The sequence below is a fragment of the Gopherus evgoodei genome, unplaced genomic scaffold (assembly GCF_007399415.2).
Source record: "Gopherus evgoodei ecotype Sinaloan lineage unplaced genomic scaffold, rGopEvg1_v1.p scaffold_35_arrow_ctg1, whole genome shotgun sequence".
Classification (NCBI taxonomy): Eukaryota; Metazoa; Chordata; order Testudines; family Testudinidae; genus Gopherus; species Gopherus evgoodei.
In genome coordinates, this window is record NW_022060027.1 from 2,053,192 (window position 1) to 2,124,871 (window position 71,680).

General features: G+C 47.2%; 1 protein-coding gene across 1 annotated transcript; it reads left to right on the forward strand.

Annotated features, from left to right (window-relative positions):
* Positions 1 to 8,165: 8,165 nt before the first annotated feature.
* Positions 8,166 to 51,385, forward strand: SLC27A5 (solute carrier family 27 member 5). The gene is made up of 10 exons (XM_030545123.1): positions 8,166 to 8,643; positions 16,751 to 16,960; positions 19,898 to 20,056; positions 23,670 to 23,794; positions 26,057 to 26,251; positions 34,685 to 34,775; positions 45,929 to 46,127; positions 47,599 to 47,696; positions 49,240 to 49,370; positions 50,148 to 51,385. Exons 1-10 carry the CDS (start codon positions 8,166 to 8,168, stop codon positions 50,322 to 50,324), a joined length of 1,863 nt encoding a protein of 620 aa, XP_030400983.1. The 3' UTR covers positions 50,325 to 51,385.
* The last annotated feature ends 20,295 nt before the right edge of the window (positions 51,386 to 71,680 follow it).

Below are 71,680 nucleotides of genomic sequence, written 5' to 3' on the forward strand. Positions count from 1 at the left end.
GGTAATAGCTATGGCAACTGAGTTAGATTATTAGGGGATAGCCCAGCCAGTTTTGGCTGGTTTGGTTAGTTCAGTGTGTGTAAATAAATGGTTGTTTTTTAAGGCTCACAGCTCTCTGGTCTCCAGTGATTCCTTCCTAAACCGGCTGCCCCCAAGGATACAACAAAGTGGTGACGAGGTTGGGATCCCTGTGCTGCCCCAACAACAGAAGGAAGTAGAAGTGAAGGTAAAGAAAAAGAAAAAACAATGACCAAACTCTTTTAGCTGCTGCTTGTTGGCACTAACTGTGAAACTGAAACTAAAGCCATGGCTACACGTACAGGGCCACTGGACTCTTTCAAGAAGACTATAGTGCACTGGCCTGTGTATACTGAGCATTTTGAGCTTTTTGTTATTGCAAAAGACATTACAGAAGTGAAGAAGGTGCCAGTATTCTTAAGTGTTGTAGGGGCTAAAACCTACTCCCTGCTACGCAGCTCACTACACTACTATTACTTACTGTTAAGCCTGAGACCAAATCTTACAGTGACATTGTGGAAATCCTGGGGTCCCATTTTTCCCCCAAACCACTGGTAATTGCTGAAAGATATCGGTTCCACAAAATAGACCAGAAGAAGATGTAACAGTTGTACAATTTGTAGCAACTTTGAGAAAACTTTCAAAACACTGTGAGTTTAAGGAGATGTTAAATGATGCCCTGCGTGACAGGTTAATGTGTGGCCTGCACAGTGAAGCTATATGGAAACACCTACTGACAGAGGTTCAGCTTACCTTATGGAAGGCCATTGATATTGCAGTCTCCATGGAACTGGCTACAAAGGAGGCGCAATACATCGGTGCATCCCCTAGGGTGCATAAGGTGTCACAAGAACCTACCCACAAAACTGTGCAGAGTCAGGAATGTTACTGCTGTGGTAAGCCGGGTCACCAGGCATCAGAATGCTGGTGTAAGGACCTGGTGTGTCGACACTGTGGCAAAAAGGGACATACTGCATGTACCTGTAAACAAAAGAAAAAGAGGCCTGTGGTCTGGCTGACCAAAAGGAGAACCCTGCATACCCTAGAGTAGACCCAGGATGACCAAGGTGACACCTCATTGCAAGAAGAGCCACTGCATGTTTTGTCTTTGGCAGTGGGCTCACATGAATACTGGGGAACCCCCTTGTTGGATGGCAAACCTATACGCATGGAACTGGACATCGGTGCAGCCGTCTCACTGGTCTCCAATACTGTGTATAAAGAAAAGCTACAGCATCTTCCGCTTAAGGCAACAAAAACTGTTCTGAAGATGTATACGGAAGAAGCTGTGCCCATGTTGGGCACTATTGATGTTAAGGTGGAGCTCAATGGACAGGCTGCTAAATTGCCACTGTTTCCGATGAGAGGTAATTACCCAGCCTTGATGAGTAGGTCTTGGCTTGGGAAGATCCAGCTGAACTGGGCAGAAGTGCACCGAGTGACTAAAGAAGAAACCAGTCTGACCACTATTCTAAGGAAACACTCTGCTGTTTTTGGAGAGGATCTGGAAAGTATGAAGGGAATCACTGTGACATTGAACATTAAACCTGACAGTCCACCAAAATATCTGAAAGCCCAAACTGTGCCATATGCCATCAGGCCAAAAGTTGAAGCGGACCTTGAGCACCTGGTCATCAATGGAGTCCTAATACCAGTTACCATTAGCCCATGGGCCACTCCTATCATTTCAATAGTGAAGAAAGATGGCTCCCTCCAGATTTGTGGTGATTTTAAAGTCACTGTCAAGCCAGTGTTCTGTGCAGACCAATACCTGCTTCCCGAATCGATGACCTCTTCGCAGGCCTGGCTGGGGACAAAAGTTCAGTAAGATTGATCTGAGTCAAGCATATTTACAGATGCACGTCAATGAAAAGTTCCAAGAGCTGTTGACAATTGTGACTTATAAGGGGCTTTATTGATACTGTTGCCTACCCTTTGGAATAACGTCTGCTCCCGCCCTGTTCCAGAGGGCTATGGACCAGATCTTGTGTGGCTTGTCAGGAGTTCAGTGCTATCTGGATGACATCCTGGTCACTGGAAGGAATGAGGAGGATCACTTAAAGAATTTAGAAGTTACCCTACAAAGACTGGAAGAGTATGGCCTACGAGTCTGCAAAGACAAGTGTGAATTCTTCCAGCCCTCTCTTGAATATTTGGGACACATCATTGATGCTGTTGGTCTTCATAAGGCCCCTACAAAAGTTAAGTCTATTGTGGAGGCTCCCCCTCCTTGAAATGTTAGCCAGCTGCACTCATTTCCAGGACTATTGAACTATTATGGAAAGTTCATCTCATAGTTATCCACACTGCTAAAACCAGTTCACGAACTCCTTGGGCAGAACAAGACCTGGAAGTGGACTGAAGCCTGTAATGTTGCATTTAACAAAGCTAAGGATGCATTGCTAAATTCTGAAGTTTTAACGCACTTTGATCCATCCTTGTGGGAGCAGTCGTGTCACACATTATGCCTTCGGGGGAAGAGAGACCTATTGCTTTTGCTTCGTGCACTCTAAGCAAAGCAGAAAGTAACTATGCCCAAATCTAATGTGAGGCATTGGGAATCGTTTTTGAAATTCGGAAGTTTCATTAGTACCTGTTTGGGTGGAAGTTTACTCTTTTCACAGACCATCAACCTCTGACATCAATTTTGGACCCTACACAGGCATTCTCCCATTAGTTGCTAGTCGTATGCAACATTGGGCATTGTTACTTTCAGCACAAACATATGAAATCAAATATCAGAAATCCACTCTGCACAGCACACAACTGGCAAGGTTGTCTTTGCCAATCAAACATCAAGATAGTGCCCAAAAGGAAATCTTCTGCTTTGAACAGGTAGAGAATACACCCATCACAGCTACTCAGATAAAGAAGACAACTCACGTTGACCCAGTATTATCCCAAGTTACAGACCTGGTGATGCATGGAAAATCTCGATGAACCTCTTCAGTCTCAACTGACTTTGTTACCTACATGTCCAGGAGGACGGAGTTATCAATCCAATCTTGTTGTTTGTTGTGGGGGAGACGTGTCATTATTCCACCACCACTGAGATCACAGATGTTAGAACAGCTACATTCCGGTCACTGTGGAATAGTGCGCATGAAGGAAATTGCACGAAGCTATTTTTGGAGGCCTGGATTGGACAGTGCTATTGAAGAGAAGGCAAAAGCTTGTATGTCATGTCGGGGTGTCAGGAATGCACCCCACTGGGCACCCCTACACCCATGGGACTGGCCAGAAACCCCATGGCAACGTATTCACGTTGACTTCACTGGCCTCCTTGAAGGAAGCATGTTGGTGGTGGTGGTAGAGTCCCATTCCAAATGGCCAGAAGTCTCTATAATGCAGTCAGCTACTGCAGAGAGGACTATCCAAAAACTACGGGCACTCTTTAGTCATTTCGGTCTGCCAGAACAACTTGTGAGCGACAACGGACCGCAGTTCATTTCTGAAGAGTTTCAAAATTTTATGAAGACAGATGGGATACACCACATCACTTCAGCACCATATCATCCATTTACCAATGGATTAGCTGAAAGATTTGTGCAGACAATGAAACAAGCTTTGAAATCGGCAAGGGGACAACACTCCATTCAAAAGTGTCTGGACACTTTCTTACTATCCTACAGAAACACACCTCATGCTATGACCAAGGCATACCTGGCCTTTCTAATGATGGGATGACAGCTGCGCACTTGCTTTGATCTGCTGAAACCTTCTGAACCCCGACAAACTGTGGAACGTCAGCAGCAATATCAAGTCATCAGACGGGCACCCAGAGCAAACGACTGAACCTTTAGCTCAGGACTGCCAGTTTTGGCTTGGAATTATACTTCTGGAGCTAAATGGGTCCCTGCCATGATCATTCTTGAACTAAGACCTGTTTCCTACGCCGTCTGGACTGCAGAGAATCTCACCTGGCAGCGACATGTAGATCAGCTGTTGCCAGGTCATGCCATTCCTCAGGACACATCTTCAATTGAGTTGTCTGACTTCACCTCTTCTGGCGAGACACTGAATCAAGAATCACCTGTTCCTGACTGTTCTCCTTCATTACTGCCGGTGGCTGAGATACCCCCTTGCCTGGCACGAGCCGATACCCCATCCTCACCTGTTAACTCTACGAACCCTGAGCCCATTGTCAGGCCTGCGCCCAAGGTACCTTGGGGTGCAACAACACCAGAAGTTCACCGTAATCCACCTAGACATGGAAGATCTCCTCAATGGCTGGATCTTTAGCTAGGGCGAACCCACGGTTATGGGGCAAAATAATCCCCGGGGTTTAGCCGGGAATGGAGGCAGTCTACCCTCCTTCTCTAGTTTAGTGTGTGTTTTATTTAGGGGATGTTCTTATTAACGGAGGAGGAATATGTTGTATATTTGGCTGTCATGGTAATAGCACCTTGTTGTTGCAATGGCAACTGAGTTAGATTATTAGGGGATAACCCACCCAGTTTTGGCTGGTTTGGTTAGTTCAGTGTGTGTAAATAAATGCTTGCTTTTTAAGGCTCACAGTTCTCTGGTCTCCAGTGATTCCTTCCTAAACCTGCTGTCCCCAAAGATACAACACATCCCATATAGTTTTATAGTACAACACAGCAGGCAACCAGTGAAGCTGCTCTCTGGTGGGGCTAAACTTGCTGTCCTCCCCTTGGCACGTCTACACTGATTGTCATTTTCACATCATCAACTTCTCCTCTAATGGCAAGACCCTGGCAAGGCCCAAATATTGGCTCTCTGCTCGGGCCTGCGGGGTGGCAATATAATAACAGAGCTTGGCTGTGTTATTACTCCCTGAGCTCGGAAGCGATCCGTAATCTAGCTATTATAATTACTACCAAAAACATGGTAGCACCCAGAGGAGATGTCGTACAAGCGTATCGCAACACTCTGGGCCATGTGCCAAATAGCTCAGCATAAAACCTGAGCTAGGATCTGGCTGGCTATGAGTGATAGACTGAGGGGAGCCTAGTGGCCAGAGAACTGCGCCAGAAGATCCAGTTTCTATTCCCAGGTCTGCCCTATGGGTGATTTTGGCCACGCCCCCTCCCCTCTTTGCTGCAGCTTTCCTATCTGTAAAATGGGAATAATGACACTGACCTCTGATGTGAAGCATTTTGAGATCTATGGATGAAAATCTCCAGATAAGAGCTTGGCATTCCCGTTGCCCCGGCATGACCTCAATGCCCCTATGCGAAGCAAAAAAACCAAAACAATGAGGAGTCCAGTGGCACCTTAAAGCCTAACAGATTTATTTAGGCATAAGCTTTCATGAAGCAAGATGTTAACATGACCATGAGAACCTCTCAAAGCCGACTGGGGTCCCGGTTGTAGATCAGCAGCTCCTCATAGGCCTGACAAACTCACTGCACCTAACACCCCACTTTCACGGTCTTTATCCATGAATGGTGTCGTATGAGGTGTCAGATGAAAGCCAGCGGCAGCCAGGTCATTCACGTCCTTGTACAATGTATGCACTGACCCTCTTCAAGGAGTTATGTGCATTCACGGAAAAATATATTGTAACAACACAGAGGTGGCATGCTGGTTTTCCACCAGACAAAGCTTTTCTATTCATCTAGCCCTGTCCCCAGTGTAAATTAAGCACTGTGGATCAATACAATAGAAGCCCCATCTGCATACGGAACCAACAGGAAGACATGAAATCAACAGAGAAGAGCCCTCCTATCTGTGCCAGCCTCGATGGCATGAAGACATGAATATTCTGCTGTGGGAGAGCACAACTGGCTCTGTGTAGAGACACACCATGGGTGGCTGTGACAATGTCCACGCCTCAATGAATTCATCAGGCCCCAAGGTCTATTTCACCCACCCTCTGCCCCCCAATCTTGCCGCCCGGCCCGTATTCTAACCTTCCAAATGGTGGAGCAGCCACAAACTGGCCCCCTCTTATTAAAACAACAATAACCTGCTTCTCTCACTCCAATAACACACACACGCCTTCAAAATTACCCCAGGGCCAGGGACGGGCAAGTCGGGTTCACTGAGAACAATCGGTTCCAGTGGCCCCGTCGGGAGGAACTCAGGAAGCCCAGCTCTGGGGTGCTAGTGGTGAGGTGTACGTCAACAACACCCCCAGCTTAACAACCATGCCAGGATGCAACCACTGGTTGCTCTCCAAATGGCCTTCCTAGAGCAAGGAAGTGATCTACAGTAGACAGCTTCCCAGGCTGACCTAATGTGCTGGAATGTACAGAGATAACACAATGATGGGCACTATAGAAATCCTAGCTAGCTAGCTAGATGGATGGGTTTCTGGAGATAGATAGATAGATAGAGGGGTGTACAGGGACAGATGGATGGGTAAAGGGGTGTGTATGGAAGCAGATAAATATATAGGTGTTTTGGGGGATGGATGGATGGATGGATAGAGAGGGGTGTGTATTTAGATGGATGAATGGATGGATAAAGGGATGGATGGATGGAGGGGTTGGATGGATGGATGGAAGGGTGGACGGGTTGAGTGGAGGGATGGAGGGATGGATAAAGGGATGCATATTTGGATGGATGATGGATAAAAGGATGGATGGATAGAGGGGTTGGGTGGAGGGATGGATGTATGGAGGGGTTGGATGGACAGATGGAAGGATGGACAGAGGGGTTGGGTGGAGGGATAGATGGACAGAAAGAAGGTTGTGTATTCATTGTATCTACTAACAACATGACCACCCTAGCTAGCTACACACACGCTGCTCCTCTGCCTGGTTTCTGGCAGCGTCTTCAGCACAGAACACCATGAGCACCAGAGGACTCACAGACTATCTAAACAGTGGTTTTCAACCAGAGGTACATGTACCTCCGGGGGTACTCAGAGATCTTCTACAGGGTACATCAACTCATCTAGATATTTGCCTAGTTTTGCAACAGGCCCCATAAAAAACACCAGCAAAGTCAGTACAATCTAAAATTTCATATGGACAATGACGTGTTTATGCTGCTCTGTATACTATCCACTGAAATGTATGTACAATATTTATATTCCAATTGATTTATTGCTAATGATATGGTAGAAATGAGAAAGTCGGCCATTTGTCAGTACTAGAATGGCTGTGACACTTTTGAATTTTTATGTCTGATTTTGGAAGCAAGTCGTTTTTAAGGGAGGTGGAACTTGGGGATATGCAAGACATAGCAGCCTCCTGAAAGGGGTACAGTAGTGGGGAAAGGTTGAGAGCCACTGACGACCCCTTAGACACAGGAGAGCTAGCTGGACACTAGGAGGAGCACGTTAGCCTGGCTCTGGGGGAGTTCAGGAAGATTCAGCCAGAATTCCCTCCCAGGGAGTCCACATCACCCCCACCTTCCCTTTTTGGTGTGTAGCAGCTGGCTCACTGCTCCATACCCCACCAGTGCAGAAAGGGCAAAAGTCTGCCCCAGAATGTGTGTGTCAAAGCAGAGGGAGTGTGTTGCATGTGAGAGAGAGAATTTGCAGGAAACTGTGTGTGAGACAGAGAGGGACAGAGAGAGAAAAGTAGTGAGATAATGCGGTGAAGTGCGAGAGAAAGAGAGTTTGGAAGATCATGTGTGAGTGTCTGTGCAAAAGAGAACTTGCAGGAGATTGTGTGTGTGTGACAGTGAGAGAGAATGTGCAGGACATTTTGTGTGTGAGTCACTGCAAGAGAGAGAATGTACAGGACGTGTGTGTGTGTTGTTGTTGTCAGAGGTGTGTTGTCAGATGCTTTCCAAACTACTAATTCCTATCTGAATTGGTGAGGACCATGCATCCTCATTCACTAGACGGACTGGAAAAAACTCTCCCAGAGTTTTTTCTGGGCCAGAGTCACTTCTGCCTGCTTGGGACAGCCCATGGAGAGAGCTAGATATCTCTTGCTGGCTGGAGAGCGACCCACATGCTGCCCCTTGGCCTGACGCCAGCTCTGGAATGCCCCACCCCGCCCACGGCTTGACCTGGGTGCAAGGAGCAGTCAACTGGAGGGACTTTGGCAGCTCTCCCACCCCGTCTGATGTGAATAATCCAAGGTCTTGACTCCCAGCCAGGCCATCCTCAAATCACCTCACAGAACGGCAGGGAGGAGAAAGCTGGTAACTCCCAGCACCTCATCAGTTTTATGCACAGGCACAGTGGAGCTGCTGGGAGGTGGCCGTGGAGCCCCAGCTGAGTCATGCTTGCTCTGTGCACAGCCCTAGTGGGGCTGCTGCTCCTGCTGCCTCTGCTGGGGAACCTGCTTTTCCCCTACTGGTGGCAGGACCTGGTCATATCACTGTCCATGATCCACAGTGGATACAGATGTCTGCGTCGGCTCCAGCGCTGCCCTCCCCTCACCCTGCTTGATACCTTCTTGGAGAAGGTGCAGAGCCACCCAGAGAAAGCCCTGCTGCTTTTCGGGGAGCAGGTTTACACCTACCGGGACATAGATCGGCGCAGCAGTCAGGCGGCTCGGGTCCTGCGGGACGGCGTGGGGCTGCAGGAAGGGGACTCAGTGGCCGTCTTCCTGCTGAACGTCCCCTCCTACCTCTGGGTTTGGATGGGGCTGGCGAAGATCGGCTGCGTCATGGCGTGTCTGAACAGCAACATTCGCGCCAAGTCCCTGCTGCATTCACTCGGTGCCTGCAGGGCCACGGTGCTGCTGACCACTCCAGGTGAGTGGGGAGGCTGCTGCCACCGAGGGTCACGTCTCCTGGTGAGCAGGGACCAGTTGCATCTCAGGGCTATACCCCATGGCAAGGGGGACTTTGCTCCATCACAGTACCAGGTGTTCCTGCAGGGGATTGCCCATGCTGGTTGGGTCTCTGATCCACCCCAGGGGCAGGGGCATGGGACTGTCACTGGCTGAGGAGCAATTCACAACTTCACTGCCTGGGGTGTGTGTGTGTGTCTGGCCTCTCATCTCAGTTTGGTGTAGTGGTTAGAGCCAGGAGGCTGGGAACCACAACACTGGGGTTCTATTCTGGCCCTGAGGGAGGAGTGGGTGCTAGTGGTTAGAGCAAGGGGGGTGGGAGCCAGGACTCCTCAGTTCTCTCCCTGGCTCTGGGAGGGGGGACAGTGCTGAAAGTAATTTAAAGGACTTACTGGTATGCAGGGCAGCTGGGGTCCTGAGCGTGGGGGGTGACTCAAGTGGGCAGGGCCTGGGGCAGGATGAGGGTAGACTCCCCCAGCCAGCCTGCTCTTCAGCATGGCCCAGCAGTGATTTAAAGGGCCCAGGGCTCTGGGAGCCCTGGGGAAGCTGCCCCTTTTGGTCCCTTGCATCAGTGGCCCTGCCAGAACGGTCAGCTGTGTACCAGGTCTTACCGGTACGCCATACCATACCAGCTTACTTTCACCTCTGGGGTTAGGTGTAGTGATTACAGCAGGGGAGCTGGGAGCCAGGACTCCTGGAGTGTTTGCACAGGGGTCAACGACTGCACAGTGAGGGTGGTGAGTGGGGCCCAGGCTGCACACAGGGCTCTTGTCCTGCTCCTTACATCAAAGCCCTGCCGGTTGGAGGCACCCAGCTGTAGATGTGCCTGGATCACAGCTGCATGGCATGGTACCAGCACTTTGGAGCCAACCAAAGCCAGAGCAGGCATTGTGCTCTGTTGGAAACCGGGAATGGATTTGGGGGCAGCCCTCCTCTGCCTCCTGCTCTAAACTGCTAGACCCCCAGAGCCAGGAAGAGAACTCAGGAGTCCTGGTTCCCAGCCCCCCTGGTCTAACCACTAGCCCCCACTCCCCATCCAGAGCCAGGGAGAGAACCCAGGAGTCCTGGTTCCAAGCCCCCCCTGCTCTGGATCAATGCCAGGTCCCCATTTGCAGTCTCTCTCCATACGGTAATATCCCCAGGCCTGTGACCATTCTCGGGGTACCTGAATCCCCTGTCTCAGCTTGCCAGCAAAGGAGTTAAGCTGTGTGTTTACTCAGTTTCTAGGGTATAGTGCAGAGAAATTACGTACAGAATGACTCAAGGCCAAGGTTCAGGCAATCAGGGTTAAGAGGACAAGGAAAAGATTTGGCAGTTCAAACCACTTGCTGCGGCTCTTTTCATTGTGTGTGTGCATGTGTTTGCGTGTGGCTGTTTGCACATGTGTGTGCAGGCGGGGGGTTGTGCATGTGTGTGCATGTGGTTTGTGTGTGTGGCTGTTCCCTGCCTCTGTGTTTGGGCAGGGGTGCACATTTGTCTAGGAGTACGTGCATGAACGCACGGATGTGTGTCTTTGTGTGTGTGCTGATCTAGGTGTGCATGGTAGTATGTGTCTGTGCATTTGTGTGTGTGTGTTTGTGGGTATTTATGTGCATGTGTGCTGGTCTAGAGAGGCATGTTAGTGTGTTTCTGTATGTGCGTATGTGTGTGCATTTGTGTGCATGTTTTTTAATGTCTGTGTTTGCCTGCTGGGTGATATTTGGCTAGTCCCGTCCCATCTCTGTATCTACAGATGAAAAGGGATTCACCAGGGATTCCTATTATTATTCTGTGCGTGTGTATGGATGCATCTATGTGTTTTGTGTATGTGTGAGAAAGTAAGTGTGAGTTTGTGTGCATTGTTGGGTGCATGTGTGTGTTTGAATGTGTGTGTTCTTCTGTGTGTGTGTGTAGGCATTGGTGTGTGTGCATTTGTTCAGGGGTGTGTGCACCTGAATGTTTTTTGTAGGTCTCTGCAAGTGCAGAGGGGGCATGTATGCATGGTATGTATTTGTATTTATGCCTGTGTGTGTCTATGGTTGTGTGTCTCTGTCTACATATGTGTTTTGTGCGTGTATGTGTATATATTAGTTTGTGTGTCTGTATTTGTGTGTGTCTCGTGCATGTGTATTTGTGTGCACCTATGTATATACCGGTGTATGTGTGTCTGTGTGTGCGTGGGTATGGCGGGGACTATCTGGCTCATGCTAAAGTCCCCTGGGGTGTAATGCCCCTCTCAGAGTTCGAGGACAGAGGTTATGATGACAGCCACATCCTGGCGTACACATACATGCCCAGCTTTGGCATCTAATAGCGGGAATAAAACTTCACAGCTGTTAAAACTAATCCCAGGCTACCGGGAGGGGGAAGCTGAGGCACAAAGTGGGTCAGCGACCTGCCCAAGGCTGCACAGCCATTAAACCCTGCCTCTCCTGGCTCCGGTTGCTTATCCTAATTGTGTCCTATAGCCTTGAATGCTTTTAATCATACTCTACGGCAAGGTGGGGCCCTCACGTGTGATGGATGTTTTATAAATTCACGGGTTCCAGCCAGAAGGGACCACTGTAATTATCTGGTCTTAGCTCTGTATAACACAGGTCCAAGAACACAGACCTAGTGCTCCCCTGATCTAATCCCTGCGTGAACTAGAGCATATCTTTAAAAAACACATCCAATCTTGATTTTAAAACTGCCAGTGACGGAGCATTTCCCAGCCCCCCTCGGTAAGTTGCTCCAGTGCTTAATCACCCTCACTGGTGAAGATGCAGAAGCCTGCTTTCCAGTCTGATTTTGTCTAGTTTTAACTTCCCAAACATTTCTGCTGTACTCCGTGCTGATTCGGCCTCAACTGGAGTATTGTGGCCTGTTCTGGGCACCATTTCAGGAAAGATGTGGACAAACAGGAGAAAGTCCAGAGAAGAGCAACAAAAACAGTGATTAAAGGTCCAGAAAACATGAGCTGTGAGGGAAGATTGAAAAAATTGGGTTTGTTGAATCTGGAGAAGAAATGACTGAGAGGGGACGTGATAACAGTTTTCAGTTACATAAAAGACAGTTAAAGGGAAGAGGGTGAAAAATTCTTCTTGTTTACCTCTGAGGATAGGACAGGAAGCACTGGGTTTAAGGAAGGTTTAGGTTGGACATTAGGAAAAAATTCCCAAACATCAGGGTAGTTAAACACTGGAATAATTTGCCCAGGGAAGTTGTGGAATCTCCATCATTGGGGATTTTTAAGAGCAGGTTAGACAAACATCTGTCAGGGATGGTCTAGTTATTACTTAGTCGTGCCTTGAGTGCAGGGGACTGGACTAGATGACCCACTGAGGTCCCTTCCAGTCCTACATTTCTATGACTCTGTGACTATGGGAATCTGTTTTGGTTTCGTCTTTATAAAGACTTTATAAAATGAAAAGGAAAGAAAGTTTTGAATCGAAAAAGTCATTTCCAACCCAATAAACTGCAATGTTTTGTTTGGAAAAGGTTCAAACAAAAGGTTTTGAGCGTTTGGTTGGAAGGACTTTTTGCTTCCAAATTGTCTTTCATTTTCGCTTTGTATTTTGAAAGCCTAAAAACGCTTCAGATTGAGACTAAACCTTTCATCTCCCATTAAACGATTTTTGCCTCTGCTTTCTTGTCATCTAAAACTTGGAAAATGTTTGTCTTTGGTCTGATCCCAAATGATTTTCTTTCTCCCTTTGACTTTTCAAAATTGCCAGTGAATCAAGAAATCGGTTATTCACCCAGCTCTAGTTATGCTATTGGGCTGGGATCTGGAAAACTCCTGACTGGTTTCTAGCTCTTGCTCAGATTCTGGAGAGGGGCAAAATTTCACAAAGGACCCAGAGCCTCAAAAGCTGAAACCGACAGGAGTTAGGCATCTGAAACACCTTTGAGGATCTGAGCTTTGGCATCTCAGCAAGGGTGTTTTTTCTTATATGCACCCAGCAGAGCTCCCAGTTGTGAGACTCATTAGCAGATTTCCATGCTAGTCCCACAGTTGAAAATCTCGCCTTGTATTTTTGAGGCCTAAATTACAATTGTTATGGTAGCAGGTAGAGGATCCCGTCAAGATCAGGGTACTGTTGGGTTGTGTGGCATAGTGGACTGAACTCTGATCTGGGATCTGGGGTCTACACTGGCTTGCTGGTTGATCCTGGGCTTCCACACCCCGTGCCTCAGTTTCCCCAAATTTGGAATGAGGATAAAGATATCTTTGTGAAATGCTTTGAGACTTCTTGATGAACAGCCCTAGATAGTATATTTTATTATGCTGGGCACTGCACAGGTACATAATTAGACGTAGCTCCTGTCTCAAAAAGCTCTGAGTCTAGAGCGACAAAGGATAGAAGGGGAAATAGCTCATCCACATTTGTCCAGCTGCATGCAGCAGGTCCAGGTGTCCTGACCCCTCTTCCCCCCGCTCGGTGTAGTGCGCTGTTCATAGATGGGAGCGGAGCTGTTTTGGAAATCCTGGTCTTGATCTCGCAGCGTGCCTCAGTTTCCCTGCTGCAAAACAGCAATGCCTTATGGGTGGGCTCCAAGTACCAAGCTAAACAGATGCTCTCTCCACCCAGCATGCTGGGATCCTGCTCGGAGAACTAGGGAGGTGGCCCCTGGGTGCCTGAAATTCACCAGAATTCCAGCACGTGGCCAACGCCGCACAAAAGAGGGTTGCTGTCACACTCCAGGGCTACTGGCCTGATAGCTTTACATTCCTACTGAATTTGGTGAAAGCCTCATTGCAATGAAACTGCTGCTGAACCTCCAGCCTGGTGCACAATCCCCTTGCCCAGAAGGAGCGATTAGATCGACCCTGACCTCTTGCACAACTTGGAGCCAGAGAACAATCCAAGTTTACCTCCAGCCAGCCCTTGCCAAACAACCCTCCACCCAGGCTTTCCTAACTTTGGTGGAATACAATTAATCATACACCCAGGCAGGCTGTAAGTCTGGTCCCGTGCTTTTTTTCAATCCTTGGATCTCTGGCACCAGCAATGAGGGTTCAAATCTCGCAGTGATCTGTAGGTCACCGAAATCAGTGGGAGGTCTATAATAGACCCCTAGTGAATTAGCGCCATATAAAAGCCTAAGGACAAGCTCTGTGAAAGGTTTCTCTGTGTGTTTGCAAGATCAGCAGGAGAAACCACCTGGAGTTAATCATCCTCAGGCTCAGATGAGAGGTGGTGCTGATAAGGATCAGGATAATGGGACAACTATAAAGGAAGGATCATAAAGCGATAAGCGGATGTCCCCTTCCCTAGCTAACAGGGGCTTAGGACACTCCCCTGCCAGAATCTTCCTGGTGTAGTTAGAATTGACAGTAAAAGGCAGAGGGCAAATCTAATGCTGGCTTTGATCTGGGAATTGGCCACATGCAATAGGGAAAAAGCTGCTTTTTCTCCCTCCGACGGTTGTTATCTCAGGGCCCCCAGAGAGACTCCAGATGGGATCAAGCCTATGTTCATGGATTGTAAGGCCAGTTGGGACCATTGCGAGCCTCTAGTCCGACCCCCTGTCTAGCACAGGCCAGAGAACGGCCCCAAAGTAACCCCTAGAGCAGATGTTTAAGAAAAAAATCCCATCTCAATTTAAAAATTGTCAGTGATGGAGAATCCACAGGGACAGTTCCTGCCCCAAACAAGCTGACCCTCTAAATAGACAAGAGGTGGGAGAGGAAGATGAGGCACGGAGAAGGAACATTGTTATGTTCACAGCACACACACATTGAGAAGTTAGATAAAAGTATAGCATTTTTTTGCGGGAAGGTTGCAATGTAACACAATTTTTATTTCTTAGGAGCCAGAATGATAACTCACAAGAACCAAAAAACAGGTGCACCCTGGGATGGATGCAAATGGAGCCCTGCTTCCCCTGATCACGAACTGACCCTGGATGCAGCGCCTGTAACCATTGGCTCACTAATTTAGAGCCATAATTTTCAACCCCAAAGGTCTCAATTTAGTTCTTTACACCTATCTATAGATGCCTACACAGGTCCAGGGCCTAGGAGCCCAGGATTCTAACAGTTCTAACCCTGACTTGCTGTGTGGTTTGGGATAACTCATGTCCCTGCTCTGTGCCTCAGTTTCCCCATCAATAAAATGAGCCAGATCCCTGGCTGGTGTAAATCAGTGTCACTCCATTGGCGTGAATTGGCCCTGCTCCCTTGGAGTCAACATGCTTGATTCGGTGTATTTTTCTGGTACCCTTGTGCATGTGTCTGTGCCTATATTAAGTATAGATGTGTGTTGAACTTTGTACCTGCGTGTGTGTGGCATGTCCCTGGATGGTGGAGCTCCTGCACCCAATTTAACTCTCCTGGCCAGGGTGTCTCCTACTCTTCTATGCCACTGAATGGCAAATCCCACCAGGGTCTGTTCACTCAGAGATCAGCATGCATACGCATACCCAGCAAAGTGACATGAAGCCGCTTCCAGCCACTCATGAACTGCACGACGGGGAGCAAATTCCCCCAGCCTTGCCTCCCAGAAATGTGTGTCTGACACTGCTCAAGACCTCTCTGATCAATGCAAGCTCATTAATTTGCTTGCCATGCCTTCAAAGGGTAGTATCTGAGCAACACCCCCCCTAGAAAAACTCCCTGATTCAGACCCGACGTCAAAAGAAATGAATTAACTAGAGAAAGAGGGATTTTAAGTGTTTAAGGGGCAGTGGCAGAGAAGATTAGAACTGGTTGCAAACGGAAATAGAATAGCAAAATCGCAATCTAAAGCCTAAACTTTACCAGGCTTATCATTCTGAAAGCAAGAGGATTTCTCTCCCCCAGAACCTCAGAGCAGTCCATGCTAAGTGCAACGCCTTCCAGGTAGGTCCAGCCCCAACCAAAGTCTCAATGGGGAGCTCTTTTTTTTCCAGGCGATCTTGCTTCCCTGTGCAGAGATGGGAGGGAGAGGCAGGCCACGGTGATGTCTCTGTCTCTCATTTATACTTTTCTTCAGGCGATGGAAAAATCCATGCAGTGTCATGGGGTTGGGCAACCCTCATGGTGGACACGGGCTGCTGACCATTTTCTTCATTATGAATTTGCAATTTTTTGCTTGCACCTTTTGTCTACATGTGGGGTGCCAGAAGGGGAGTGGGAGGGGCCCCAACACTTTTTACCGGCCATAAGGGCGAGCGATGGGGTAGGGAGGGTTGGAGAGGAGCAAACAGGGACGGGGTCTTGGGGGGAAGAGGCGGCATGGGGCGAGGCCTCAAGGGAAGAGGCAGTGCAAAGGCAGGGGCTCAGGGGGTGGCATGAGGGTGGGGCCTAGGGGAGGAATGGGTAGTGTGGGGGCTTGGGGAGAAGGGGTGCTGTGGGGTGGGGCCTCGGGGGGAGGGGTGGCATGAGGGTGGGGGCTCAGGGAGAAGGGGTGCTGTGGGGTGAGGCCTTGAGGGGAGGGATGGTGTGGGGGTGGAGGTTTGGGGAGAAGGAGTGCCATGGATTGGGGCCTCAGGGAGAGGGGTGAGGGGGGCAGGGCTCAGGGAGAAGGGGCAGTGCAGAAGCAGGCTTTGGTAGAGGAGGGGTGGTGTGGGGCGGGATCTTGGGGGGAGGGGTGGCATGGGGGGTGGAGCTCAGGGAGAAGGGGTGGCATGAGGGCAGAGCCCGTGTTCGGACGCTGGTGGCCCCGCACTTTAGGGAGCTTCCTCCACTCCTGGTCGACATGAGCTTTGGCATGTATGGCCTCCGTGTTTACCGTTTCTCTGTCCTCACCGAGGGGCTGGTTTGTGGGTGTTTCTCACAGCTTCATGTCCAACGATGACACACACGCATTTCAACAGGATAATGAGATTCATCCAATTCGGTCTTTTCCCATGATACCTCACAAGGCATGCTCTGTACAAACCATCCCCATGCCATCTTGCAGTGGTGAACATGTGGGTACAGGGGGGAACGTGGGGGACAGCGTGTCACAGTGCGCCTCTGCGTGCGTCTGTGCTGTTTGCCTGCTCCCACCTTTGTCTGTGTACCTGTGCACCTGCGCTGGTGGGCACATCTGTGTCTGTGTCTCCATACGCCTCTGTGTGCTTGTGATGCAGCGATCCATGTTCCTCAATGGGGAAAAATGCCTTTCTCACCCCCTCTTCAGACCTCAAAGCCGCTATTGAGGACGTTCTGCCCAGCCTGCAACAGAAAGGGATCCGGGTTTTCTACCTGAGTGCCGAGTCCCCCACCAGTGGCGTCGAGCCTCTCCAGGGCCATATAGACGCCGTCTCCGAGGAGCCGATCCCCGTCGCTTTCCGAGCCAATGTCACCCCCAAATCCACTGCACTCTATATTTACACCTCGGGCACCACAGGTGAGGAGGGGACGTGTGATGGGAGTGCTGAGCAGCTGCACCCGGCTGTTAAGTAGGCTTGGAAAGATGATTGTCATAAAGAGAAGTGTGAAACATTTGTTCCCTTTATGCTCTGACGACAGGACCAGAAGTATGGGCTTAAATTGCAGCAAAGGAGGTTTAGGTTGGACGTTAGGAAAACCTTCCAAACTGTCAAGGTAGTTACACACTGGAATAAATTACCTAGGGAGGTTTTGGAATCGAAATAGCCATCTTTGGAGGTTTTTAAGAACAGGTTGGACAAACACCTCTCAGGGATGGTCTAGATAATACTTAGTCCTGCCTCAGTGCAGGGGTCTGGACTGTCGAGGTCCCTTCTAGTCACACATTTGTACGATTAGATGTTTATTGGTAAATGTCGACAAATGTCGTTTCATCATACAGGCTCAAACCGACAAAGCAATACTTCCATTGATAAGTGTCAGATTGGCAAAGTGTGAAAAAGACTGCTAGAAAACGCAGTCGAGTTTGATTTAAGAATATTTCCTTTGTGCATGTTGACATGTCATGCTGACAGTTTGTCTTTTAATGGTTATAAAGCTTTAAAGTTTTTGAATCTTAGCATCTGTTGCCAATAAATAATTGTGGTCTGACCCGCCTTTTGTCTGACCGGCCATAGGTGCTGACTCTGTGGGTGCTCCTGGGCTCAAGCAGCCATCTAAAAAAATAGCCCCCCTAGGGTGAGTCTAATCTTTTGTGGGCCCCGGTGCCCGGAGCGTGGCCATGTCCCCTGCTCCTCCTGTGCTCAGCCACAAGGTCCTAGCCCTGCTCAGCCTCCTCCCCCTGAGGCCCTGCCCGCTGCTCACGCAGGGAGAAGGGGGCAGAGAGGAGCACCCATAGGCAAACCCAAAAGTCAGCGCCTGTCCAACTGCCCCTAATTTCCTACAACTGTGAAAATTTAAATCAATAAAAATCAAATAAAGATCCTTAAAACTTACAATTTTTGTGCAACTGTGAAAATTTAAATCAATTAATTTTTTAAAAAAATGCTTAAAAATAAACATCTGTCAACATTATTAAAAAAAAACACAGATTTTTCCATCTTGGAAGAGGGCGGCTATTCCTGGATGTAAAATATTGATCGGCACTAGAGGTGGTTGGGAAATGTGCAGCATCACACAATGTTATTTTTTAGGATGCAGACTGATAACACGCAAGAAGCAAAAGCAGAGAGAGATGGAGGAAGAGAGGCCCAGCTCACCTTACCTGGCTCTAGGCTGGCTTTTTGCAGGCTGATTGCTCAAGATCCAAATTGCACGCTTCCCTACAGAGCCCCTCTAAACTGCAAGCAGAAAACCCCGTAACACTTAAAGAGAGAGTTTGCAATTTTCACACAATTTTCAAAACGCCACAGAAACGGCTTTTTTTCAGTACATTCCTTACTTTGTACAAAAAAGGGTTAACGTACCCCAACACTGCCATCTTTACGTAAATACTCTTACTGTGAGTTCAGTAGAAGCAGGGGCGGCTCTAGGCATTTTGCCGCTCCAAGCAAGGCAGGCAGGCTGCCTTCAGCGGCTTGCCTGTGGAGGGTCCGCTGGTCCCACGGCTTCGGCAGACCTCCCACAGCCGTGCCTGCGGGAGGTCTGCCAAAGCCGCGGGACCAGCGGACCTCCCACAGGCAAGCCGCCGAAGGCACCCTGCCTGCTGCCCTTGCGGAAACCGGCAGAGCGCCCCCATGGCTTGCCGCCCCAAGCATGCGCTTGGCGTGCTGGTGCCTGGAGCCGCCTCTGAGTAGAAGGTGGCTCCATAACTTGTGCCAATGCTATGCATGGGAGTGGTAATGAAAAATTCATAGAGTGTGTAAAAGTCAACGATAAAAGCTGTTTAGGGCAAATTATGGCTTCTAACATCACGCTTGTTAAAGCAGATCTGGTCAAAGAGGAAGATTATTTACCAAATCAGAGTGTGAATGTTGTAGTCCTCTATGAATTTTGATTTGATTTGAACCAATTTTTTAAAATGTTTGGTTCATAATTTTTTTTTTGATATTTTAAAAGTTTAGGCCAGGAATACTTTTCAAATTGGTGACAGTTTGCATGGGAGGAAAAAATGTGTTTGCCCTCAGCCCTAAATAGGTGTCTTCCGCATCTGTAAACTTTGCATCCAACTTAAGGGACCAGGAGATGGGACTCCCAAAACTTTTATAGGAATAAGTGCGGTCATCTTGGAAAATGGCAGCCATTTCCAGTTTCAAAATATTGATCAGCACTAGAGAGGGTTGGAAAATGGAATTTTTTTTGGATGAAAACAAAAATAAATTTTGTTTTTGTCTAAATTGTTCAGGATTTTGGGCAAAAAATGTCAAATTTTGATTTTGACCAATAAAATTCAAATACCAAAATATTTTGGCCAAAGCACCAAATATTTTTATTCTGAAATACCAGCAGGTTGCCTCATGGGAGTTGTAGTTCAGGTCCCCTCTTGCATAGGTGCTGACTCCATGGGTTCTCTGGGGCTAAAGCACCCACAGAAAAAAAATTGTGGGTGCTCAGCACCCACCAGCCACAGCTGTCTGGTGTCGCCAGTAATCAGCTGCTTGGCCACGCCACCAATCAGCTGTTTGGCAGCTAGCAGGAGGCACTTGGGGAAGGGTGGAGATCAGTAGGGAGCCTTAGGGGAGGGGGCGGAGCAGGGGAAGGAAGAGGTGGGGTGAGGGTAGGGCCTCAGGGGAAGGGGTGGAGTGGGGATGGAGCTCCCACAGGGAAAAATAAAAGTCAGCACCTATGTCCTTTTGGAGAGGGGAAGTAATGCACCATGGGAGTGCCTGGCTGTAGTGCATCATGGGAGATGTAGTTCAATCAAGGAGCCCAGGTCATAAAGGCAAAGGGGGTCATGAGGTAACTGCACTACAAAACCCATGAGCCATCACTAAACACAATCCCTTTGGCCTATAAGGACTCCCGAAAGCTGCCATCATCACCCACTTGAAGCTGTGCAGGACAGCGAGCATGTTGTACATATGTGGCGTCAAAGCTGAGGATGTGATCTACACCCCTCTGCCGCTGTACCATTCGGCTGCGCTGCTCATCGGACTTGGAGGATGCTTGGAGGTTGGTATGTACAGAGTGTCAGCACGGGTCTAAAGCGTCACTGGGAGAGGTGGATGGATAGAGGTAGATAGATAGATAGAAATATAGATAGAGTATGGAAGTAGATAGATAGATAGAAATGCAAAAAAGTGCATTTTTCCCATGCCAGGTCATCTTTAAGCAAACATCATTCTTAATTCTTCTTATTATTATCTAGATATGGATTATAAACTGTCCTTGAACAAATTTGGGCTGGAAATTAGAAGATGGTTTCTAACCATCAGAGGGGTGAGGTTCTGGGACAGCTTCCCACAGGGAGTTGTGGCTCACTGCTGGTTTATGTTTTATGCTACTGAAAGGTCATGCTTCAGGATTTCAGCCAACCAGCAGCAGGGGTCAGGAAGGAATCCCCACCCCCCTGCACGCAATGTATTCTATTTTTTGTTACCGTTGTTTTGTTTTTATCTCCTTCCTCTGAAGCAGCAGGGATGGCTGCTGCTGGAGAAGGGACACAAGATAGGGCTCTGAGTTGGCACTGAATATTCTCTCTCTCAGGTGGTTGGCTGGGTGGTTCTTGCTCACGTGCTCAGGGTTAAACTGATCGCATTAGGTGAGGTGGGGAAGGAGTTTTCCCCCGCTCAGATTGTCAGGGACCTTAGGGGTTTTTTGCCTTCCTCTGCAGCATATGGGTCATGTGCCAGGATTATCTGGGTGTATCTCACTTAACCATTTCACTGCCATTGCAATAGGGTCCCTCCTATTCTCTGCCTGTAGCACACACCATGTCTCCTGTGGGCAGTAATATACTGGTACCATTTCAGTTGTTGGGTTTAGCAAGCAGGTGCTTGGTGGAGTGGGTGGCTCTGTGACATACAGGAGCTCAGAGAGGTGATCAGATGGTCCTTTCTAGCCTGAAACTCTATGACCCTGAGCCCCGGCCGTGGCCCAGAACCCCGCTGGGCTAGACTCTGTACAGGCACAGAACAAAGAGATAGGCCCTTCCCTTCTCTCCTAAGTTATTGCTAATTCTGCTGAGCTGGGCTCTAAAACTCTTCTCTGAGCATGAAGTTTAAACCACATGGAATTTAGCTCATGGGGAAAACCATTTGTTCAGATTATTGTCACCCCTTTGCCAAGTACTCCTTCACACAACGCAACTGTCAACCTGTGGAACTCACTGCTGAGGGATGGCCAAAGGTATAAATGGATTCAGAAAAGAATTAGATAAGTTCACGGAGGAGAGGTCCATCAATGACCATTAGCCAGGATGGCTAAGACTGTCATGGCCAGATGCTGGGACTGGACAACAAGTAGGGTATCCAGATGTCCCGATTTTATAGGGACAGTCCTGATTTTGGGGGCTTTTTCTTATATAGGCACCTATTACCCCCCACCCCATCCTGATTTGCTATCTGGTCATCCTAACAACAAGGGATGGATCAGTCAATAGTCACCCTGTTCTGTTTATTCCCTCTGAAGCACCTGGCACTGGCCACTGTTGGAAGACAGGATACTGGGCTTGATGGATCAGTACTTTGACCCAGGATGGCCGTTCTTATGTTCCTTACGTTTCTTAAGCTGCAGAAGATACCCAAAGCTTCACAGCTTGGCTTTCCACTGGAGGAGATACATTCTTAAGGCATGTTGTTTATTTTTATATTATATATGCCAGGCCTTGCACAGAGATGGTGTTGTATTAATTTAGATGGAATATGTTGGCCAAAGGTGTTAACACAACCCAGTCGCTCTTCAACATTAAACAGTGCTAAACAAGATTCAGGGTTTAGCCTCCAGAGAGCTCAGCCTGCTTAGTACCACGGCAAACACACTCGTTTTTTTTTAACCTTCTGTCAAAGATACAGAAAGGAAGGAAAACCAGCTAACATAAGAACATAAGAACAGCCGTACCGGGTCAGACCAAAGGTCCATCTAGCCCAGTATCTGTCTACCGACAGTGTCCAATGCCAGATGCCCCAGAGGGAGTGAACCTAACAGGCAATGATCAAGTGATCTCTCTCCTGCCATCCGTCTCCACCCTCTGACAAACAGAGGCTAGGGACACCATTCCTTACCCATCCTGGCTAATAGCAATTTATGGACTTAGCCACCATGAATTTATCCAGTTTAACATCTTTGAAATGTGAAGTATTGAGTAGGGCTTTCATGTGAACACGTCCTGTCCCCTTTCCCTTTATCTGGAGAGTTTTAAAGGAAAACAGGTTGGAATTAGGAAAAAGTTCCTAACTGTCAGGGTAGTTAAACACTGGAATAGATTGCCTAGGGAAGTTGTGGAATCTCCATCTCTGGAGATATTTAAGAGTAGGTTAGATAAATGTCTATCAGGGATGGTCTAAACAGTATTTGGTCCTGCCATGAGGGCAGGGGACTGGACTCGATGACCTCTCGAGGTCTCTTCCAGTCCTAGAGTCTATGAATCTATGAAAACACCCCTTGTTTGACTGTCTCTCCGATGGTACCAAAGATGGTAATGATCCTTCTGGGAAAAAGAGATGACGTTAGCTGAGGCTGGCTGGAGCCGTGGTTGTTGCCGCTGGTGTTCGAATCTGATCCTGTTTCATCTCAGGTATTTGGGGTTCAGCAGGAGCAAGTACGGGTGGTGATATCGTCTGGGTTCCTCTCTCTGGCCCAGACATCTTTGAGAATTAGAGCAGAGGCCAGATGTCCCAGGAGATGGTAGGGGTGGCAGCCGTGATGATGACGCTTTCTACATAGCCTCCATCTGTTCTTTTTCTATTCCTCCTCCCCGCTAATCTCTTTCTTTAAGGACCCACAAAGGGAGTCATGAGTGGAATTGCCCATCTCCTCATTATTTTGACCACCAATTAGGCCTAGTTTCTGACACACAATTTTGGTTCATTAATTGCCAGTTCCATGTCTTCTGGTTTTACCAGGCATGACTTTAAGACAGTCCTTGAGTTACCTCCATGGGCCTTTTTGTTTAGACTACCTCAGTTTTCCTTTTCCCACTGACATTTGTTATTGTAGGTTATTGTGACATTTTATAAACTTCTACATACCTTTTTTACCATTTACAAATAGGGCAAATGTATAGTCCCAATTATTACAACAGAGGTCAGCATGCAGGGGAAATCCTTTCTTTCAGAAATCTCAGCCTGCCACCAATGATCGATGCCCTGGGAGCAACTAACTATGCCTCAAAAATCAGCTCTAGTCAGAAAGAAACTCACGGCTCCCCCTAAAAAGAAACTGCTTCATAAAACTAACCATAATTCAAAAATGTCTCCAAAGACTGACCATTTGCTCGCACACCAAGAAAAAAGCCTATATGCAGCAGTGCCACCTGGTAACTCCTTCCATAGTATTATTATTGTTTGTTTTTTGATGGCAACTAGGTGTTGTAGCTCTGTTGTGCTTGGTGCTGTACAAACACAGAACAAAAAGATGGTCCCAGCCCTGAGTAGTATAAGATGAGATACAACAAGTGGATTTAACAAATAGTCGGGCAGAACATAAGGCAATGGTGGATGAATAAAATTGGTAGGATAAGCAATGTACCGGTTGCCTCTTCAGTGCCATGACTGGGTTAGGGTAGACTGGAAAGGCTTAATTCAATGGGGTTCACATGTCCCCATCACCTCTCCTTCCCTCTCCCCTAGGAGCCACCTGTGTCTTGCGTCCCAAGTTCTCCGCCTCCCAGTTCTGGGATGACTGCCGGCGATACCACGTCTCTGTGATCCAGTACGTAGGGGAGGTGATGCGCTATCTGTGCAACACGCCCAAGGTAACCCAATGCCTTTCCCGGGGGTAGGGGGGCTGCTAGATTGTCCTTGGTTGATAATACCAATGGGGAAGGTGGGGCGAAGCAGTATGGAGTCCACTATGTCGTGTTGTTATTATTAATACAGGATACCAGCACAGCACCAATGTAACCACAAAATCCTTTATTAAATCCAAAAGGCCAAGTGGTACTTACACAACTGCTCCAAATCAGCCTTAAGTGCCTAGGCAGTCATCACCTCCATACAATAATGTGTGGTGATAAGTTTTGATCTGCAACTTATAACAGAATTAGCTTAAACCCACGTTGGCTAGCGCCAACTGGTCAGACAGATACCAGCAACAAATATTTTAAGAGTTCACCCTTTTATGCCTTATCTACTGGATCCCGGGCTGCCAGAACAGGGAGGGTCAGGAGTCATGGCCCCATCCCTCCCACTGGTCACAAGGGTAAGTGATGGGGGGGGCGCGGAGAGGAGTGAGCAGGGGGTGGGATCTTGGGGGGAAGAAGTGGTGTGGAGCCGGTGCCATGGTTCAGGTGCCAGTAGGTCCCCCACTTGTAGGGAGTTTCCACTGCTCCTGACTAGAACCTACATGCCTATTGTCACTGCTCCTTGAATTCTGTTCTTTGCTCAAACAGGTTAGAACCATCCCTGGGAACTGGGGCTTTTTACGCTCCGTATTTCCAACACGATCTCTCCAGATCTTCCCAGAATGTCTCAATACAAATTGGCAAGCATGATATAGTCATTAGCCAAGCTAATTTAATCTTTTATATACCTATCCAACCCTTCACCCGAGGGTGAAATTTAGAGATGAGTTCAAGGCCTGTGATGGCCACCATTTTGACCAACTACAGAGAATGAACCATCATTAGGCCTGGTCCAAAATGTTCTCTCTAAACTGGTTTTTGATGAAAAAAATTGTTTTTTTGACTAAGAATTTTCTTTCACAGAAAGTATCTACTTTCTATGGAAAATTGGGATTTTTTGTCAAAAAAAGCACTCAACAATCGAAAAATTTTAGCCAAAAACTGAAAGAGTTTGATTCTGACATGCTGCCATGGTGCCACATGGGAGTTGTGCTGAATTTTTCAATAGTCACATTTTTTGCCATTTTTTCAACAGGAAACAAACAAACAAACATTTTTCAACCAGTTCCACTGGGAATTTGCAGAGCTAAAAATCAGAATCCCCCAGAGCGTGAGCAAAAAGGGCCAGACCCTGGAGGCTGTAATAGGCCCGCTGTAGATCAGGCATAGATGGACATGTACCAGACACTGACCGATGAATGACCCATGTATGTCCCACCTGAATGATCGAAATAGTGGTTTAAGGGGTATCTATGCCTTAAGGTGGCAGTTCTCTATATCAGCCACTGGTGAGTGTATGTTACAAGTCCTGCTTCCCCATGCCAACCTACAATGGCTATGAGTCTGTTACAATCTTAAGCTGTAACAGCTCCTGGTTTCAGTGCCAAGGTTGCTGGTTTAGTCTCTGGTGTGTCAGCCAAGAGGGTAGCTGTCACATGTGCATGGGGAAATTTCACCCTCTATGTTCCTATCCAAGGTTCCTTGTCCTATGCAGCATCCTGGATCTCTGGCTTGTGTTGGCCTCAAAATAGAGTTTCTGTGGCACTGTTGCTTCTTTAGCCACAGCCTGGGGTCTTACAGGGGTGTTTCTGCGAGGATGATAAATCAATGAGGCAAGTCAAGGATATTTCCAGTGTGGTCTTGTTTATTCACCAACCCCCAGCCCCCAAACAAACATACCAAGTCTTGTTTCCCCAAGTGCTGTGGGAACAAACAGCAGCAGGCAGCTTCCTGGCTGCAAGATCCCCGTGTCTGCCCCTCCAGCGAACTCTGTGCCCAAGAAGCTCCATCCTTGCTTCATCCCAGAGTCACACTTGCTCTCTTCCTCCTGGCTTTTTGCTCTCACAGCCGAGCCCTCACGTTTACAACCAGGCAACCTCCCCCTCATGGCCCCACGTCCTAGCTCTGCCCCGCCATGTGGCCTGCTGCCTTGGGTGATTGCCCGACAGCTGTTATTATCACACAAAGGGGCTGGGTTGCTCCTTCTTTTGATCTTGAAAGCGAATGCTCAGTGCCCGCTCCCTGGATGGCTGCCACTGACCCCTTACAGCATAACATGGGGGCCTGTAGGGTGCATGGGCACCTTGGTAGATCCCTGAACTAGTGTGAGACCCAGGGTGAGACCTGGCCTCCTTTCTGTGCCGCTCCTGGAGCCCCGCCCTGTTTGCTTTGCAGAGGGAGAATGAACGAGAGCATCAAGTGCGGCTGGCTTTGGGTAACGGCTTGAGGGTGGAGGTCTGGAAGGAATTCCTCCAGCGCTTCGGGCCCATTCACATCTGCGAGTTCTATGGGGCCACAGAGGGGAACACTGGGTTCATTAACTACACGGGGAAGATTGGAGCCGTGGGAAGAGCCAGCTTCATCCAGAAGGTGAGGAATGCTACTCTGCCTCTCCCCTACCATGGTGGCCATTTCCCTAGTTCCCATTACTGATTTCTTCCCCAGCTGGGACAGGTGTGGAGGCTGAGCACAGTTGATGAGGGTCTTTCTAGCCATTTGGCCTCTCTTACTGTGGTTCATCAACAACACTGAGATGAAACAGATTCCTGCATCCATTTCCCCCGGGATGTGAGGTTATGTTGATATTTCCCCCCCACAGGCAGGGCCGCCGAGAGGATTCAGGAGGCCTGGGGTCCTCGGTGGTGGGGGTCCCCCGCTTCAGCGTTAATTTGGCCGCCGGGGGTTCCTTCCGCTCTGATACCCTCAGCCAAAGTGCCCCGAAGACCCTCAGTGGGGGGTCCCTGCCGCCGAATTACTGCTGAAGACTCAGCTCTTCGGCGGCGGGTCCTGGGGTGGAAGGACCCCCCGCCATGAGTCTTTGGGGTACTTTGGCGGCGGGTCCCGGAGCGGAAGGACCCCCCGCCGCTGAATTACCGACGACGACGAACCGGACCGAGTGAAGGACCCTGCTCCAGGGGCCCTGAAACACTCTCATGGGGGCCCCTGTGGGGTCCAGGGCCTGCAGCAAATTGCCCCACTTGCCCCCTCTCTGGGCGCCCTGCCCACAGGCTGTGAAAAGTGTTGGTGCATCAGAAAGAGTCCAGTTAGGTTAGGCCTGGGGATACTTGGGGATTGAAAGTGAAAGGCCTTAAGGACCCCAATCTATTTAGCTTATCAGAAAGAAGACTGAGCGATGACGAAGTATCTTCATGGATAGGAGACACCAGACTCTTTAACCTAGTGGAAAAAGGCAAGCCTGGCTGCCTGCTGGAAGAGCTGTTAGCCAAACACGAGTTGTATTGTTCAGGATAGGGACAATCAGGAGAAATTCTCTGGCCTTTGTTATACAGAAGGTCAGATTACAGGCTTGGCTACATTTGAAACACTGCTGCTGTGATGCTTCAGCGTGGACACTACTTGCACCAGCGGAGGGGTTCTTCTGCATGCGTAGTTAATCCACCTCTCTGCGAGAAGCGGGAGCTAGCTTGACGAATGTCTAGATGGGACTTCAGTTGGCTTAACTACATCACTCAGGGGCGTGGATTCTTCATACATAGCTGGGTTGACCACACTTGGACTGAGGTGGAGATGGACATAGGAGACGGAAGGGTGGAGAGTCTCTGGGTTAGGCTAAAAGGGGTAAAAAACACAGGTGATGTCGTGCTGGGAGTCTACTACAGGCCACCTAATCAGGCGGAAGAGGTGGATGAGGCTTTTTTCAAACAACTAACAAAATCATCCAAAGCCCAAGATTTGGTGGTGATGGGGGACTTCAACTATCCAGATATATGTTGGGAAAATAACACCGCGGGGCACAGACTATCCAATAAGTTCCTGGACTGTATTGCAGACAACTTTTTATTTCAGAAAATTGAAAAAGCTACTAGGGGGGAAGCTGTTCTAGACTTGATTTTAACCAACAGGGAGGAACTTGTTGAGAATTTAAAAGTAGAAGGAAGCCTGGGTGAAAGTGATCATGAAATCATAGAATTTGCGATTCTAAGGAAGGGTAGAAAGGAGTACAGCAGAATAGAGACAATGGATTTCAGGAAGGCGGATTTTGGTAAGCTCAGAGAGCTGATAGGCAAGGTCCCATGGGAATTAAGACTGAGGGGAAAAACAACTGAGGAAAGTTGGCAGTTTTTCAAAGGGACGCTATTAAGGGCCCAGAAGCAAGTTATTCCGATGGTTAGGAAAGATAGAAAATGTGGCAAAAGACCACCTTGGCTTACCCTTGAGATCTTGCGTGACCTACAAAATAAAAAGGCGGCATATAAAAAATGGAAACTAGGTCAGATCACAAAGGATGAATATAGGCAAATAACACAGGAATGCAGAGGCAAGATTAGAAAAGCAAAGGCACAAAATGAACTCAAACTAGCTATGGGAATAAAGGGAAACAAGAAGACTTTTTATCAATACATTAGAATCAAGAGGAAGACTAAGGACAGGGTAGGCCCACTGCTCAATGAGGAGGGGGTAACAGTAACGGGAGACTTGGAAATGGCAGAGATGCTTAATGACTTCTTTGTTTCGGTCTTCACTGAGAAGTCTGAAGGAATGTCTAGTATAGTGAATGCTTACAGGAAGAGGGTAGGTTTAGAAGAGAAAATAAGGAAAGAGCAAGTAAAAAATCACTTAGAAAAGTTAGATGCCTGCAAGTCACCAGGGCCTGATGAAATGCATCCTAGAATACTCAAGGAGTTAATAGAGGAGGTATCTGAGCCTCTAGCTATTATCTTTGGGAAATCATGGGAGACGGGGGAGATTCCAGAAGACTGGAAGGGGGCAAATCTAGTGCCCATCTATAAAAAGGGAAATAAAAACAACCCAGGAAACTACAGACCAGTTAGTTTAACTTCTGTGCCAGGGAAGATAATGGAGCAGGTAATCAAAGAAATCATCTGCAAACACTTGGAAGGTGGTAAGGTGATAGGGAATAGCCAGCATGGATTTGTAAAGAACAAATCGTGTCAAACTAATCTGATAACGTTCTTTGATAGGATAACGAGCCTTGTGGATAAGGGATAAGCGGTGGATGTGATATACCTAGACTTTAGTAAGGCATTTGATACAGTTTCGCATGATATTCTTATAGATAAACTAGGAAAGTACAATTTAGATGGGGCTACTATAAGGTGGGTGCATAACTGGCTGGATAACCGTACTCAGAGAGTAGTTGTTAATGGCTCCCAATCCTGCTGGAAAGGTATAACAAGTGGCGTTCCGCAGGGGTCTGTTTTGGGACCGGTTCTGTTCAATATCTTCATCAACGATTTAGATGTTGGCATAGAAAGTACGCTTATTAAGTTTGCGGACGATACCAAACTGGGAGGGATTGCAACTGCTCTGGAGGACAGGGTCAAAATTCAAAATGATCTGGACAAATTGGAGAAATGGTCTGAGGTAAACAGGATGAAGTTCAATAAAGATAAATGCAAAGTGCTCCACCTAGGAAGGAACAATCAGTTTCACACATACAGAATGGGAAGAGACTGTCTAGGAAGGAGTATGGCAGAAAGAGATCTAGGGGTCATAGTGGACCACAAGCTTAATATGAGTCAACAGTGTGATACTGTTGCAAAAAAAGCAAACGTGATTCTGGGATGCATTAACAGGTGTGTTGTAAACAAGACACGAGAAGTCATTCTTCCGCTTTACTCTGCGCTGGTTAGGCCTCAACTGGAGTATTGTGTCCAGTTCTGGGCACCGCATTTCAAGAAAGATGTGGAGAAATTGGAGAAGGTCCAGAGAAGAGCAACAAGAATGATTAAAGGTCTTGAGAACATGACCTATGAAGGAAGGCTGAAGGAATTGGGTTTATTTAGTTTGGAAAAGAGAAGACTGAGAGGGGACCTGATATCAGTTTTCAGGTATCTAAAAGGGTGTCATCAGGAGGAGGGAGAAAACTTGTTCACCTTAGCCTCCAATGATAGAACAAGAAGCAATGGGCTTAAACTGCAGCAAGGGAGATTTAGGTTGGACATTAGGAAAAAGTTCCTAACTGTCAGGGTAGTTAAACACTGGAATAGATTGCCTAGGGAAGTTGTGGAATCTCCATCTCTGGAGATATTTAAGAGTAGGTTAGATAAATGTCTATTAGGGATGGTCTAGACAGTATTTGGTCCTGCCATGAGGGCAGGGGACTGGACTCGATGACCTCTCGAGGTCCCTTCCAGTCCTAGAATCTATGAATCTATGAATCTATGAATTTTCTGGCATAGTCCAGCCCTAGATGATCGAGAGGCCCCTTGTGGGTATTCAAATCTGTGAAGCTATGAACTTGCAGAAAACTTTCCCAGGGAGACTCTGGCTTCAGGGCATCATGCAGAAAACACGCAATATGTATAAATCAACACGTCATACCAAAAATATTACACCAGAGAGATGCCCATCTCTGCCCCCCTGAGGAATAGGCACGAGCTCCTCCCAGCTCATCAGAAAAAGCCAGGAGAGAACGAATCAAGGGCACTGCAGTGTTAGTGTGCCCAGAAGTTCAGCAAATTCTGTGACTATTTCAGCCGAGGAGGGGAGCAGATTCCAAAGTGCAGGGCAGCCAGCCATGCCCCGGGCAGATACATCTGGGAAATGTCAGTGCAGGCTTTCCTTACCTTGCAGTAGGGTGACCAGATGTTTTTTAAAGGGACAGTCTCATTTTTTGGTACTTTTTCTTATATAGGTGCCAAATACCCCCCACCCGTTGTCCCATTTTTTCACAATTGCTAGCTGGTCACCCTACCTTAGAGGATCTCCAAGTACAGCAAGGAGAGAAATGGACTCTGACCTAGCGAGGCCCCACACCTTTTGCAGTGAATGATGCCAGCTCAGAAGCTGGAGCCAGGAGCACTGCCAGGGTTTTTGGCGCCCTAGGCGCAGGGCCAGCTAGCCGGTCCTGCGGCTCCGGTGGACCTCCCGCAGGCGTTCCTGCGGATGCTCCACCGGAGCCGCAGGACCAGCGAGGAGGTCCACCGGAGCAGACTGCCGGAGTCCACCGGAGCAGTCTGCCGCCCTCCAAATCCTGGTGCCCTAGGCGACCGCCGGCCCTGGCTGGAGCACTGATCAAATGAGCCTGTGTGTGAAACGTTGCTAAAGGCTCAGACAGCTGCATCTTGCCTTGGTAGACTGTCTGCTGTAAAGGGGGAAAAGGTTGATTTTGTGGCCAAGGCTACTGGACTCAGCAGATCTAAAGGCAGTTATAGGATCCCTGGCTGAGCTTGGCCATGTCACCGTATTATTTGTATTACGGCCGAGAAGCCCCCGAACTCCATTGCGCTGTTATAACGATGCTCCCTTTGGTGGGACACAACTGAGAGTACCAATTCAGCACCAGTGGCTGAGATCAGGGCAGTTACAGCTCAAGGATGGGGTTCCTTTGCACACCACGGCAAATCAAACCAGCCAAACAGAGAAGACTTCAGTTTTACCCCACTGGCTAACCAGAAGTCATATAAACAATTCCCTCAGACGCTCCAGTTTCCAGTATCACCACCAGTGCCACTCATTATGGGGATGAATGGTTATGAAAACCAACACCCTAGTAAAAGAAAAAGGTTCTCCCGATCCCAAAGGACCAAGCCCGAGACCCAGGTCAATATACAATTCAGATCTTACCCACAAATCACGCTGTTGCCAATCCTTTAGAATCTAAAATCTAAAGGTTTAGTCATAAAAGGAAAAAGATATATTTGAGAGCTAGAATTGGTTAAATTGGTTAAATTTACACCATGTAGAGACCAAGCATAGGAGTTTATTACACACAGCGCTAGTGGAGTGTCACCTTGCTTATTAGGCTCAGAGACACTGTCAATCAATTAATTACAATAGAATATATAGATTTTCCATGGGCGGGGGAATGTGACCGGGTAGGCAGTTCCACACCCTGGGATAGGTTTTGCAGCAAGACAAGATAGCATATTAGCCAATGGTTAAAAGGTTACATAATGTCTCCACCCATGGTCTCAAGTTAGCAAGTTAACATTTAATTAATACTTTGATAAAATGTTATTAGTATAAAATATATATGTTGAATTCTGATTTGGGGTCCATAGGAATGGAGCAACTCCTTGGATTGTCCACCAGGTACATTCCTAGGGGTTAAAGCAAAGAAACAACGAAAGTATATAGCAATAAAGATTGTCCTCTTTATGTTTTAAGGCAGGCATTGGTCCCTGGGAAGGGAAGTGGAAGGATGCCATATCTTATACTGACATGTGCCAACTTTTCATAAACTTAAGAATGGATCTGTGGGAACAACATTCCCTACAGAAGAGATTGACACAATAGGAACAGGGACCCTTTGTTTAATTTGCAACTCTGAATAAGACACAATTATTTTGTTCTTAGCGTTAACACCTGGCAATTTGCTGACCAGGCCTATTTTAGCAAAAACAAGATTATCTGTTTACCCCAGCTTTCTTTTAGCTAATTATTATTTGCTAGGCCTCTGGTCTCTTGACCAAACTTTGGACTTTGGGTCTGAGAATGAGCTGGCACAATCCATATACCAGGTTGTTATATAAAATGCACACGGATTTTAACCCTTCAGAATCAATCACATACAGTCACGGCAAAGTTTTTGGTTCAGGCTTGTAGCAGTGATGGAATAAACTGTAGGTTCAAATCAAGCCTCTGGAGCACATCCCCAGGTGGGATGGGTCATTCAGTCCTTTGTTCAGAGTTTCCGTTTGTTGTAGCAAAGTCCCTCCAGAGGCAAGAAACAGGATTGAAGACAAGATGGAGGAGATGCAGTTGCCTTTTATATTCTTTCTCTTGTGTGTGGAATCCCCTTGGCTCTCCTCTGCAAGATCACGGCAAGATGGAGTTTGGAGTCACATGGGCAAGTCACATGTCCATGCATGACTCAGTTCTTTACAGGCTGATGCCATTGTCCACATGTTAGTTTGAATGTTCCCAGAAAGGCTCAGATGTGGACTGGCATCTCCGAAGTCCATTGTCAGCTAAGTGTTTCTTGACTTGGCACTTACTGAGAATAGTCCCTTCTCAAGAAGCTGACCAAATGCTTCACTGAGGCTATTTAGACTCAGAACACGTTGAGATACAGGTACATAGCCAATATTCATAACTGCAATACAAAAATGACACACCCATACAGACAGCATGATTATAATCAGCAACTCATAACCTTTCCATAGACACCTCACACAACAACCTTTGTACAATATTTGCTACAAATATATAACAGTGGTTGCAACAATGATCTATACGGTCACAGGTTATGTCAGTAATGTCACACCCCCAACGCTGTACATTATTTATTAGGTATATTATGATAGCACTAGGACCCCCAGTAATGGACTAGGGCCTCCTTGTGCTAGACACTGTACTTTGTCTATTAGGTGTATTATGGTAGAACCTGAGAGCCCCAGTCATGGATCCTGGCCCTATTGTGCAAGGTGCTGTACAAATTTAGAACAAAAAGATGCCAAATTATCCTTATTTTCACCTCATCATTTGTTTGACTTGTCTGATTGGACAGTGAGCTCTTTGGGGCAGAGATTGTCTCTCACTAGGTGTCCAGCACAGCCTTAGTTGGTTCTTCTAACAACACTATGCAGCGCTGGCTGCATCTGTAGCCCGGCCTGATGGTGATTCAGCCTTGAAGCTTTGCAATCCGGCCCTAGAGAAGGAAGGGACCATTTTCTAGCTCAGCACTGGGGCATGAAAACGTCATTGCCAGGGCAATGAGCATTCAATAAGATCTCCTTGTGGCACTGAAGAATTGAGAAGGGTCATCTGCTTAGAGAGGGTTTCAAGCACCTCTTTATGCCGGTGATTTCTGCAAAGTGCCACCTCTGCCTCTTTCCTTCTCCCCAAGTGTCAAGGAGTTCAAGGATTTCGGCAAAGCTCCATGCTCCGGCATGAGGCACTGCATGATAGTGAACAGCGCTGCTCAATGCTGAGGTGCATAATTCCAGGAGTATCCTGGCTTCACACCAGCATTGGAACAGGGCAGGCAACATCCAGGCTTTGAGACCCCAGGGCAGGGGAAGGCAGATGGATAAGCAGGCAGGCCGATCCTGGAGAAACGGATAGCAGTGTGGGATAGCGGTGGGCGGACTATCTCAAACTCAAACTCATGCCAATGAGCCAGTGCCTTTGTCCATCCTAAATGCGCAATGATCTCAATCCACTTACCAAGCGGACTGTGTTTTTCCAACATGGTCCAACCGTTTTTCAACGCTGCAGGCCAGAGGTTAATTTTGGGGCTACCTCCGTGGCCCTCGTGCAGAAATATAATTCCAAATTCTAGGATCAGGTCAGTTTTGAAGGATTTAGCCACTAATAGGGTTCAGAAGTAATAAAATGAAATTAAATAAGAGAATAGCTCATTTCTTCATGGAAACCCTGGGGAAAAGGTTTTTCTCACACTAGAATCCCAAGGTCGACAGCAATAGTTGTATTGGTAAGTCGGAGACAGCAAGGCATTGTGATTGTCAATTACTTTCCACGACTCAAGCAGTCTTCCATGCTGTATTCCCCACATCAACTTTCCTGAATTGCAGCCATTGCAGTTACGTGCCCCCTTGTGCTTGGGTGACGGCTTGCCCTTATTTTAATGGACCATGCTCCAAATCCCCGGCGTGCACCTCACTGAAAACCACAACATGCCGATACACTGGCAAGAGAAGCTCAAAAGCAGCGATCCTCCTGCCTCACGGAGGAGTCCATAGCTGCAGCCACGCAGCTGCGGGGCTGCATGCAGGTGAAAATCACTCGAGGACTAGATGGAATCACTGGTGGGGGGGGAGAGGGAAGATGGCAGATCCTGATAATAGGCACACGAGGGACGCTGGCATCATTTTTACAGCTGATTTCCATCTTTGTCACCCCGCTGCTTTCCAGATGCTCATGCCCTTTGAGTTGATCCGGTACAACGTGGAGCGAGATGAACCCGTGCGAGATGAGAGAGGGTGCTGCATCCGAGTCCCCCCCGGTAAGAATAACAGGCTGGCCATGGGGCGGTGCTGATGGGGAGAGCGAGCCCCTTGTGGAGGAAGCATGATACAGCGATTGCAGTCTTAGCCTGGCATTTCCGAGACCTGAATTCAACTCCCAACCTTAGGTGAGTCACCTAGGCCCAGATCCACCGAGCATAAGAGAAGCTCGGTGCCTAAATACCATTGAGGATCTGTGCCTCGGTTACTCTTTTGTGAAATGCGGCTGATAGTCCAGCCCTACCTTTTTGGGGGGGGGGGGTTGTCAGAATCAGAGCATTAGAAGACTGTGAGACACTCCCATACTCACAGCAGCCATATAAGTCCCCTAACTAGACAGTGGAATAGTTGATAGCAGGGATGAATGAAAGCCACAGAGCTGGAGAATCTGCAAAACTCATGCTCCGTTGTTTTCAGAGAGTGGATGGCAAAATTAGTTCACCATCACCAACCATGTCCTCTGTTGTTTTAACCCGTTTCACGCACACATCAAACAGACAAAGTTTTCACAGATTTCCTGGCGCGTTCAGATTTAATACGACGTGACGTCAAATAGCTAATTCGGTTGAAGTGTCATTTAAGAGAGTAAAAGCAGCAAAGAATCCTGTGGCACCTTATAGACTAACAGACGTTTTGGAGCATGAGCTTTTGTGGGTGAATACCCACGTCCTCAGATGCATGTAATGCCATTACATGCATCTGACGAAGTGGGTATTCACCCACGAAAGCTCATGCTCCAAAACGTCTGTTAGTCTATAAGGTGCCACAGGATTCTTTGCTGCTTTTACAGATCCAGACTAACACGGCTACCCTCTGATATTTAAGAGAGTCAAACAAATACTTGATCCAGCACTATATAGAATACAGAAAGGAAACGTACATACCAATCTGAGACTGGAGAAATTAGACATCACATTTCACTTCACTTTGCTTCTAACTCCCCCAAGTCATTCCTTATATACTGGTTTTGGAGAAAGAAAATCCTTAAAAATCTTTCTTTCTCATGCTCTGAGCTGATTTTGAAAATGATCAATGTACTGAATCAATAAGCCGATGACGGAAGTAACTATTGTATCTGTACTGAGACCATCTGTAGCCATAATTAGCTCTTAATGACTCAGACATCAGTCAATAGGTTTCTCAATGCTGTGACATTGATTATAGCACATGGCCGCTTTAATGAATGGGCCCTGCGCGTTTTATCAGTTCCATGTTGTCATTTATAACCATCCTTCATCAATTACGCCATCTCGTCCACTACAACACATGTCGAAAGTAGCAGGCATGTGGACTAGGTCAGCAAGGTCAGGGGAAAAGCAGATGAGATGGTTAAATACACTCTTACTTTAAATTACAGACATCCATTATTTTAAGATAAAACAGTCTTTGGCATTAGAGTTAGTTATATTTAAAAACCGGACACTCCAGCAGGAGTGCTGGAACCTCCCCTGCCTCGCCTCTTCCCCCCCCAGGTCCCACCCCTGTCCTATCTATTCCCCCCCAAAGACCTGCCCCTGCCCCGCCTCTTCCCCTGAGGCCCCACCCCTGTCTACTCCTCTTCCTTCTTCCCCCCCATCACTCACTGCTTTTCCCTCCCACTTCCTACCCGCACCCGGGTCAGGAGGGATTTGCCTGTGAAGCCGAGGCTGGGAGCTGCAGCCATCTGATGAAGATAGGAGGCGGCCCTGGCTGAGTAGAGGCTGGCACGGATGATGACCCAGTGCCTCCCCGCCACCCTAACTTGCAGTAACCAGACTTTGGGTGTCTGGTCAGTAGATCTGACTGCACACTGTCAGGTCCCTTTTTTGACCAGACTTTCCCAACTGAAACTGGGCACCTGGCCACCCTAGAGTTTAGTCTAGTCTGACCTCATGCATATCAGAGGCCAGAGATCATTCATTAATGAAGTCGTTCCTTCATCAAGCCTAGAACTTCTGATTGAGTTATGGGGTGACATTATAGACAATCATCCAGGGTATGTCTGCACAGCAACTAGACACCTGCTGCTGGCCCATGGCAGCTGACTCTGGCTTGTGGGGCTCGGGCTGCGGGGAGGTTTCATTTCTGTGAGGAGGGAGGGTCCCAGAGCCCAGGCTCCAGGCCTAGTCCGGAAGTCTACAAAACAACGAAACAGCCTGCAGCCCGAGTCAGCTGTAACGGGCCGTCCGTGGGTGTCTAGTTGCCATGTAGATATACCCACAATCTTGATTAAGAGACTCCAATGGTAGAACGAGGCTGCAGGGGTATTTGCAGTACGTGTTAGACACACCCTGGCTAGCTTTGAACCAGTGATGCAGAATCCGCTTTACATCCCATGGCAAGTTGCTTCTCTTGCGTCTGATGTTCTTTACACAACAATGCAATAGGAAGACGGGATCTTGGCACTGTTGAGTTCCCACACTATGTTGTTGTCAAGCTGTACACAACCATGCTCGGCCTAGCTACTCCCACACTGCTACAGAACACAGCGAGTGCTGTCCTGGACCCACAGGACCAAGGCTACATCCCAACTTTTAAACAGTCCCTTGGCAGAACCCCTCAGTTCTCCAGGGTAACCCCTTCCATCAGGAGCGGGGAAGAGGGGAAAAGTCTCTCAGCTGGAGTCTACACATCTCAGCAAGTATTTGCAGTGACGCCAGGCAGCATTTCCAATACAGTTGGGTTTGCTGGGGAACAGGAACTCAGCCTCAGGTCAGCATAGGAAGATAACGGTTAAGACATTGTCCTTCTGGCCAAGCCAGTGCAAATCATCGGCCAAGCTTCTATGGGCTCCATTCCAGGCTCTGCACTCACCACTCAGCCTCTTCCAAAAGTCGACTCCTCCTCTCCGTCCTGCCACTGTTCCTTTGTTCTCGAGCTGGGGCTTCTGCTCAGCTTCCCTGCTGAGGTGTGCGGGGGTGGGAACCCACCTCCCTCTGAGCGATTGGTTTCCTTAATGGTCCAGTTCATTGCATCCCAGGCAGTGAGGGGGTCACACACACCTTACATCTCCTGCGTTGCCCCAAGAGCACCCTTTTGCCCCTCCAGAGAGCAGTGCAAAACAGAGGGGAAACTGAGGCACACATGGGCATCACAAAAACATGACTGAAAATTGCCACTTTCTCACGAGTGCCCCTAGAGAGGTCTGCCCTATATTCACTATGCTGGCAGTGGCTAATTACTCTTGCTTCAGACTTTATACCTGATTCTAGCCTGAATATGTCTGGGTTCAGTTTCCAGACATTGGATTTCATTCTACCTGTGTCCGCTCAGTCAAATTTCCCAGCTAATGGGCAGGATAGAAGATCTAGCAAAGGTCCTTTGGTCCCCACTACTTGTAGTATCTGACCACCTCTTGGGCTTTAATGAATTTATCCAAACGTACCCCTGTGAGGTAGGGAAGTCTTATTAGGGTGACCATATTTTCCCAAGGGAAAGTGGGACACTGTGTGGGGCTAGCCCGAGCCCTCCCATTTCCCACTGTGGGGCTGGTCCGAGCCGCTCGTCCAGGCTCTCCCCCACAGGGCTGACCCAAGCCCCTCTCCAAAGGCTGGAGAGAGTGGGGCTGGCTTAAGCCGCTCGCCCCCTCACGCGTTCCTCCACACTCCACTTTTGCCCAAAAAGTCAGGAAGGCAGGGATCAGGCTTAAAAAAGAGACCGTCCCGACCAAAATGGGACGTATGGTCACTCTAAGTATTATCCCCATTGCAGAGATGGGAAATTAAGATACAGAGAGCAAGTGTAACATTTAGGAGTCTAAATCCCATTCTCAATAGTGACCTAGGAACTTTGGAGCCTAATTCTCATTGAAATTCAGTGGGACCAATACAAGAGGGAGCTAGATAGAGTCATGGAGGACAGGTCCATCAGTGGCTATTAGCCATGATGGGCAGGGATGATGTCCCTAGCCTCTGTTTTCCAGAAGCTGGGATTGGGTGACAGGGCATGGATCACTTGATGATAACCTGTCCGTTCATTCCCTATGGGTCACCTGGCATTGGCCACTGTCAGAGGACAGGATACTGGGCTAGATAGACCTTTGGTCTGACCCAGTATGACCATTCTTATGTTCTTATGGGGGCCTGTTTACACATGGAAATTAATGTGGATTAAGATAGGGCGTGCATTTAAAGTGCAGTAGATATTCCTGAATAATGCCATGCAGGATTGTTCTGATTTCGGCATGAGAGTGGCATGTTCCTGTGGAGCTTAACCCCTTTTCAAACCCACCACTTGCAACCTTTCCGAGGTCACAGGCCACTTTTGGATAGCATCCACCTTGGCCTGTAGGGGGTTTATGGTTCCTCGACCCACCTGGTGCCCCAGGTAAGTCACTCTGTTTTGGCCTATTTGACACTTTTTGGCCTTAACAATTAGTCCTGCCTGCCTGATGCGCTCAAAGACCTTTTCCAGGTGGAGTAGGTGTTCGGGCCAGGAGTCTGAAAAAATGGCCACATCATCGAGGTAGGCAACTGCAAATTCTCCCAGTCCAGCTAATAGACCATCTACCAGCCTCTGGAAGGTGGCGGGTGCATTTCGAAGGCCGAAAGGAAGGACATTGAATTCATACACCCCCGCATGGGTGACGAATGCTGACCTCTCCTTGGCAGGTTCATCTAGTGGTACTTGCCAGTACCCCTTGGTTAAGTCTATTGTAGAGATGAACTGGGCACGTCCCAACTTCTCCAATAGCTCATCAGTGCGTGGCATTGGATAGTTGTCCGGACGAGTTACTGCATTTAGCTTACGGTAGTCCACGCAAAAGCGTATTTCCCCATCTGGTTTGGGTACCAGAACCACTGGAGATGCCCATGCACTGGTAGATGAGCGGATTATACCCATCTGTAGCATGTTCTGGATCTCCCGTTCTATAGCAGCTTGGGCATGAGGAGACACCCGGTAGGGTGGGGTTCTGATTGGGTGAGCATTACCTGTATCAATGGAGTGGTATGCCCGTTCAGTCCGTCCTGGGGTGGCTGAGAACAATGGGGCGAAGCTAGTGCACAGCTCCTTGATTTGTCGCCGCTGCAGACGTTCCAGGGTGGTTGAGAGGTTCACCTCTTCCACGCCCCCGTCTTTTTTCCCGTCGTAGTAGACACCGTCAGGCCACTCAGCATCATCTCCCTGGACTGTAAGCTGACAAACCTGTAAGTCTCTGGAATAGAAAGGCTTGAGAGAATTAACATGGTACACTTTAGGCTTTAGTGGGGAATTGGGAAATGCTATGAGGTAGTTTACATTTCCCAGGCGCTCTTGGACCGTGAATGGCCCTTCCCATGATGCTTCCATCTTATGGGCCTGTTGCGCCTTCTAGACCATAACCTGGTCTCCTACCTTGAAGGAACGTTCTCTGGCATGTCTGTCATACCAGGCCTTTTGCTCTTCCTGAGCATCCTTTAGGTTCTCTCTAGCAAGGGCTAAAGAGTGTTGGAGGGTGCTTTGTAGATTGCTTACAAAGTCCAGAATGTTAGTTCCCGGAGAAGGCGTAAACCCCTCCCATTGCTGCTTCACCAACTGTAATGGCCCCTTAACCTCGTGACCATACACAAGTTCAAATGGTGAAAACCCTAAACTGGGATGTGGTACAGCCCTGTAGGCAAACAGCAACTGCTGCAACACTAGGTCCCAATTATTGGAGAATTCGTTGATGAATTTTCGTATCATGGCCCCCAAAGTTCCATTGAACCTTTCCACCAGGCCATTGGTTTGATGGTGGTACGGGGTGGCAACCAAGTGATTCACCCCATGAGTTTCCCACAAGTTTTCCATGGTCCCTGCCAGGAAATTAGACCCTGAATCTGTAAGGATGTCAGAGGGCCAACCTACCCTGGCAAAGATGTCTGTTAGGGCCAGGCACACAGTGTTAGCCCTGGTGTTGCCTAGAGCTACTGCTTCTGGCCATCGGGTAGCAAAGTCCACTAAAGTCAGTACGTACTGCTTTCCTCTGGGCGTCTTTTTTGGGAAAGGGCCCAGAATATCCACAGCTACTCGCTGAAATGGGACCTCAATTATGGGGAGTGGCTGGAGAGGGGCCTTGACCTGGTCTTGAGGCTTACCCACTCTTTGGCATACCTCACAAGACCGGACATACTTGGCAACATCCTTGCCCATCCCCTCCCAGTGGAAGGACTTCCCCAACCGGTCCTTGGTTCTGTTCACCCCAGCATGGCCACTGGGATGATCATGGGCTAAGCTTAAGAGCTTCCCCCGGTACTTAGTTGGAACCACCAACTGTTTTTGTGGCTGCCATTCTTCCCGGTGTCCACCAGAAAGAATTTCCTTGTATAAAAGTCCTTGGTCTATAACAAACCGGGATCGATTAGAAGAGCTGAGAGGCAGTGGGGTGCTCCGTGCCGCCGCCCACGCTTTCTGAAGGCTGTCATCTGCTTCCTGCTCAGTCTGGAACTGTTCCCTTGAGGCTGGGGTCACCAGTTCTTCCTCAGACTGTGGACTTGGGCTTGGTCCCTCTGGAAGCGATGTAGGTGATGGGGTTGATTCCGTTGCTGGTGAACCGCTCTCCGCTGGTGCACCTGAGGGTATTTCAGGCTCTGGCTGAGCCTTTTGGGTATGGCTGTCTTTTGCTTCGGCCAGTTCTGGCTCGCTGGCGCCCTCTGGCGTTGTGGTTGAAGATGTGGTTGCACTTGCTGGTGCTGGTTGCTGTTCCAGTTCCGGGCCTGGGACTGGAGATGCGGTGGCTGTTTCAGTGGTAGGCATGGAATCCGGGTCCACTACCTCTGTCTGGGTCTCTGGTAACACAGACGGGGCCTCTGTGGACGGCTCAGGAACAGGAATGGGTCTGGAAGCTTGCCTGGTTTGGCTACGTGTAACCATTCCCACTCTCTTGGCCCGCCTCACCTGGTTGGCCAAGTCTTCCCCCAGTAGCATGGGGATAGGATAATTGTCATAGACTGCAAAAGTCCACATTCCTGACCAGCCTTTGTACTGGACAGGCAGTTGAGCTGTAGGCAAGTCTACAGCTTGTGACATGAAGGGGTAAATTGTAACTTTGGCCTTTGGGTTGATGAATTTGGGGTCAACGAAGGATTGGTGGATAGCTGACACTTGTGCCCCCGTGTCTCTCCACGCAGTAACCTTCTTTCCGCCCACTCTCAAATTTTCCCTTCGCTCCAAGGGTATTTGAGAGGCATCCGGGCCTGGGGATCTTTGGGGTGATGGTGGTGTAATGAATTGCACTCGCATGGTGTTCTTTGGACAGTTGGCCTTGATATGTCCCAGTTCATTACACTTAAAGCATCTTCCATCTGATGGGTCACTGGGCCGAGGTGAGTTACTGGAGACTGGTGAGGTGTAAGGGTAGGGTGTCTGTGGCTTTACTTGGGTGGTATGTGGGGTCTTTGGCTGTCCTCGGTTGTAGGGTTTATGGTCTGTGTGCCCCCTGGGGTAATTGTTTCCTTTGACAGTAGCTTTTTTGCTTTCTGCCAGTTCCATCCATTTGGCTCCAATCTCCCCCGCCTCAGCGATATCTTTGGGTTTTCGATCTTGTATGTACCGTGTGATGTCTTCAGGAACACCATCCAAGAACTGCTCCATTTGTATGAGGAGGTTCAGTTCTTCCAAGGTTTGAATGTTGTTTCCTGTTATCCAGGCCTCATAGTTTTTTGCAATGTAGTAGGCGTGTTTGGGAAATGACACCTCTGGTTTCCACTTTTGGGTTCTGAAACGCCGACGGGCATGATCTGGGGTTATCCCCATTCTGTATCTGGCCTTGGTTTGAAAAAGTTTATAGTCATTCATTTGCTGCTTAGGCATTTCAGCTGCCACCTCTGCTAAAGGTCCACTGAGTTGTGGCCTTAATTCTACCATGTACTGGTCTTCGGGGATGCTGTACCCAAGACAGGCTCTTTCAAAATTTTCCAAGAAGGCCTCGGTGTCATCACCTGCCTTGTAGGTGGGAAATTTCCTGTGCTGTGGAGCAATAATTGGCGCCGGGTTGTTAGGGTTGGCTGGCACATGCAGCCCAGCTTTTGCCAACTCCAGTTCATGTTTTCTCTGTTTTTCCTTCTCTTCATACTCTTTTTGTTGTTTTTCCATTTCTTTTTGTTGTTTTTCCATTTCTTTTTGGTGTTTTTCCATGTCTCGGCGGTGGGCCACCTCTTCTTCTTCTAGTTTTCTTTTGTGTGCTGCCTCTCTTTCTCTCTCTCTTATTTCCATCTCTGCTTGTTTTATTTCCAGTTGTCGCCTGTGTTCAGCTTCTCTGACTTGTGCTTCGGCCTCCATTTTTGCCTTAGAAGTCATGATTCCTGTTTTCTTGTGTTGGGGTGCCCTCCGGTGTTTATCCTCTGAACTGCAGGTTCTCTGTTGCCTCCTGAAGTCTGCCTAGCAACAGTGCCTTTAGCTAATCTTCAATGTTAAGTAAACCTGAAAAACCACTTTATTTGCATTTATATAGTGCTGGTATGACTCTCAATGGGAGTGCTATTGTGTGACAAAAGACTGTTAATAGTCTGGTAATGGTTTCTTGCTTAACATGCAAGCCACAAACTGCCAGAGAGAGCAGAAAAAAAATTTCTCTCTGGTTCCCTTTTAAAACCAAACTGTTTCTCTCTGCTAAAAAGCCCTTAGCAGAGAAAAGAAAAATATAATATTCTTACTGGCTTCTGGATTCTGTCTATCTCCCACCGGCTGCCACTCATGTTATAACCTTATTCCCAGATCTGGACCTTAGCGTCCAAAATATGGGGGTTAGCATGAAAACCTCCAAGCTTAGCTACCAGCTTGGACCTGGTACTTGCTGCCACCACCCAAAAAATTAGAGTGTTTTGGGGCACTCTGGTCCCCCTGAAAAACCTTCCCTGGGGACCCCAAGACCCAAATCCCTTGAGTCTCACAACAAAGGGAAATAATCCTTTTTCCCTTCCCCCCTCCACGTGCTCCTGGAGAGATACACAGACACAAGCTCTGTGAATCCAAACAGAGTGACTCCCCCTCTCTGTTCCCAGTCCTGGAACAAAAAGTACTTTCCTCTTCACCCAGAGGGAATGCAAAATCAGGCTAGCCACTTCAACACACACAGATCTCCCCTGATTTCTTCCTCCCACCAATTCCCTGGTGAGTACAGACTCAATTTCCCTGAAGTAAAGAAAAACTCCAACAGGTCTTAAAAGAAAGCTTTATATAAAAAAGAAAGAAAAAATACAAATGGTCTCTCTGTATTAAGGTGATACAATACAGGGCTAATTGCTTTAAAGAATATTGAATAAACAGCCTTATTCAAAAAGAATACAAATCAAAGCACTCCAGCACTTATATTCATGCAAATACCAAAGAAAAGAAACCATATAACTTACTATCTGATCTCTTTGTCCTTACACTTAGAAACAGAAGATTAGAAAACAGAACTACTTCTCCAAAGCTCAGAGGAAGCAGGCAGCCAGAAAACAAAGACCTCAGACACACAATTCCCTCCACCCAAAGTTGAAAACATCCGGTTTCCTGATTGGTTCTCTGGTCAGGTGTTTCAGGTGAAAGAGACATTAACCCTTAGCTATCTGTTTATGACACCCAGACCGGTGAGGGGTTCTGTCTCCACCTGCTATGTAACTTTGGGAGTCTTAGTGCCATGCTGCTATGATTCCAAGCCCTGACACCAGTTGCCGGCCTATAAGCCAAAGGTCTCACCCTGGCTTCCATCAGCCAAATTAGTCCTTTCAAGGTGACAGCAACAGCCCTTCTCAGCCTGCATCTCCCCAAATCCTTCTGGCCCAAGTCCTTAACTTCCAGCTGCTCCATGCGCCGCCCCAGAGGAGTGAAACCAGCCCCCAGCTACCAGTTCCCTTTGGCACACATACCATGGTGCACACCAGAGCCATGCTCAGGGTGGAAATAAACAAAAGGTTTATTTGATAGAAAAAATCCCAGACTCCGAGAAGAAACAGCAAAGGGGACACCAACACACACACACTATGTTACCCCGGAATTTGACCTTCCTGCATGTACCCCAGAACTTGGCTGTGCTGCAGTCGTCCATTCTGTATGTGCAACCACTGCCGGCTGAAAACCAAACCAATAGCTAGGAAAAATCTTGGACCTTTGTGAGACAAGGTCGGACAGCTGCAGACTTGCAGTTTGCTAAGCAGAATGGGAGGATGGGAGGGAAAGTTCTGGAAGAGAGTGAGTGGTTTTAGGTCCCTCTGACATCTTGTTGTTATGGCTAGAAATGCTAGAACTGTTTGGAGATGAGGAGGAGAAATTAGGAGAATTGCTGACTCAGTGGAGGTTAGTCTGCTGACCCACTAGGCGTCACTTTAGGTTACGTGCTTTGTTAGAGTTAGCTATAAAAGATTTGGTAAAAATAAATACCTCAGATCAGTCTGAGGGAGCTTTTCTCCAGGCAAGGAACTGACATTTAAACTCCCCATCAGCTGGAGGGAAAGAGGGCCCCTTGGAAGCCCGGATGGTGGTTACTCAAAAGCATCTCAGACTGTGGGTAACTATATCTGAGATGTCCTAAACCTATTACATATGTGTGTGTGTGCTTAATAGCTAATAACAGTAGTTTTAGATAAGAGCACGCTTCCTTATATCAATCATTTATCAGACAGAAGTTGCTGTGTCCCCACTGATTTGTTCCTGACACCTCTTTAAGAGAGACCGTTAAGTGACTCCTGGGAGACTCTGGGTAACAGTTACATAAAAAGTAAACATCAGGATGCACCTTCAGGCTTTATGCCTCTAAATTAGCTAACTTCTCTTTTCTAGCAGACGTTACCTATTGCCTCTGAACGGGTTCCCAGCGTACCCCTGTCATCACTGAGGGGACCCAGTGTTTCACGTACAGTTTCCCACTTAGGCTGCTTCCCAGTTTCTGGATAAAAAAACCTCAGGCACAAGCTTTTCCCCCCTTTTGTTTCCTTTTCCTGGCATGATGACTCATGTTTATTCAGAGTCGGTGAAACTCCCTCCTTTCTTAGGCCAGGCCTACACTAAAAAGTTAGGTTGACCCAGCTACATTGGTCAGGGGTATGAAAAAGCCATTCCCCCTGAGCGACATGGCCAAGCCGGTGTAGACAGCTGCAGAGACCCTTCCATCAAGCTAGATACCTCCTCTCGTGGAGGTGGATTACCTACACCAATTGGAGGACCCTGAAAACTGGCCGGGATGGGCTGGGTTACGTAGGGGGATATCCATCGGGATTCTCATGCTCCCTTCCAGGCGAGTCGGGGCTGCTGGTGGCGAAGATCACAAAAAACTCCCCATTCAACGGCTATGCGGGTGACCGCCAGAAGTCAGAGAAGAAGATCCTGAGGGACGTGTTGAAGAAGGGAGACCTCTATTTCAACAGCGGAGATCTCCTCATGGTAGACCACGAGGGCTTCATATATTTCCAGGACCGGGTGGGAGACACGTTCCGGTAGGTTCCATGGCAAGCCATTCCCCTCATTTGACCCAGCTGCTGTCCCCTCCCAGGTGGGATGAACTGGAGAGCCTGATTCTGGTAACACCTATAAAACCTATAAAACCCTACGTGAGCCTGGGACTTTATTGTGTGATGTGCTGTACACACAGTTATAACAGTAATTAGTTCTCACAGAGCAATTTACAATGGCAATAAAACTTGTTGCCTCCATTTTATAAATGGGGAAACTGAGGCACAGAGAGTGGCTGTGACAGGCCCAAGGTCACCCAGCAAGAGACCTGGGAACAAAACCCAGGTCTTCTCAGTCCCAGTCGGGTGCTACATCTGCTAGGCCACACTGCCTCCCCTCTGCTACAAAAAGATGGTCCAGGAGCCAAAGAATTTACTGTCTGGGTCTGTCTGGGTTTTCCAAGGAGCCTAACTAAGATTGCTCTTGTGTGCCTAACCCCCACATGCAAGTGCAAGCAGGGGGTGGTTGCATCAGCCATAGAAGATAAAATGAAGCACACAGGGAAAACTGTCAAAAGCACTAAAGTAACTTAGGAGGGACTTATGTCTGCACCCCTGACATAAGAGCAACTGGTTGGGGCTTGCAGGGCTAATGCTGCCAAGTAGTAGTGTAGACATTTGGGCTCAGGCTGGATCCCAGGCTCTGAGACCCTTGCCTCTCACCCCATTCCAGCTGAGCACAAATATCTACATGCTAAGTTTAGCCCCATGAAACTGAATCAGTTGACCTGGTCTTTGAAACTTGCTGCTGAGGGTCTCTTTGTGCTTGTGTAGACATACCCTAAGTTTTGTTTGGAAAAGCAACCTAGGGCTTGTCTACACTACACATGCTGTACTGGTGTAGCTAGGACAGCAGAGCCCCCTGGTGGAGACACAGTGTATGATGACAGATAGCATTAAGCCATAGAATTGGAAGGGACCTCAGGAGGTCATCTAGTCCAACCCCCTGCTCAAAGCAGGGCTAATCCTCAGATTTTTACCCAAGTTCCCCAAATGGCCCCCTCAAGGATTGAATTTACAACTGTGGGATTAGTAGGCCAGTTCCCCAACCACTGAGCTATCCCTCCGCCCCCAAACCATAGTGAGATCTGGCAGAATTTGATTATTAATTTTTTTATTATTTCAACAGGTGATAGCGATGTTTCTTTTAAAGCCTTTTTTTTAGATGTTTATCCATTTAAATTTTCACAGCTGCACAAAATCCCGCAAGCGGGAGGGTCGGACAAATATTTAGCATCCGTAGATATTGAGGTTCTAGAAGTTCAAAGCTTTATAAACCACTGAAATACAAATGATCAACATCGCATGTGAAAATCTACAAAGTAAATATCCTTAAATCAACAAGCCTAGAGGAAGCTAGTCTAGATGATCACAAAGGCCCCTTCTGGCCTTGAAATCTAGTAATCAATGTGGGTGGATGGATGGAAAAATAGATTCCTCTGTTCTCTCTGCTCAGCTGGAAAGGAGAGAACGTTGCCACGACAGAGGTAGAGACGACGCTGGTGGCAGTGCAGTTCATTCAGGAAGTCAACGTCTACGGGGTGCCGGTCCCAGGTGCGTACCCAGCAGCAGGACATCTCATGTCACCTTGACACTGTGGCTCACCCCAGGAGCATCCTTCCTGAGGCAGCTTTTAAAAGCCATTGCGTAGCATGTCTGTATTGGGGTCTGAGTCTTCCTTTGCGTGGGGAGGGATCCTGGGATTGAAGAAAGCCATGCAAAGCATGGAGGAATAGTTCTCTCCACTGCAGAAATCACTGTGTTATTCAGGAAATGAGGCTTGATGCTCAGAGTGGCCTGAAAAATCTACAGATCCTTCCATGAACAGTCTATGCCCAGGCCTCAGCATATGGTCATTAGAGCTGTGCAAATAGTGGAGATCTTAGTTTACTGGCAGTTCTGAAAAATATAATAAAAGATTGTTTCTGGTCGAACCCAATGATCTGAGGTCTGGAAAACAGCCTTATAGTGAGAGACTAAAACAACTCCGTCTGCTGAGTTTATCCAAGAGATGAGGTACCATGAGCACAGCCTATGACTTCCTACCTGATATGGCTCTTTCACCTAGTACCAAAAGGCTCCTCTGATGGCTGGACGCTAGACAAACACAGGCTAGCAATAAGATGCAAGTGTTTAAGAGTGAAGGGAATTTGCCAGTAGAGCAACTGGTCTAGGGGCATGGTCGATTTACCATCACTTGAAGTCTAAGTGTCTCTTTCTAAAGGAGCAGCTGTAGCTTAAGCAGAAGTTGTGATTTAGTGGCTAGGGTTTGCTGCTTTCACTGCTGTGACATGGGGTTTGATGCTGAGCCAGGGAAACAAGCTTTTTTGGAGGGGAGGTGTGGTTGAGGGCACTGGGGTAAAAATCTGTCTGGGGTGTGGTCCTGCTTTGAGCAGGGGGTTGGACTAGATACCTCCTGAGGTCCCTTCCAACCCTGATATTCTATGATTCTATGGTGGGTAAAATTATCTGGCCCATGTTTCTCAGGAGATCAGACTAGATAATTATAATGTTCATTTTGAGCTTAAAATCTATCACCTAGGCGTTATGTTAGCACCTCATAGGGTATGTCTACACTGCCCAACTAACCTGGTTTTAGCTCAAAAGTCTCTCCAGTTCAGACAGAAAAAAAATCTCTGGCCTGGGTCTGGAAGTGCTTTTAGTCTGGGCTCACTGACCCAGCTGCAGGGTTGGTTTAGAACCCAGGCTCTGCTTTAACTCAGGCTGGAACCTGCATGCTTTCAAGTGAGGCTAATAGTCCTCCAATGCCCTTCCCACAATTCCCCCCGAAGGACAGATGAGCTTTCCTGCCACTGATGCAATCGACTGGGAAAGAAGCGTGGTGCATCTGAGCGCAAAGAACCATGGGCTGTGCCCCCAGACACAGACACGAGTAAGTGCAGAGACAGTAACTCAGGTAGGGCTTTGCAGTGGAGAGGCTCTCACCCAGGCTAGGCTAACCCAGGTGCTCAGACCCAGGATAACTGGGAAGTGTAGACAGAGCCAAAGTTAACCTGTGCCAGCTAATGCCTGCTTCACCTAACACCTTAAAACACCTGATTTAGACAAAGCCTGACGCTTTGTGTGTGTGTTTCAGGACATGAAGGCAAGATTGGAATGGCAGCAATACGACTGAAGGAAGGGATGGTTTTTGATGGTGAAAAACTCTACACACATGCCAAGGATTTCTTGCCAAACTACGCCATTCCTCACTTTGTCCGCCTGCAGGTAAGAGATCCTTTTGGCTGGCCCTTTAAGCCCGGGTGGCTTGGGGGGAGTGGAGGACCCTGACTTGGTTGGTAAATTGTAGGGCCAAAGGCTTGATCACACTGTAGTTCGTTATGGAATATACTCAAGAGGCCAAATAACCAATGTCAGTCAGGTTTACAGTACAAGGAAAAGGTTCGGTGTGATATCAGTCTCCGGAAAACCATCTCATGCAGCATTGTTAGAACCTGAATATAAGAGCGGCCACACTGGGTCAGACCAATGGTGCATCAAGCCCAGTATCCTGTCTTCTGACAGTGGCCAATGCCAAGTGCTTCAGAGGGAATGAACGGAACAGGGCAATTTATTGAGTGATCCATCCCCTCTTACATTTACCTTACACAGAAATTGTGTTCCCGAGTTACCCCGTAAAGCAGTTTTTGTATACCCTGCCTGTTTATAAGTAAAAGGTACTAGTGTGTACATCATCTGAGACTAGATTTAACCAATCAGCTCTCTGTCTAGGTAACCTGGTCCAGTACTGGCAGAACTTCTTCTGTTGCATCTCCACTCAAGAACTCTGCTGGCATAGCTATACCAGCCCGTGCTCTGAGTAATGCTGTTCCCCTCCTCCAATGGGAGATGACCAGGGACAAAGCTAAAATTCTAGAGCTAAAAGCATCAGCCTCTTTGAGCTAAAGGAGCAACTACACTAGCAGGCAGCTGCAGTAGACTCTTATCCTCTTATGTACCATAGAGTGAGTCAGCTCCTACAGCACTTTGTGTTTTGTTACACAGGATGCTCTGGAGGTCACGGGGACGTTCAAGCAGTGCAAAGGGCAGCTGGTGAAGGAGGGGTTCAATCCAGCTCTAATCAAGGACCCCCTGTTCTTCCTGGATGAATCGGAGAAGCGTTTTGTGTCCATGAGCCCTCAGATATACAGCTCCATCCTGGACATGAAACTGAAACTCTAAAGGTCTCGCTGCTGCCTTGTGTAACTAATGTGTTAACATCCCTAGCAATGAAGCCAGGATGCCCCAAATTTGGGTTTCTCAGGATCCATCCAAGGAGGGGTAATTGCCTCCAGTTCTGTTCTGATCTGGTGATTATCTTGTGATTTTGTAATGATGGCTTTGTGCATATTCTGCTCTCTGAGAATCTTGCAGAAAATATTGGGTATTTTTTTCACGGGGGGAAAGGGAGGTTCTTTAATGTGAATTTCACCCTTGAAACTTCTCACCTTCTGTTGTAGCTCATATTGAACTCTGTGATGTGGAAAAGATTTGTGATTATAGACATGAGATGATTTTTTTTTTGGTGGATAGTAAATTCCCCCTGCCCCCTCAAAATGCATTTTTCGGGGCATTGAAACTGTTTGCAAATTCTGGTCAAGCTCATAGAAAGATAGGGCAGGAAGGAACCTCAAGAGGTCATCAAATCCAGCCCTCCACGCTGAGGTAGGACCAAGTAACCCTAGATCATCCCTGACAGTTGTTTGTCCAACCTGTTCTGAAAAACCTCCAGTGACAGGAATTCTACAACCTGTTCCACATCTTAACTACCCTCACAGTTAGAAAGTTTTTCCTAATAACTAACCTAAACCTCCCTTGCTGCAGATTAAGACCATTAGTTCTTGTCCGACCTTCAGTGGACAGGCAGAACAATTGATCACCATCCTCTTTATAACAGTCCTTAGCATATTTGGAGACTGTTATCAGATTCCCCCCTTCAGGCTTCTTTTCTCAAGACTAAACATGCCCAGTTTTTTCAGACTTTCCTCCTAGGTCAGGTGTTCTAAACCTTTAATCATTTTTGTTCTTCTCCTCGGGACTCTCTCCGATCTGTCCACCAATTCAGTGAATAGTTTTGGCCAAAAAAATTCCCCGAAAACCAAAATTTCTGAATGGTCAAAACGGTTCATTTTGAGCTGTGCCGCTTGGAGGACCTTTCCCAGATGTGAAGAAGTGCTCCGTGTGGCTCGAAAGCGCGTATCTCTCACCAGCAGGAGTTGGTCCAATAAAAGATATTACCTCACTCATCTGGTCTCTTCATTTGGAATCGATAGTTAATGTCATTTTGAATTCATTGAAAATGTTCCTTTTGACTTGAATGGAGTTTTTGGAGGTTCGTTTCTATGAGCCAAAAAATATCAGTTTAGGTTTGAACCAAACCCAGTTTTGTTTTGTTTATTTTTAATTTTCCGGGTTGGGCACATCAGGAGTAAGAGCCCACAGCTAGTCTGATTACCTGCTAGCTTAACCACCTCACAGTAATGATGCAGCTGGCTGCCAATTTAGCCACCTGATTGACCCCGCTGGGCTTCCCTCCCTCGGCTTCCCAAGAATTCAGTTCAACCGCAGATTTCGTTTGTAGCGGGATGGTTACCTGCTCCTGCCCTGTGGGGCTTGGAACAGCCCAGGAGAGGGCTGGGGCTGGGGCAAGAAGCCTGGGCTGATTGGGGAAAGTAGGCTCAGCTGGGGTCAAGCCCCAATCAGGCCCAGCTGGCTCCTATAAGAGGCTGTGAGCCCTGGCCCAGTCAGTCTCCCTCTGTTTATAGAGGGAGAAGGGCCTGGCTGCAGGGACCTCAGTAAGACACCTAGATTGGGAGCAGGGCTGGGGAAGGGCCAGAGGAGCTGGGAGCTCTGGCCTGGAAAGCTGCAGGCCTGACTATAGGCCAAATAGGTGCAGGGTTGCAAGGGGGCAGCCCATGGGTAGGCAGAGGCAGCAGGTCTGAACCCCTTTGCTTGTGATGAGTGGCTTATGCTGCAGTCTGCCCCAGTGAACGGGGGCTAGATGAAGACTGGGCACTATCCAGGACTGAGGTGAAGTGGGGATAATGGGTGGGGGTTCCCCTGGGAGAGGGAGACCCAGAACTGTGGGGGTACTGCCAGGGGGCAGCACCCAGTTAAAGGAGCACCAGGGTCCTGGGAGGGACATGGGGGCCAGCAGTGGTGGTGAGACACCGTCCTGAAGAGGGCGCTCCAGAGGCTGGATGCTAATTCCTGAGGACAACCAGCAGCAGGTGCTGCCGGGTGAGTCTGCGCACGCAGACCTCATTACTCACATACCCTTATGCGACATACAGCAAAGCAGTTCTGAGTCGATCAGACTCATGCTCAGTGGGCGGATGCAGGTCCAAAGTGATGCAGAAGCCCTTTTCCTTTACATGCATTTGCTCATACATTGCATTGGGTACATCACAACAGAGGTTCTCAACCTTTTTATTTCAGAGTGCCCCCCCTTCAATGTGTTTAAAAACTCCACAGCCCACCTGTACCACAATAACTGGTTTTTCTGCATCTCAAAGCCAGGGCTGGTGTTAGGGGCTAGCAAGCAGGGTGATTGCCTGGGGGCCCCATGTCCCAGAAGCCTACGTTGCTCAGGCTTCAGCTTCAGCCTCGGCTCAGAGACTAGTAACTACTGTGTTACATCACAGGTCATTCCTTTGCTGGGACCAGTCCCCATACAGCCTGCTCTGTCTACACACTCCTTATGCTTTACCTCATCTTATGTTCTGTGTGTATACAGTCCATTGAGATCTTGTCCATTGTAAACTGTCCCCCTTCTCTTAGCTTATAGACTAACAGACGTTTTGGAGCATGAGCTTTCGTGGGTGAATACCCACTTCCTCAGATGCATGCATCTGAGGAAGTGGGTATTCACCCACGAAAGCTCATGCTCCAAAACGTCTGTTAGTCTATAAGGTGCCACAGGATTCTTTGCTGCTTTTACAGATCCAGACTAACACGGCTACCCTCTGATACTTCTCTTAGCTGATACAGACATCCTATCTCCAGCCTGCTGAGCCATTTACCTCCCCAGTCATGCTTTCTGAGAAATGTGGCCTCACCCTTATCTAGTTTCTCACCTCAAGCCAGGCCTACGGGCTCGACTGCCAGTAGGCTGAGGGGCTCAGCAGACCTGCTCTTAAGCCCAGCTGCAGGGCCCCTTCTGTGCAAAGCTTTTGCTTTTTTAAAAGGGTACTCAAGCCTGGTTAAGGGGAAAAGGTCTTCAGTGTTTGCTTTCCTGCCTTGGGTAAGTAAATGGAGGACTTCATTTCGAAGAGCCGGATCTCGGGGCCATTTCTGTGAGTGTGAGTCCCTTCTCAGGGCTTGTTAAGATGAATTAACTACAGGGGAAGTTGTTGTGCATAAATTAAAGCACAGTAATCCCTCGGGTGGGCACTCTCATTCCAAAGTGTATTTAGGGCTTGTCTACACTCCAGTGCCTTGTCCGGTATGGCCATGCCATCAGAGACCCCTAGTGGAAACTGGAGAGGGTGCAGAGAAGTTCGACAGTATTGAGTTAAGGCAGAGGTGGGCAAACTACGGCCCGGGGGTTGCATCCAGCCCTTCAGATGTTTTCATCTGGCACTCGAGCTTCCACCAGGGAGTGGGGTCTGGGGCTTCCCCACTCTGCATGGCTCCCAGAAGCAGGGACATGTCCCCCCTCTGGCTTCTAAACATAGGTGCAGCCAGGGGGCTCTGCACACTGCCCCTGCCCAAAGCGCCGCCCCTGCAGCTCCCATTGGCCAGGAACCACAGCCAATGGGAACTGCAGGAGTGGTGCCTGTGGATGGGTCAGTGCGCAGAGCTGCCTGACTGTGCCTCCGCATAAGAGGCAGAGGGGGGACATGCCAATGCTTCTGGGAGCTGCTTGAGATAAGCACCACCCAGAGCCTGCACCCCTGACCCCCTCCCATGCCCCAACCCCCTGCCCCGCCCAATCCCCCTCCTGTCCTCCAAATCCCTGTCCTAGCCCAGAGCACCTTCCTGCACCCTGACCTCCTCCCATGCCCCAACCCCCTTCCCCAGCCCTGATCCCCCTCCTGCCCTCCAAACCCATCAGTCCCAGCCCAGAGCATCCTTCTGCATCCCAAGCCCCTCATCCCCAGCTCCATCCCCACCCCAGAGCATGCAACCCCAGCCGGAGTCCTCTCCACACACACCCCAACCCCCAGCCCCAGCCCAGAGCCCCCTCCTGCATCCTGAACTCCTAATTTCTGTTCCTACCCCAGATCCCACACCCCTAGCCAGAGCCCATACTCCCTACCATAGCACAATCCAATTTTGTGAGCATTCATGGTCAGCCATACAATTTCCATGCCCAGATGGGTAATCAAGAACTGTATAATTTATTGTATAAAAGCAGAGAAACAACCAATGGACAGAAGCTAGGGTGACCAGACAGCAAATGTGAAAAATCGGGACATTGGGTGTGGGGTAATAGGAGCCTATAGAAGAAAAAGACCCCCAAATTGGGACTGTCCCTATAAAATCGGGACATCTGGTCATACTAACGGAAGCCAACAAATCCAGGTGAGAAATTAGGCAAACGTTTTTAACACTGAGGTTGATTAACCAGTGGAACCATCTCCTGAGGGAAGTGGATTTGCCATTGCTTGATGTCTTCAGATCAGTACTGGATACCTTTTGAGAAGACATATTTCAGTTTAAACACAAGTTACTAGGCTCGATACAGGGTAACTGGGTGACATTCACTGGTCTGTGCTGTACAAGAGGTCAGACCGGTTGGTCTAAAGGCCTCTTCTGGCCATAAAAATCTATAACTCTGGGAAGAGTTACAATACTGAATTGAAACATGTACAGAATGACCTGATTCTCTGCACCCGATTGGCTCAGAAGATGGTTATACTTTTTCTTATGGAAAATTTCATTTCATCAAACAATCACATCAAACAATTTTTTGGACGGGAGGGGTGGCCAAAAACTTTTGTGGTTTTTTTTTTTCAACAAAAGAAAAATTTTCATTTAGTCAAAAATGCCAGCAAAAAGTTCCAGTGCACTCTGCTCTAATCTCTCCAAACTAGAGAGAGTCTCTGCAATGTAAACCAGCATTGATGGTTTCCCAGCATCTGCTCTGGTAGTCGTGTGTGTTGAAAAATGAAAGCATGTTAATTCCCATTAGCTGCATTTTACAGATGGGTACACTGAGGCACAGAGCAGCACCTTGACTTGCACTCAGAGGCAGAGCAGTGGCTCAGGATGCTGTTCTAGCCACTAGGCTGCACTGCCTCCCTTCTCCCTATACATCCAGTACCACCAACTCTGAATGGTCAAAAATAATGTGTGAGGTGGGCAAAAAATTTCACAAGACCGGTTAAAATCATCATGAGATTTAAAAATAAATTTCTTCACCTTCCTGGTTTCTGAGTTTGAGGTGCTCACTCAGGTCATGGTTTCAAGTTTTTCTCTGCAGCCACCAGGATGAGGAACTTCCTCTTCCTCCCCTCAGCCTACACAGGCCCCACTGTCTCTCTACAGGTTGGCAATCAGCACATTCTGACACTCAAGTCCTCAGAGCATCCCCCTGGAGCGGCTGAACAGCTGATCGTAGTGGGTGGGAGATGCTGGGAAAGAGGGGGAGGAGCTGAGCACCCCCTTTTTTTCTATGGTTGTTCCAGTGCTGGAGCACCCACAGAGTCAATGCCTATGCCTGTGGGTTCTCCCTCTTGTAAGTGTCAGTCTTTTGACTAGCATCAGGCTCACTACGCAAACAGACCACCACTGTGAAATGGACAACACACAAGAAGCAGTAAGTGCTCCCATTGGGGCGATAGGTCAATGATGGTGTTAACGTGTCACCCCCACTCTGAACTTTAGGGTAGAGATGTGGGGACCTGCATGAGATAACCCCTAAGCATATTTACTAGCTTAGATTTAGTAGCTGCCACCACCAAATAGTTTAAACAAATGTTTATGGGAGAGTCATTTGGAAACTTTGTCTTCTCACCCTAATATTTCCCCAGTCTTTATCCCCCTTTTTCTGGCAGGATTGAGACTGATTCACCTCCCACCAATTCCTGGTGAGCCCAGATCCAAAAAACCCTTGGAACTTAAAACAAGAAAAAATTAATCAGGTTATTTAAAAGACTTTTAATTAAAGGAAAAGGGTGAAAGGAATACCTCTGTGAGATTAGCATGCAAACTATTCTCACAGACAACAGATTTAAAACACAGAAGATGTCCCTCTGGGCAAAAACCTTAGTTACACAAAGACACCCAGTGTGATTCCCCCTTTTATGTAAAATGAGGTCACAAAAGAAAATAAACATAATCTAATACATTCCTTCTCTAAACACTTACTACTTTTAAGAAATATTAGATGCCTGATTCCTGGATCCTTCACTCCGTCACACATTTTTCTGAACAGACAAAGACTGATTTCCCTCCTCCCTCTTTGAAAACATCTTGTCCCTGCCATTGGTTCCTCTGGTCAGGTGTCAGCTAGGCTAGGTGAACTTCTTAACCCTTTACAGGTAAAAGAGGAATTAACCCTTAACTGTATGTTTATAACAGATGGTCCATTTGGATGGTTTGAATTTGACTTCTTACGTATAGGAAGAGTTCTCAGAGACCAAATATTCTCCAGGAGAGTGGAGGAACCCCATAAGGAGCAAACCCCAGAAAGATTGTCCAAACACCTTATCACTTTCTTATTTAGGTATTCAGAAAGCTCCACCTTTGTGTGGCTATTGTTCCTGGGAATGCCTCAGGAAATGGTGGCAGCCAGCCACCCTCTGCCTGAAGAAATCTCTATGGGAAAATTAGTCTGAACCAAAAAAATTAAAAAAAAACCCAACCATCTGGAGTTCTGCCTTGAAACCCGCAATGTGCTTGGTCTCTCAAGAAACCAGATCTAAACCAGGCAGCACTATCCCACAGAACAACCAGACAGTGCAGTGGTTTGGATAGGATTGGCTGGAATTTCCCCAGTAGAGGTTGCCAATCATTCAATGCTGAATTGCGGTTCTAGTTCTTTATCCTGTCTTAGGATAAGTCTACCTGCAGTTCAGAATGATAATTGAATATAAACAGTCAATGAAAAAGGGAATACAGAGAGACAATGCTAGAGAGAGAGGAAACATATGATGTTTTATGTTGTGTGGTGAGAACGTTGTATATTTTCACTCGACCGATACCTCAACAGAAGAGGCACATGCTCCTCCTGGGGTGCAGCATCAGTGAAGCTCCATTGTGATTCTCTGGATTCCCCTTTAGACCATTTGGAAACGTTCTCAGAAATCAGGGACTTGCTTGGATGTTTGTAGCACCCCTGGACAGGATCCCGTATGGACTCCAGTGCGGAAACAATGCCCAGTCAGAGCAGCACTTTCTTATTCAGCTCTCCAGAGAGTGCCAGCTGTGTTTGGATAGTGTTCCTGAGAATTTGGGGGTGGTGGGAATGGTAGCTGCCAGCCAGTCATGTCCAGGTCAATATTTCTTGCAGAAAAAGAAAGCATTAGCCTGTGCAAACCTAATGAGGAGTTCCCCATGGACACCCAGCAACATGCTTGTGTTTCACAGGAAACCAGCACCAAGCCAGGCAGCATTGTCCTACAGAATGACCAGAGAGTGCTGTGGTTAAGACAGGATTGTTCTGCATTCAACACTGGAGGCCAGGTGCAGTTCTTTGTCACATCTTAGAGTGAGACAGTCTGCAGTTCACAAGGATAATTGCATTTAAACTATCAGTGACTGGAGAAGAGGAAACTGAGTGAGACAGCTTGAAAACATATGAATACGCCTTGTGGGTTTGTGCTGTGTGGAGAAAATGCTGTAGTTTTTCACTAGACCTGTGCCTCAACAGGGGAGCACTTACCTTTCTCAATATTCCAGCAAGTGCTCCCATTGGGGCGGTAGGTCAGTGATGGTCCATTTGGATGGTTTGAATTTGACTTCTCATGTATAGGAAGAGTTCTTAGAGATCAAAGATTCATCTGGAGAGTGGAGCAATTCGAGAGATGGAATCCCATAAGGAGCCAACTCCAGAAAGATTGTTCAAACACCTTGCCACTTTCTTATTTAGATATTCAGAAAGCTCCAGTTGCGTTTGGCTATTGTTCCTGGGAATGCCTTGGGAAATGGTGGCAGCCAGCCAGCCCCTGCCTGAGAAATCTTTCTCTAGAGAGAAAGAGCATTAGTCTGTGAAAAAAACAACAAACAACAAACCAAAGTTCTTAATTGAAACCCAGCAATGTGCTTCTTCTCTGAAGAAACCAGATCCAAACCAGGCAGCACTATCCTACAGAACAACCGGAGAGTGCAGTGGTTTGGATATGATTGGTTGGAATTTCCCCAGTAGAGGTTGCTAATTATTGAATGCTGGAGGGCAGGTGCTGTTCTTTGTCATTTCTTAGAATGATACAGCCTGCAGTTCAAAAGGATAATTACATTTAAACGACCAGTCACTGGAGAAGAGGAAAATGACAGCAATAGAGAGCCAGAAAACCTTGTAAGCCTTGTGGGTTTGTGCTGTGTGGAGAAAATGCCGCAGTTTTTCACTTGACCTATGCCTCAACAGGGGAGCACTTACCTTACTCAATATTCCAGCAAGTGCTCCTGTCAATCATGGTCCAGATGGATGGTTTGAATTTGACTTCTCACAAAAAGGAAAAGTTCTCAGAGACCAAAGATTCTCCTGGAGAGTGAAGGAATGTGACCGGCGGAATCCTATAAGGAGCCAACTCCAGAAAGAACGTCCAAACACATTACCACTTACTTATTTAGGTATTCAGAAAGTGCAGTTGTGATTGGCTGTTGTTCCTGGGAATGTCTGGAGAAATGGTGACAGCCAGCCAGCCAGCCTGTGCCTGAGAAATCTTCCTCTAGGGAAAAAAAGCATTAGTCTTTGCAAAAAGAACAAGAACCAACCATCTGGAGTTCTCCCTTGAAACTGTAATGTGCTTCTCTCAAGAAACCAGATCCAAACCAGGCAGCACTATCCTACAGAACGACCAGAGAGTGCAGTGGTTTGGATATGATCAGTTGGAATTTCCCCAGTGGAAGTTGCTAATCATTCGTTTGACTGTGTGTTTAAACAGTCGATGGAAAAGGGAAAACAGCAAGAGACTACTAGAGAGAGAGGAAACATGACATTTTGTGCTATCTGGAGAAATCTGGAGAAAACTCTGTATTGTTTCTCTTGGCCAATACCTGAAGAGGACTTACCATTCAAAATATACCAGCATGTGCTTCTCTTGGGATGCAAAGTCATTGAAGCTGTACTGTGATTCTGTGGATTCCTCTTCTGACCACTGGGAAATGCTCTCAGTAATCAGGAAATCTTGATGGTTTGAGCATTGGACAGATAGTATCGTGTACAGACTCCATTGCAGAAACAATTCCCAAACAAAGCAGCAGTTATCTCTCTGGAGAGTGTCAGCTGTGTTTGGATATTGTTCCTGGGAATTGGGGGGCGGGGGCGAGAGGGGGGACTGGTGGCTTCCAGCCAGCCACATCCAGGTGGACATTCCTCTAGGAAAGAAAGGAGGTGTTCACCATAGACACCCAGCAATTGGCTTGTTCTCTCAAGAAACCAGATCCAAGTGAAGGCAGCATTATCCCACAGAATGAGCAGACTTAAATGCTTAAGATAGGACATTCTAACATCCTATTTGGAGATTTCTTCACATTCAGTGCTGGAGGCCAGGTGCAGTTCTTTGTTATAAGACTACCTGCAGTTCACAATGATCACTGAATTTAAACAGTGAATTGAAAAGGGAAAATAGAGAGAAAACACGAGAGAAAGGAAACACATGAATGAGCATCAGAGAGTGTCAGCTGTGTTTGGAAATTGTTCCTGGGAATTTTGGGGAGAAATGTGTATCTGTTCGGAAAAGTATTAGCCTTTGCAAAACAAAAAGAGTTATCCATGGACACCCAGCAATGTGCTTGTGTTTCATAGGAAACCGATCCAAACCAGGCAGCCTGTATTTGAACGATCCGTGATTAGAGAAGATGAAACCGAGAGGGAGAGAGAACTTGAAAACATATCAATAAGCCTTATGGGTTTGTGCTGTGGAGACAATGCTGCAGTTTTTCCTGTGACCGATCCCTCCAAAGGGAAGCACTTACCATTCCCAATATTCCAGCAAGTGCTCCCTTTGGGGTGGTAGGTCAATGATGGTCCGTTTGGATTTAACTTCTCACCAACAGGAAAAGGTCTCAGAGACATGGGATTCCCCTGGAGGTTGGAGGAAGCGAGCGGTGGAATCCTTGAAGGAATCAACTCCACAAATAACATCCAAACACACTGGCACTTTCTTCTTTAGTTATTCAGAAAGTTCCAGCTGTGTTTGGATATTGGTCCAGGGAATGTCTGGAGAAATGGTGACAGCCAGCCAGCCTCTGCCTGGGAAATCTTTCTCTGGAGAAAAAGAGCATTAGTCTGTGCATAAAAACAGAAACCAATAAATCGGAGTTTTGCCTTGAAACTCAGCAATGTGCTTGTTCTCTCAAGAAACCAGATCTAAACCAGGCAGCACTATCCTACAGAAAAACCAGACAGTGCAGTGGTTTAGATATGATTGGTGGGAATTTTCGCAGTGCAGGTGGCTGATCATTCTTGTTCAGGTACAGTTCTTCAACTTGTCTTTGGATAAGACTAACTCTCATTCACAACGGTCACTGAATTTAAACATATAGTTAATGGAAAAGGGAAACGTGAGTGAAAAAAGCATTCAAGAGAGAGGAAACGTGAGTTTCTGTTCTATGCTGTGCAGAGAAAATGCTGTATTTTTTCACTTAACCTATGCCTCAATAGGAGAGCACTTACCCTTGTCAATAATATTCCAGCAAGTGCTCCCATTGGGGTGCAAAGTCAGCGAAGCTCCATTGAGATTCTGTGGATTCCGCTTTTGATCATTGGGAAATGTTTTTGAGAAATCAGGGACTCTCTTGGAAGTTTGAAGCATCCGACAGAGAGGATCCTTTGTGGCCTCCACTGAAGAAACAATGCCCAAACAGAGCAGCACTTTCCTATTCAGTTTTTCAGAAAGTGCCAGCTGTGTTTGGAGATTGGTCCTGCGAATTTTGGGCAGAAATGGTGGCTTCCAGGAAGCCAGGCTACAAGTCAATGTTCTTGTAGATAAAGTCAGCATTAACCAATACAAACCAAAGGTGAGGTTCACCATGGACACCCAGAAATTTACTACTTCTTTCAAGAATCCAGATTGAAACCAGGTGTCACTATCCTACAGAACAACCAGCAGTTGAAGAGGTTTAGATATTATTGGTTGGAATTTCCCCACTGGAGGTTGCTAATCATTCTACACTGGATTACAGGTGCAGATCTTTATCCTGTTTTTGACCAAAAAAATAGAGAGAAAACACTAGAGAAAGGAAACACATGAATGAGCATCAGAGAGTGTCAGCTGTGTTTGGAAATTGTTCCTGGGAATTTTGGGGAGAAATGTGTAACTGTTTGGAAAAGTATTAGCCTTTGCAAAACAAAAAAAGAGTTATCCATGGACACCCAGCAATGTGCTTGTGTTTCAAAAGAAACCAGATCCAAACCAGGCAGCCTGTATTTGAACGATCAGTGATTAGAGAAGGTGAAACCGAGAGCGAGATAGAAGCTGAAAACATATGAATAAGCCTTGTGGGTTTGTGCTGTGCAGACAATGCTGCAGTTTTTCATATGACCAATCCCTCCAAAGAGAAGCACTTACCTTTCCCAATATTCCAGCAAGTGCTTCCTTTGGGACAGTAGGTCAGTGATGGTCCATTTGGATGGTTTGGATTTAATTCTCACCGACGGAAAAAGTTCTCAGAGACCAGAGATTCTCCTGGAGGTTGGAGGAAGGCGAGTGGTGGAATTCTGAAGGAATCAACTTCAGAAACAACATCCAAACACATTGGCACTTTCTTCTTTAGTCATTCAGAAAGTTCCAGCTGTGTTTAGCTATTGGTCCAGGAACGTCTGGAGAAATGGTGACAGCCAGCCAGCCTCTGCCTGGGAAATCTTTCTCTGGAGAAAAAGAGCATTAATCTGTGCATAAAAACAGAAACCAATAAATCGGAGTTCTGCCTTGAAACCCAGCAATGTGCTTGTTCTCTCAAGAAACCAGATCGAAACCAGGCAGCACTATCCTACAGAAAAACCAGACAGTGCAGTGGTTTAGATATGATTGGTGGGAATTTCCCCAGTGAAGGTTGCTCATCATTCTAGTTCAGGTACAGTTCTTCAACTTGTCTTTGGATAAGACTAACTCCCATTCACAATGGTCACTGAATTTAAACATATAGTTAATGGAAAAGGGAAAAGTGAGTGAAAAAAACATTCAAGAGAGAGGAAACATGGGAGTTTCTGTTCTATGCTGTGCAGAGAAAATGCTGTATTTTTTCACTTAACCTATGCCTCAATAGGAGAGCACTTACCCTTGTCAATAATATTCCAGCAAGTGCTCCCATTGGGGTGCAAAGTCAGCAAAGCACCATTGTGATTCTGTGGATTCCGCTTCTGATCATTGGGAAATGTTTTTGAGAAATCAGGGACTCTCTTGGAAGTTTGAAGCCTCCGACATAGAGGATCCTTTGTGGCCTCCACTGAAGAAACAATGCCCAGACAGAGCAGCACTTTCCTATTCAGTTTTTCAGAGAGTGCCAGCTGTGTTTGGGGATTGGTCCTGCGAATTTTGGGCAGAAATGGTGGCTTCCAGGAAGCCAGGCTACAAGTCAATGTTCTTGTAGATAAAGTCAGCATTAACCGATACAAACCAAAGGTGAGGTTCACCATGGACACCCAGAAATTTACTACTTCTTTCAAGAATCCAGATTGAAACCAGGTGTCACTATCCTACAGAACAACCAGCAGTTGAAGAGGTTTAGATATTATTGGTTGGAATTTCCCCACTGGAGGTTGCTAATCATTCTACACTGGAGTACAGGTGCAGATCTTTATCCTGTTTTTGACCAAAAAAATAGAGAGAAAACACTAGAGAAAGGAAACACATGAATGAGCATCAGAGAGTGTCAGCTGTGTTTGGAAATTGTTCCTGGGAATTTTGGGGAGAAATGTGTAACTGTTTGGAAAAGTATTAGCCTTTGCAAAACAAAAAAAGAGTTATCCATGGACACCCAGCAATGTGCTTGTGTTTCAGAAGAAACCAGATCCAAACCAGGCAGCCTGTATTTGAACGATCAGTGATTAGAGAAGCTGAAACCGAGGGCGAGATAGAAGCTGAAAACATATGAATAAGCCTTGTGGGTTTGTGCTGTGCAGACAATGCTGCAGTTTTTCATATGACCAATCCCTCCAAAGAGAAGCACTTACCTTTCCCAATATTCCAGCAAGTGCTTCCTTTGGGACAGTAGGTCAGTGATGGTCCATTTGGATGGTTTGGATTTAACTTCTCACCAACAGGAAAAGGTCTCAGAGACCAGAGATTCCCCTGGAGGTTGGAGGAAGCGAGCGGTGGAATCTTTGAAGGAATCAACTCCACAAACAACATCCAAACACATTGGCACTTTCTTATTTAGTCATTCAGAAAGTTCCAGCTGTGTTTGGCTATTGGTCCAGGAATGTCTGTAGAAATGGTGACAGCCAGCCAGCCTCTGCCTGGGAAATCTTTCTCTGGAGAAAAAGAGCATAAGTCTGTGCATAAAAACAGTAACCAATAAACCGGAGTTCTGCCTTGAAACCCAGCAATGTGCTTGTTCTCTCTAGAGACCAGATCTAAACCAGGCAGCACTATCCTACAGAAAAACCAGACAGTGCAGTGATTTACATATGATCGGTGGGAATTTCCCAGTGAAGGTTGCTGATCATTCTAGTTCAGGTACAGTTCTTCAACTTGTCTTTGGATAAGACTAACTCCCATTCACAATGGTCACTGAATTTAAACATATAGTTAATGGAAAAGGGAAACGTGAGTGAAAATAACATTCAAGAGAGAGGAAACATGGGAGTTTCTGTTCTATGCTGTGCAGAGAAAATGCTGTATTTTTTCACTTAACCTATGCCTCAATAGGAGAGCACTTACCCTTGTCAATAATATTCCAGCAAGTGCTCCCATTGGGGTGCAAAGTCAGCGAAGCACCATTGTGATTCTGTGGATTCCACTTCTGATCATTGGGAAATGTTTTTGAGAAATCAGGGACTCTCTTGGAAGTTTGAAGCATCCGACAGAGAGGATCCTTTGTGGCCTCCACTGAAGAAACAATGCCCAGACAGAGCAGCACTTTCCTATTCAGTTTTTCAGAGAGTGCCAGCTGTGTTTGGAGATTGGTCCTGCGAATTTTGGGCAGAAATGGTGGCTTCCAGGAAGCCAGGCTACAAGTCAATGTTCTTGTAGATAAAGTCAGCATTAACCAATACAAACCAAAGGTGAGGTTCACCATGGACACCCAGAAATTTACTACTTCTTTCAAGAATCCAGATTGAAACCAGGTGTCACTATCCTACAGAACAACCAGCAGTTGAAGAGGTTTAGATATTATTGGTTGGAATTTCCCCACTGGAGGTTGCTAATCATTCTACACTGGAGTACAGGTGCAGATCTTGATCCTGTTTTTGACCAGAAATATAGAGAGAAAACACTAGAGAAAGGAAACACATGAATGAGCATCAGAGAGTGTCAGCTGTGTTTGGAAATTGTTCCTGGGAATTTTGGGGAGAAATGTGTAACTGTTTGGAAAAGTATTAGCCTTTGCAAAACAAAAAAAGAGTTATCCATGGACACCCAGCAATGTGCTTGTGTTTCAGAAGAAACCAGATCCAAACCAGGCAGCCTGTATTTGAACGATCAGTGATTAGAGAAGATGAAACCGAGGGCGAGATAGAAGCTGAAAACATGAATAAGCCTTGTGGGTTTGTGCTGTGCAGACAATGCTGCAGTTTTTCATATGATCAATCCCTCCAAAGAGAAGCACTTACCTTTCCCAATATTCCAGCAAGTGCTTCCTTTGGGAGAGTAGGTCAGTGATGGTCCATTTGGATGGTTTGGATTTAACTTCTCACCAACAGGAAAAGGTCTCAGAGACCAGAGATTCCCCTGGAGGTTGGAGGAAGCGAGCGGTGGAATCTTTGAAGGAATCAACTCCACAAACAACATCCAAACACATTGGCACTTTCTTATTTAGTCATTCAGAAAGTTCCAGCTGTGTTTGGCTATTGGTCCAGGAATGTCTGGAGAAATGGTGACAGCCAGCCAGCCTCTGCCTGGGAAATCTTTCTCTGGAGAAAAAGAGCATTAGTCTGTGAATAAAAACAGAAACCAATAAATCAGAGTTCTGCCTTGAAACCCAGCAATGTGCTTGTTCTCTCAAGAAACCAGATCTAAACCAGGCAGCACTATCCTGCAGAAAAAACAGACAGTGCAGTGAGTTAGATAGGATTGGTGGGAATTTTCCCAGTGCAGGTTGCTGATCATTCTAGTTCAGGTACAGTTCTTCAACTTGTCTTTGGATAAGACTACCTGCAATACACAATGGTCACTGAATTTAATCATATAGTCAACGGAAAAGGGAAAAGTGAGTGAAAAAAACATTCAAGAGAGAGGAAACATGGGAGTTTCTGTTCTATGCTGTGCAGAGAAAATGCTGTATTTTTTCACTTAACCTATGCCTCAATAGGAGAGCACTTACCCTTGTCAATAATATCCAGCAAGTGCTCCCATTGTGGTGCAAAGTCAGCGAAGCTCCATTGTGATTCTGTGGATTCCACTTCTGATCATTGGGAAATGTTTTTGAGAAATCAGGGACTCTCTTGGAGGTTTAAAGCATCCAACAGAGAGGATCCTTTGTGGCCTCCACTGAAGAAACAATGCCCAGACAGAGCAGCACTTTCTTATTCAGTTCTTCAGAGAGTGCCAGCTGTGTTTGGAGATTGTTCTTGGAAATTTTGGGGGGAAATTGTAGCTGTAGTTTGTCACCTGACTGATGCCTCAACAGAGGAGCACTTACCTTTCTCAATATTCCAGCAAGTGTTCCTGTTGGGGCGGTAGGTCAGTGATGAACCATTTCAATGCTTTGTATTTGACTTCTCAGGAGAGGGAAAAGTTCTCTGAAACCAGATCACTTCCTGGGGTATGGGGAAGGAGGAAGAGTGAGGGAAAGAAAATGAAAATGTGTCTGATTTTCAAATGAAAACGCAAGAAAATATTCTACACACGGACACAAGTATAGAACTAATGTACTTTCAGTCTGGCTTAAACATACTTCTTTGGGAAAAGATGTACGCCTGTACTGGCTTTTTATCAAATGTAGAAAAGCTATTTTTCAGGGCAATTTTCAGTGGAAGCCACTAAATCTTACCAGGAAAACCAAGCAATGTGCTTTGAAGTTTGTTTCTGTCAACGAGATCCAAACTAAGCAGCACCTTCCATTTAAAAACTATTGCTAAACTCATGGAGCAAAACGGTCAGAGACACAGACAGGGAAAGAGAGAAAGGTGGACAGGCAGAAGGCTGGATGGAAAGAAAGCAAAAGACAAAGAAAGATGAGTGAGATGTAAGGAGAGAGATGCTGAGAAAAAAGATGAGGAACAAACAAATAGAAATTACCAGACACAAACAGACCTATGATCCCTCTAGTCTAATTTCCTGCTTACACTGGCCAACATCAGATAACTAGCTATCTCCTTTTCCCAGGAGAAGCATCAGTGTTTTTACCCAAACTATGCTGCTAAGGGCTTGTCTACATCAGAAAGTTGCAGCGCTGGTGAGGGAGTTACAGCGCTGCAACTTTGAAGGTGTACACATCTGCCGGGCACCACCAGCGCTGCAACTCCCTGTTTGCAGCGCTGGCCGTACTCCCGTTTTGTCTCGGGTGTAGAGGATCCAGCGCTGGTGATCCAGCGCTGGTAATCCAATGTAGACAGTTACCAGCGCTTTTCTTGACCTCCGTGGAAGGAGGAAGCCTCTGGTAATCAAGCTGGTTTCCTTTCCCGGTTTGCTCTCCCGGTCCCGGAGCCACCCAGCAAACCGCAGGGAAGGAGACCTGCTTGCTCGGAGTTCCGGGACCGAGAGAGCAAACCGGGAAAGGAGACCAGCTTCGCCGCGGTTTGCTCTCTCGGTCCCGGAGCCAGCCAGCAAACCTCAGGGAAGGAGACCTGCTTGCTCGGGGTTCCGGGACCGAGAGAGCAAACCGGGAAAGGAAACCAGCTTCGCCGCGGTTTGCTCTCTCGGTCCCGGAACCCCGAGCAAGCAGGTCTCCTTCCCTGCGGTTTGCTGGCTGGCTCCGGGACCGAGAGAGCAAACCGCGGCGTTCCCGGTTTGCTCTCTCGGTCCCGGAACCCCGAGCAAGCAGGTCTCCTTCCCTGCGGTTTGCTGGCTGGCTCCGGGACCGAGAGAGCAAACCGCGGCGTTCCCGGTTTGCTCTCTCGGTCCCGGAACCCCGAGCAAGCAGGTCTCCTTCCCTGCGGTTTGCTGGGTGGCTCCGGGACCGAGAGAGCAAACCGCGGCGAAGCTGGTTTCCTTTCCCGGTTTGCTCTCTCGTCCCGGAACCCCCCTTGAAGCCGCCCAACAGCGCTGCAGTGTGGCCACATCTAACACCACTTGCAGCGCTGGTTGCTGTAAGTGTGGCCACTCTGCAGCGCTGGCCCTATACAGCTGTACTAATACAGCTGTAACAACCAGCGCTGCAAAATTTTAGATGTAGACATGGCCTAAGGTTCAAATAATCTAGTGTCAGGTCTGCAAAGCAGAGCAGGACTTACCCATCAGTGTGTGAGTCTCATTCTCCCCAGGTCCAGGCTGGCTGAGATGTCTCCATGCAAAGCATCATTTTGTCAGGGGCTTTGGCACAGCTGGGCCTCAGAGGCAGCATGGTCTCTCCCAGAACTTGTGGTGTCCTGGCCCTGCAGCCTTTCCAGCCTCTCTTATATGCTGGGGCCAGTGTCTCCCTCCCAAGTCCCTCCCCGCCCTTTAATCATCAGAGGGAGTCACCATGTGGTATTCATGGATTTGCAGGGAACAATAGCCAGGCACATCAAAGGAGCATCAGACTGAGCTGGTGATTAAATCAGCTGATGTTGCAAAAGTCCAAGAAGACTCTCACTTTGCATGGACACAAGCCTTACCACAGGGAACCTTATGGGATAGGGCTGGCAAATGGTTTTCCAAAGGTAGCAGAAAGAAAAGCCATGTGGATAGGAATTTGGGGTCCAGGTCTGGGCTCTTGGCACACACTTTTGGATTTTATGACATAAACAGACCGCAACAGGGCTATTCCAGCTCATTGGATTTTTAGCCTCCCACTCCTCCAATGTGTCCATGAGGTTGTTGACTCATATCCATGCTAGAACTTATTATAGGTTAGATGCTGAACTGGGAAGGGAGTTGAGAGTCCAAAAATTTGATGGTGGAAGGCCGTACAGATCACTGTGTGGTATTTTAGTGTCTATTCATGCAAGTGTGTCCTTGATTCCATGTGTGAGTGAATATATTTTTGCACTAGAGTGTCATGCATACCTGAGAACATTTTTGCATGACTGTATCTGCCTGCTGGGCTGGGGTGGTTTTCTGGTTAGTTCATTTGTCTTTTTGTGCATACATGTGTATGTGCGATTGTGTTCATGTTTGTGTGTGGGCGTGCCACACTCTGTGCTTTTATAGGCCATGTTGCACCAGATTATGATGGTGCAAGAGTAACTGAGATACATTTGATTTAAGCCTATATGACATTAGCCTCATCCGCTGGGATATTGCTGATACAGGGCTAGCAGCTTGGCTGCAAAGTCAGCAGAGAGAGAAGCCATGTGGTTAGGAATTTGGGGTCCTGTTCTGCGCTCTGTATATAGATTGCTGTGCGTTTACAGATCCACCAGCCTTCAACACAGGGCCACTCTGCTCTGCATCTGCAATAACTTTCTCCTCCACAAAACAGCAGCAATAAAAGCACTGACCTCTCTAACACCCCAAATACTTCACTGGGGTGTCAACTCCCCAGCAGCTCCCCCATTCTATCACTGCTGGTTTCGACTGAACCCCACACTTGAAAAGGACACATTTTACAGATCGAGGACTCGTCTACACTAGGAAATTTTGCTGGTACAGCTACACAGGCAAATACTCCTAACGTTGACACAGCTTGTGTGGCATCATAGTTATTCTGCTGGCCCAGTTTAGACCAGTTACTGAAGTGACTAATTCACATCCCCCTCACAGGGATCCCAGCCTGGGTTGCCACTGTGATGCTGATGTCAAGCTCAAAGCCTCTGACAGGCACTGCACTTTCACAGACTTCCACATGTATAAGCTCATTACCTAGGTGGCCATGCCGACAAAAGGGTAGTGGATCTGCAACAGCCCTTGTTAACCTGAGCTGAGATTTCTGGGGCACGTAAACCAAAATACACTGTTTTAGGTAAAATATAAAACAGATTTATTAACTCCAGAAAGATTTTAAGAAATATAAGTGGGAGGCAGAATGGTCAGAGATAGTCACCTTAAGAAAATGAAAACTAAACATTCATTCTAAAGCCTAAAATTTTAGTCTAAGGAAGTAATAATATATATGGAGTTATACCTATCACACAGAACTGGAAGGGACCCTGAAGGGTTATGAAGTCCAACTCCCTGCCTTCACTAGCAGGACTAAGTAATGATTTGGGCCCAGATCCCTAAGTGGCCCCCTCAAGGACTGAACTCACAATGCTGGATTTAGCAGGCTACTCAAACCACTGAGCTATCCTTCCCCAATGTCTTGCTCTGGCAGATGGGTCAAGCAGGTTACAGTTCCTCAATACACAGGCTGGGATTGCCTTCCAGACTGGGACCACCCTTCCCCGGTTCAAAGTCTTTTTCCTTCAGATGTTCTTCCAGGTGTTGAAATGAGGGGGAAGGAAGGAGAGGGGAGGCCAAGTGATGATGCCACTGTCTCTGTTTTATACTTTCTTCCAGATGACTGGAAAGATCCTTCCTGTGACATGGGTTAATCTGTCCCCATGGCTTACGTGCCTCTACCAAGGAGTATCTGGGATAGTGGATTGTGTGTGTGTTGATGAGCCATTAATGCCTGTCTGGATATTGATGGCCACCGATTTGTTGTAACTGAAACCGGCTGTGGGCGTTCCCAACCTCACCACATATTTCAGTAACACATATAGTAATACTTCATAACTTTACATGCAGTGTTAGCACATACAATCCATCAGGTTATTATTGTTCAACAGATCAAGGCTTCAAATAATACCTCACAAGGCATACGTTGTATAAAACATCATCATCATATCATAGTGGTGAATATGGGAGTGCCAGGGTGTTACTCTGAAGTACAGAGGGTCACACTTGTATTAGTCAGACAAGGCTTGTTAGGGTCTGTGAGTGTGCATTTGTGGAGTTTGTGTGAATGATTATATAAATTTGCTTGTGTGTGTTTGTGCACTGTTGTTTGGGTATAGTTCCTGGGAATCTCTGGGTTTGCAACAACAGACTGATATCATCTTCTGATCTGTAACTGTACAAAATGTGTGGGTTGCCCAGTCCTGGTCAGTATCTCTCCTTTTAGGTCTTTATTCAGCAAAGGAAGTAGCCACATGTACTTCATTGCCTGGCATAGCCAGCCAGGTCAAAGAGGCATGAAACTGAACTTCTGCTTAAACTTCAATGGGGTGCTAACTCCCTCAAGCTTCCCCCCTCCTCCCCAACAACTCATTCAATCACTGGAGATTAGACTCCAGTCCATGTTAGAACTAGAGGCAAATTCAGTTTACATCCTGAAATGGGGAAAAGTCCAAAATGTGATGGCATAAGGAAAAACCCATCTTAATAGCACATTGTAGAGCCATTCTTTCCTGTATATGTAGATTTTATATTGATGTGTGAAGACGAAAGCCAAATGCCAAAGAAACTTGCAGTTTTCATTGACCTAGTTTTCTACAAAATTTATAATAAAAGATGTTACTTAAAAAGAAATACAGACAAATAGAAAAATGACAGATCCTGTATTTACAGACATGTTTATTCATGAAAGGAACATCACTTTAATATTATCTAGATTGTGGATTTCAAATTAGAGTTCAGCAATGAAATCATGCATGTGTAAGTGTGTTAAAAATATTAATGTTTTATAATCTTTGCAGAAAGCTAAGATGGGATCTGATTCTTCTCTGTAAATACATCAAAGGGATAAACACCAGGTTGGGAGAAGAGCTCTTTTCAAACACTCCAAAGGGACCAAGGCCATGTCTATGCCACAAAATTAAGTTGACCTAACTTACATTAGCATAGATTAGCCACAGTAATTACATCATTTGTGTGGGTCCACACTTCACTTCTCATGTCGGTGGTGTTTGTCCTCACCAGAGGTGCTTAGAATCATAGAATATTAGGGCTGGAAGAGACCTCAGGAGGTCATCTAGTCCAACCCCCTGCTCAAAGCAGGACCAATTCCCAACTAAATCATCCCAGCCCGGGCTTTATCAAGCTGGGCCTTAAAAACTTTGAAGGATGGAGATTCCACAACCTCCCTAGGTAACCCATTCTAGTGCTTCATCCTCCTCCTAGTGAAATAGTTTTTCCTAATATCTAACATAGACCTAAACCTCCCTCACAGCAACTTGAGACCATTACTCTTTGTTCTGTCAT

Coding starts and splice junctions, on each gene's coding strand:
- SLC27A5 (XM_030545123.1), top strand. CDS start 8,166: ATGCTTGCTCTGTGCACAGCCCTAGTGGGGCTGCTGCTCCTGCTGCCT. Junction 26,252..34,684: donor GAGCCAGCTTCATCCAGAAG/GTGAGGAATGCT, acceptor GCTGCTTTCCAG/ATGCTCATGCCCTTTGAGTT. Junction 46,128..47,598: donor CGGGTGGGAGACACGTTCCG/GTAGGTTCCATG, acceptor CTCTCTGCTCAG/CTGGAAAGGAGAGAACGTTG.